The sequence below is a fragment of the Oculina patagonica genome, chromosome 7 (assembly GCF_052425735.1).
Source record: "Oculina patagonica isolate OP01 chromosome 7, crgOcupat, whole genome shotgun sequence".
In the NCBI taxonomy this organism is placed as follows: domain Eukaryota; kingdom Metazoa; phylum Cnidaria; class Anthozoa; order Scleractinia; family Oculinidae; genus Oculina; species Oculina patagonica.
In genome coordinates, this window is record NC_135764.1 from 7345100 (window position 1) to 7417188 (window position 72089).

A 72089-nucleotide genomic window follows, 5' to 3' on the forward strand; every position below is an offset into this window, starting at 1 on the left:
GACGAGCTTTTGGAACTTGACATTATTGAGGAAGTACCAGAGGGTCCGTCAGGATGGATTTCACCTTTGGTGGTAGTTCCCAAAGGCGATGGAGACGTAAGGGTGTGTGTAGACATGCGTTGGGCGAATGAAGCAATCATCCGCGAAAGACACCCAATTCCTACCGTGGAGGAACTTTTGCATGACTTGAACGGCAGCACTGTGTTCAGCAAAATTGACCTCAAGTGGGGTTTCCATCAGATTCTACTCAGCGAGGAAAGTCGACACATCACTACTTTTGTCACACACCGAGGCTTGTATCGCTATAAGCGGCTGATGTTTGGGGTGACCTCGGCGCCGGAGAAATATCAGCAAATTGTCAGAGATGTGCTGAGGGGTTGTCCTGGAGTCGCGAACATTGCCGATGATCTTATTATTCATGGCAACGATGAAGACGAACATGACCGATGTCTTTTTGAAGTGTTTGATAGATTGAGGGAAGTGGGTCTGACGATGAATGGAGACAAGTGTCAGTTTCGATTATCGAAACTCACGTTCTTTGGTCACGAACTGACCAGTGATGGCATTAATCCAAATGAGGAGAAGGTTGCTGCCATAAGAGATGCAAGACCCCCTAAAGATGCTACTGAGGTACGCTCATTCATGGGTTTGGTTCAGTACTCTGCCAAATTCATGCCAGATGTGGCATCTGTTGCCAAGCCCATTCAACTGTTGTAAAGGAAGGGCGTAGCCTTCAACTGGGGCGAAGAACAGCAAATGGCTTTCGAGGAGCTAAAGCGATTAATCACGCAGGAAGAGACACTTGCCTACTTCAGAACCAACTGTAGAACCAGGATCGTGGCAGACGCGTCACCCGTGGGTCTAGGAGCCGTTCTAACCCAGCAGCATGGAGAGACGTGGAGAGTTGTCTCGTATGCGTCGAGGAGCTTAACTGACGTGGAAAGGCGCTACAGTCAGACGGCGAAAGAAGCATTAGCTCTGGTCTGGGCGTGCGAGCGTTTCAACATGTACGTATCTGGGCTGAGTTTTGAGCTTGAAACGGATCACAAGCCCTTGGAACGCATTTATTCACGTACGTCAAAGCCATGCGCCCGAATTGAGAGATGGGTTTTGCGGTTACAAGGGTACGATTTTAAAGTGGTGTACCGGCCTGGGAAGACAAATATCGCTGATGCCCTTTCCCAGTTAAACTCTGTTGAGCAGGTGGATCGTGGAGAGGAGTATGAGAGTATGTCAGAGCTGTCGTGGAGAGTTGTGTGCCTTAACACCGAAAGAAATTGAAGAGGCATCTTACAATGATCAGGAACTGTGCCAAGTGAAGAACTGTGTGAGGTCTGGGAACTGGGAACGGTGTACGCTTTCTTCGTATGCGCACGTCAAGGACGAATTGTGTACCTATGGCGAGCTTTTACTTCGTGGCACAAGGATAGTGGTTCCAAGAGTTCTGCGAGACAAGGTGTTGAAGTTAGCACACGAGGGTCACCAGGGTATCGTGAAGACAAAGTATCGGCTCCGCAGTAAGGTTTGGTGGCCGGGTGGCCGGGGATGGATAAAGATGTCGAGAAAGTGTGCAAGGCTTGCCATGGTTGTCAGGTGACTTCAGGTTGCGACCCACCCAAACCTATGTCCCGTGTTTTGTCTCCGAATGCTCCTTGGCAAGATTGCAGTGCAGACCTGTTAGAACCCCTGCCCACAGGAGAGAGCATCCTTGTGGTGGTTGATTATTTCAGCAGATTTGTGGAGGTTGCCATTTTGAAGTCTACTACAAGCACCAAGATTATCGAAGCAATTTCTCCTATGTTTGCCAGATTTGGTGTACCGTTCTCTTTGAGAACCGACAATGGTCCCCAGTTCGTTTCCGCGGAATTTAAAGTCGTTCCTGCAAACCCAGGGTGTTGAACACCGGAAGACTAGGCCTCTGTGGCCTCAAGCCAACGGCGAAGTCGAGCGTCAGAATCGTTCCTTACTCAAGAACCTTCAGATTGCTAATTTAGAAGGAAAGAATTGGCGAACCGAGTTGGTTACCTGGTTGGCGGCGTACAGATCTACTCCGCAGACAACTACAGGCGCCACGCCATTTTTCCTTATGTTCGGTCGAGAGATGAGGTCAAAGTTGCCGGAATTGAGGGGAGAGACTGTCCAGGTGCCAAGAGAAGAGGTTCGTGATCGTGACTGGTCGAACAAGTTGAAGGGCAAAGCTTATGCAGATGCTAGAAGGGGTGCCGCGCCCAAGTCTGTTCGTGTCGGAGATGCAGTTTTGCTGAAAGGGGAAAAGTCGAGCAAGCTATCTACCAACTTCCGTCCGAGTCCTTTCAAAGTCGTTGAGAAAACAGGAAGCGAAGTTACAGTCCGAAACGAGGCTGGCGAGGAATTTAAGCGTAACACGGCTTTTGTAAAGAGGTACTGTCGGAGAAGCTGTCGGAGACTTCACGTGATACGAGGGAGTTTATTAAAATTCACATGAAATATTATCCGCTTATTGCATAGCTTTCTTTTCTTTCTCTTGACAATCAGATACTGCAATTAAATTTGATTTCATGGGTTTTGAGAACTCGCTCTGACCCTGTTAACTAAAATTTACAACTAATAAGCGGAAGCGGTACCTAAACGTAGAACTGATAATAAATAAATAAAGGAAGAAACTTATTAAACGTTTGGTCGAGGAGTAGCCTGCGAGCAGGCTCTCTATTCGGGGGCAACGTGAATTTACCAAGCTTTAGTAAGAGAACTAGCGATGCAAGAAATAAACTTAAAAAAACTGAAACAGATAAATATCAATGGATTCCATGTCATTTATTGTAATGTTATCATAGGCCAAGGTTTGGCTTTTTTCTATAAATTGAGTTTTGTCACTCAAGGACGAACATGTAAAGGTAGTAAATTAAATGATTTTTTAACACTTTTTTTTTTCAAATATAACCACAAAGTCAAAAGAAAGAAAGACACGACTCATTCGTATTTGAGACAACATAATTTCGCAATATTAGGAAAAGTTTATTTTTAGAACTGACACGTTTAACGAACGTTTGCTTTTTGCTGAAGTCTGCTCTAAATGCCCATTCAACTACCAAGATGTCCTGGAACTACGAATACAAAACTATCTCAAATGGAATTTAAGCAAAGGGAAGAAAGGGATCTTAGATGTATAGTTTAGATAAAACATTAAAGATTGAGTTCATCGTAAAATGATAGAAGGTGATAGATGTTAGTATAACCAGTTGGACCGGTTTGACAGGCTTCATCATTTTGTTCACAGTTACGGTTTTTCCGGCGTTCTGTTCCAACTGCGCAAACCGGTAGGCGGTAAATAAGCCTTACTAATATATAAGAATTAATTGAAAGGTAACAAAGGATTAAAAACAATGAAACGTTTATTGGCCAAAACTTGAGGAGGAACAAAAAAGCTAATCTACTAAATCTTCGGATGGCGAAGCATGTACATTTGGTCAGGATCAATCTGAACATCTTGATTGCCACAAAATTCCCGGCAGACCTAGCTGGTCGCGGTGGGAGGCCATTCTTCAGAAACATGTTTCGGTCAAGCCAGAACAATCGTTTGTAAACAAATAAACAACATACGAGAGGTGCGTGGGAAAGGAACATCAGAGTTAAGCCTCTTGTAGACCGTTTGGTTAACCCTGTTTCTTTTCACTCATTGTTCTTTATTTTGCTAAAATCCGGACACCTTCAGCAAGCCAGGCTAGCATCAGAGCCAAAAAAGGCCACAAAAATTTCAAGAATATATAATTGCATAAAACAGTTCAAGATAATTATGTCAAAGCGTAGCAATGGCCTCTTTGAAAGAAGACATCAAGAAACGTTCTCCTAAACGTTCCCTGATGCGCACTATGTAATTGAAAATAAACTTTTTTTTTCGTTGGGGGGGCATTATTTTTAAAAAAAATTAGCATCGGAAGCCTTGAAGCATTTCGTTTGTTTTTTGTTTTTTATTAAGACAACATAAACTGTTTTTGTTTCAGTTCACTGTCTATTTCAGAGAGGTAATTGCATTTTTGCAAGGGCGTTTAACGTGAGTTTGGTTAATAGAGTTTTAATTTTTATTATTTTTTCGTTGAGCAGCTTGCTGTTTTCAAAATTGTAAGGAGCTTTCAGAAAGTCTTCTTCAAACTTTAGTAAGTTCTTCGGTGTTTGTTCCATCGTGCATTTTAATCATGGATATCGAATGCAAAGTGTAAATCGCGCAAATCTGTTTGTCAAAAATATTACTAGAAATTGCAGGAAAAATATGAACATTGTCAAACTTGATCCAACGTAATCCATCCTCCACGTGCTCGTGCTTAGATGTTGTGGACGGCATTTTATATGTTGCGATATCGCGCTCAGAGTGAATAGTCTATGAAGGCTTTGAACCATGTTTAAGGACAATTTATCCGTGCCATTCCGTTAGAAAGTATATTTGCAATAAAGGCGCTTTCATTCCTTAAAAATCTGAAAAAACTCTTTGTTTTCTATTAGAATTGCCTCCTTAATGTGAATTACCTCCTCAAAAATACTGTAATTTTTGCTTACCTAAAATGAATAGTTAAAATATTTCCGAACAAAAAGGATACAGCATGCACATTTACAAGTTCGGGCAACGCCACAACATAAATAAAAGAACTATCGTTTCCTTTAAGCAAGGAAGCAACGTTTGTACAAAAATATTTCAAAGCACGTTTTTGTCCATATTATATGCCTCGGTTAATCCTCCTTATTTGAAAACACTAAAAGATCTCACTTTTGGCGGATGCCATTGCCAAGACAACACATTCTCTTCAGTTGTTTTAAGACAATAATTGTTCGAGACCTGCGTTATACCTGCTGCGTTATACAAGCTGAGCGAACCGTTAGACGGTAGACGAGTCTGACTAAGAAATAAGATTAATTATAAAGGTCGCAAATTAAAAAGACAATGAAAGTTTTTTTTTTTTAATTAGAAACTTCGAGAAAGGTAAAAAAGCTAATCTGTTAGGACTTCATGAAGTACCCCCATTTTGTCAGGATCCAGTTGAACATCTTGATTGTCACGAAACTGCCGCAGAACTAGCTGCAAGCAGGCTTTATATTTCATTTGCTAAAGCAATACGGAGGAAGACTATTCTACGAAAATGTGTTATTGTGTGGCAAGAATAATCCTTTGGCAAACAAATAAATTAAATAAAAACGGCAGGTACGTGAGAAATGAAGAACAAAATTAAGCCTCTTTTCCATGGTTAGGCTAGCTCTTGCTTTGTTTCTTTTCAATCGCTGTTCTCCATTTTGCTGAAATCCGAACACCTGGAGCAAGCCAGGCTAGCATCGAAGGCCAAAAAGTTCAAAAGAATACATAATTACGTAGAACGTTCGAGATAATTATGTAAAAGCATAGCCAACGCTCCCAGAGGCCCAAAACTTGAGTGAAAATAAGCTATTGTTCTCGGCTCAGACATTAGCACACAAGAACGAGTTACAAACGAAAGCAAAATAGTTTAAAAAGCTCACTTCTCGTGCTCCTTTGGGCGTTTTCTATCAAAAAACTACAGTTTGTATGCTGCACACTAAAATGAAATGTCCAATAATCCTTATGTTGCTTTAATTACCAAAGCAACTAAGGATTACCTTGGTCGCGGGTGAGCTGGACGTTTTACATTGATTTGAACTCCTACTTTGAAACATGACCTTGTTTTAAAACTAATAAGTACCGCTAATAAGTACCGCAAGCCTTTGAGTGAATTATTTTGTTCTTTTTTATCTTTAAAGACAACTTAAACTGTTTTTGTCTCAATTCAGTGTCCATTTTGGATATGCAACTGCTTTTTAGATGGGCGTTTAATGTAATGTAATGTGTAATGATTGTACAATTTCAAGGACATTTTAGAAGGGCTAATTCAAACGTTGGAAAGTTCTTTGGTCTTTATTACATAGTGTACTTTGATTATGGAAATCGAATGCAAAGTGCGAACTGCATAAATCTGGTTGTCAATAATGCTGTAAGAAGTTGCACGATCGCCATAAAGGCCACAAAGATTTCAAGAATATATAATTACATAGAAAGTTCGAAATAATTATGTAAAAGAAAAGCAACGGACTCGTTGAAAGATGACTACACTCCCCGAGGTGCATAACGTGACTAAAAATAAACTCTTGAACGCACGCAAACAAACAAGAACGATCTTAAACGCGAAAGCGAAATAATTTTAAAAACGCTCACTTTTCGTGCTTCTTTTCTGCGTCTTCTATCAATAAACTGCAGTTTGTTTGCTGCAAACTCAACTGAAATGTCTCAATAATTCCTATGTTGCTTTCCTTTAATTACCAAGGCAACTTAGGGTCACGTATGTCATGGATAGCTGGTCTTTTTACATTGATTTGAACTCCTACTTTAAAACATGACGTTGTTTTAAAACAAATTAGCACCGCAAACCTTTTAGCAATTTCTTTTGTTGTCTTTTATCAATTAAAACAACTTAATTAAACTGTTTTTGTTTCTGTTCGCTGTCTATTTCGGAGAGGTAACTGCATTTTCAGATGGGCGTTTTATGTAGGTTTAATTGCCAGATTTCAATTTTTAATACTATCTCGTTCAGCAGCTTGCTGTTTGCACAATTGAGGGCTGTTAAGAGAGGCTACTTCAAACTCTGGTAAGTTCTTTGGTCTCTTTCATCGTGAATTTTAATCATGGAAATCGAATGCAAAGTGTAAATCGCGTAAATCTGTTATTTCAAGAAATTGCACGAGAAATGACACAATTTCTTAACTTGATCCCACACTATCCATCCGCCACGTGCTCACGCTTAGATGCTGGGGACGGCATTTTATATGTTGCGATATAGCGCCCAGAGTGAGTGTTCTATGAAGGCTTTAAATTGTTTTTAAGAACGAATTTTTCATCGTCACTTTATATCCCAGAAATGGGGCAATAACATCTTTCCAATAATCTAAATAATGCAGATTTTCGTAAAAGATGACATGGCGAAGATAATTCCATGGCAATAGGTAACTTATGTTACCGTATTAGACGAAAAGAAAAATTTTTGGTTTTAAGTCTGCGTTTTGTTTCCAATCTGCAATCTGCATTTTGTACCTAGTCTGCGTTTTGTACCCGATCTGATCTGTAGTCTGCAATCTGCATTTTGTACTGACCGACCATGCAATGAAACTTTTCACGGTTTCTACTTCTTAAACCGTCGATACCAACACTACAAGATATGGCTTCAAATCCCCCCTTCCCCCCCCCCCCCCCCAAAAAAAAAAAAAAAGAAAAAGAAAAAATGAATAAAATAAAAATAAAACACATATGACACAAAAAGGCCAACATGGAAGTTTAGGTGATTAGATTTTTATTACAATTCACGCGTAATTTTTCGCAATATTCGGCATTTTTTCTTTACTCATACAAATCCTTATAAATATGCGAAACGCTCAAATTGTGCAACAACTGAAACGGGTCAACATTTGGACTACACGCACAGTGCATGCATGTACTCGTACAGCTTGGGCTACCTGTGAAAAGACGATACTGCAGTGTAATTACGAACAAATATTTAACCTATTTGGTGAAATAAAATCTACAGACGGGGCCTTTGGTTAATCGTCCTTATAAGAAAAGACTAAAACAAGTTTGTATGCTGCACGCTCAACTGAAATGTCCAATTATTCCTATGTTGCTTTAATTACCAAGCACCCAAGCGTTACCTTGGTCACGGGTGAGTTCGTCGTTTTACATTGAATTGAACTCCTACTGTAAAGCATGAACTTATTTTAAAACTAAAGGCCCGGCTAAACACACGCAACATTTCAACGCAACATATCCCAACATTGTTGTGCACAGCATGTTGCAATCGTTTGGCCACCCTGTTGCAAAATGTTGCTACATGTTTGATGATCATGGTTCAAGTTTGAAAATAATCAAATTTTTCTCCTAACATCTCGCAACATTTTTGGATGTTGCATGATGTCGTACTCGTTCGGTCAACATTGTTGCGCCAAAGAATGCGTACTTGTTCGGTTTGCGCCATCCAACATGCTGCAACATATTGCCACAGGGTGACCAAACGCGTGCAACATGTTGTGGACAACAATGTACATGTTGCGCTTTGTTGCGTTCAAATGTTGCGTGCGTTTGGCCAGCACCTTCATAACATCTCACAACATGACCCAAACAATGTTGCGATATGTTGCGTGGGTTTGGCCGAGCCTTAATAAGCACCGCCGGTAAGCCTTTGAGCAAATTCTTTTGTTGCCTTTTATCTATTAAGAAAACTTAAACTGTTTTTGTTTCAGTTCAGAGTCGATTTTGGAGAGGTAACTGCATTTTTTAGTAGGCGTTTAATGCAGGTTTAATTACCAGATTTTAATTCTTGATATTATATCGTTCAGCAGCTTGCTTTTTGCACAATTGCAAGGGCTTTTAAGAAAGGTTACTTCAAACTTTGGTAAGTTCTTTAGTTTTTTGTTTCATTTGTATTTTAATCATAGAAATCAAACGCAAAGTGCGAATCGCGTAGATCTGTTTGTCAAGGAAATGATTTTTGAATCCAAAACAATAAAGTAATACTTTGAATTTCGGAACAACTGAGCCAAAATATTCAAGAAGTTGCACGAAAAATTTAACCATTTTCAAACTTTATCTAACACCATCCTTCTATCCATCAAGTGTTCACAATTAGATGCTGGGGACGTATTGCGATCTTTCGCTAGTCTATGAAGGCTTTAAATATATGTTCTTTAATGTAATGATAATAATCATACACCAGTCATTCACATTAATTAAAATTAATGTCTCTTACGTTTCTCCTTTGTATTTGTATTTTGGTCCCATTAAGATCTAATTGTTCAATAAGTAGTCTTTTTTTATTTTGGGATAAAAGTGCATGAAATTGTTAGTATAGTACCAAGATGCAATGTTTCAGAGTACGGCACCTCTCTATCTGATCGAGTTCTTCATGTACTTCAAAAAAAAACCTTGTGTTTCGTTTTTATTACCCTTTAAGCGATATTTTTTTCTGTTGTGTTTGATCATGCTTGAGAGCCAGTGGCGGAGTTCTGCCACTGACAACATCATAAAAAGCGTTATTAAGGACATTTTCTAAATATGAAAATTCGATTCCCATCCTGCAATCTGCAGGCAATTGTGTGATAAATAGGCCTCTTTGAATGAACACTTCAAAACAACGTTCACTGATGTACATTACGTAATTGAAAAAAAAAACTCGTTTTCATTGCGCGGGCATAAGCACGCAGTACGATCTTAAATAATTTATATTTTTCAGTTTTGGTTGTCCTGTTGGCCTTTGTTTATAATAAACTGCAGCTTATATACTGCACACTCAACTAAAATGTCCAATAATCCCTATTTTGTTTAAAAAGCAACTCAGACTTTTTTTTCATTTATCAATTTGAACCCCTACTTTAAAACATGACGTTGTTAAAAAACAAATTAGCATGGAAAGCCTTTGAGCAATTTCTTTTGTTTTCTTTTATGTAGTAAAACAACATAATTAATCTGTTTTTGTTTTAGTTCACCGTCGATTTCAGAGAGGTAACTGCAATTTTGGAAGGGCGTTAATGTAAGTTTGATTAAGAGATTTTAATTCTTATTATTATCACATTCAGCAGCTTGCTGTTTGCACAATTGCAAGGACTGTTAAGAGAGGCTACTTCAAACTTAAGGTAAGTAAAGTTGGTCTTTGCTTGTTAATCATGGAAATTGAATGCTAAGTGCGAATCGCGTTAATCTGTTTGTCGCAAAACATTACAAAGAATTGCACCAAAATTTTGACAATTTTCAATCTTGATCCAACATAATCCATCCATCCATCCATCCATACATCCATCATTCCATCACGTGCTCACAAAAAGGACACAAAAAGACCAACATGGAAGTACAAGTGATTATTTTTTATTACAATTCAAGAGTAATTTTTTGCAATTTTCGACATTTTTCCCTTAATCATACAAATCCTTATAAATATGCGAATCGCTCAAATTGTGCAACAATTTAAAATGGTCAACATTTGGACTTCAGTACATGAACTCGTAGAGCTTGGGCTGCCCGTGAAAAGACAATACTGTTGTGTAATTACGAATAAATATTAATCCTATTTGGTGAAATAAAATCTACAGACGGGGCCTTCGGTTAATCGTCCTTACAAGAAAAGACTAAAACATCTAACCATCTGCAAATGCCTTTGCAAAGGCAACACATTCTCCCCAATTATTTTAAGACTCTAAGTGTTGGTCCGTTCAGGGGCTTTAACAAGCGGCCTCCCTCTTGGTATCCCGTTGTTCTAGAAACTGAGCTAACCGGTAGGAGGTAAATGATCCTGACCGAGATATAAGATTTAAATGAACGGTAACAAAGAATGAAGACAATGAAAGTGTTAATGATAGAATTAGAAACTTCGGGAAGAGCAAACAAGCTAATCTGTTAAGATTTCGGCACTTTTGGTTTGGATCAACTTGAACATCTTGATTGCCACGAAATTGCATGTAGAGCTAGCTGCTTGCAGGTTTTATGTTTCTATTGCTTGAAACATTCGGAGGAAAAATCTTTTGGTAAACAAATAATTTAGGGAGGAAGGGAGGTACGTGGGAAATGAACATCAACAAAAGCCTCTTGTCGACCGTTCGGTTCGCTCTCCCCTTCGTCTCTTTTCAGTCGCTATTTTTCATTTTGCCGAACTCCGAACACCTGGAGCAAGCCAGGCTAGCATTGGAGGCCATAAAGGCCACAAAAACCTCAAGAATATATTATTGCACAGAAAGTTCGAGATGATTATGTTTAAGCGTAGCAACGCCCTCTTTGAAAGATGACAACGCTCCCTGAGGCGCACAACGTTGCTGAACATAAACACTTGTTTTTTATTGCGCAGACATCAACAAGCAAGAACAACCATAAGCACAAAAGCGAAATAATTAAATAAAACTCACTATCCGTGCTTCTTTAGGCGTTTTCTATCAATAAACCATAAGTTTGTACGCTGCACGCTCAACTGAAATGTCCAATAATCCCTATGTTGCTTTAATTACCAAGCACCCTAGCATTACCTTGGTCACGGCTGAGCTGGTCTTATCAGTTAAGATTTAGGGCTGCGAACCACGCACCTTTTGTCAGGATCAAGTTGAACATCTTGATTGTCACGAAATTGTCGGCAGAACTACAATGTAGCTGCTTACAGGCTCTATATTTCTTCATTCCAATGAAGTCTATTCTACGGAAATGTGTTTCGGTGAAGCCAGAATAATCCTTTGGTAAACAGATAAATTAAACAAAAGGGAGGTACGAGGGAAATGAACAACAGAATTAACCCTCTCTCCTACTTTTTCCACTTCTCTACTTAAAACTTTTTTTAAGTTCTTTGGTCTTTGTTTCAAAGAGTCTTTTAATCATAGAAATTGAATGCAAAAAGCGAAGTGGGAAATAAAGGCTCTTGTCGACCACCGTTCGGTTCGCTCTCTCCTTGTTCCTTTTCAGTCACTATTCTTCATTTCGCTGAATTCCAAACACCTGGATTAAGTCATAAAGGTCACAAAGACCTCAAGAATATATAGGAAGTTCATGAAAATTATGTAAAAGCGTAGCAATGGCCTCTTTGAAAGAATAAACGCTACCTGGGGTGCATAACGTAACTTAAAATAAACCCTTGTTTTTGTTGCACAGGCATAAGCACGCAAGAACGCTTTCAACGCTTAAAACTTTTTCAACACTGAAACCAAATGCTACCAAACTTTGCGAGTTTATCTAAATTTTTTCTGGGAATAATTTGGTAGAATAGGTTGTTGCGTTGGATTTTTGATTTTTTTGTTTTCCAAATTTTTTTAAAAACTCATTAATAATTCATATAGAAAATACAAAAAAAAATAATGTTTAATGAGTGTCTTTATATCTGATAATGACACGGCTAAACTTTACGTCCAATTTTCTACGCCAAATAACCCCAAATCTTAATATAAGTGCAAGAATGAGTTGATCTACATCAGAAGATTTTTTAGCCGTTGAATAAATTCGCAGTTCGTGTTTTATCAAGTCTAATCAATTATGTTTACCTTTTTAGTCTTCTTTGCACTGTTTTTGTTTTTTAGTAATTTTCAGTAATTTTGGGCGGTTTCTGACGTATTGGAAAAAATTGAAATCCAAGATGGCGGATGCAAGATGGCGGCGGTTTTGACATCGTAATATAAACTAATATAATTGTCACGTGATATGACGTCATAATCCCACGTGATGTATATAAAAAGATAGATTTTTGGAGATACTATATATCCTGTAAGTTTTATTGTGATTGCTAACAAATTCTGGAAGTGACGGAAAGGGGGGAGGGGGGGATCGGAAATTTGTCTTAATCTTTATCATTCGAAATTATTCTTGGCTATTTTCGCCTTTTTATTACTTATTTGCTGTTTTTCTATGTTAGAAAACTGTTATTTTGAGGTTTTCTTCAATTTAAAAGGAACCAAAAAAATGGTTTAATATGCCGCGACATTTCTCCTTTAAGAAAGGCTAATTTAAGCTAAGGTAAGATATTTGGCTTTGTGCCATCGAGTATTGTAATCATGAAAATCGACCTCAAAGTGCGAATCGCGTAAATCTGTTTTTACATATTCCGTCAAATGTTCAAAGACAACGCTTTCCGTGGGTAAAATTGCTTACCACTTATTTCAGAATTGCGAAAAAAAGAAACCCGCGAAATCTCCCTTTAATCCTATCGAGACCCCCAGATTTGGTGACTTTCCATAACATTTTCCTGAGAATATTTTGACACAAGTGCCACGTAGAAATCAACGTTAACATTGCCATGGCAACCATTTTTGACAGCTATGTTTTACAAAATTTGCATGTTGGATGTTTTGATCAGCATATTATGTTATGGCATAAGAATTTAGCAACATTGTATCACATAAAAGAAAATTTAGTTTATTTTATACTAATTCGACGTAAATATTAACTAAAAAGTTCCAAAATCCAAGATGGCAGACAAAATTTGTTACCAGACCATTTTCCTCTGTAATTTTATTATTGCCTTATATTTTCACCATCTTGAAGCATTATTTAACAAACGAATTACGTTTTATAGTCCGCAGACTTATATTTTTTACAATATTTAACGAAATAAAGCGATTTAAAAGAAATTAAAAAGGGCGGATTGAAGATGGCTGCCATTTTAATTTAATTACGTCATAATGACGCAATTTTTGCTAACGTCTGACGTCATTTTTGCTAAGTTTTATTATAAAAAACACCCTGCTCAGACATTTAGCAACTAACAGTTTGTAATCATGCATTCAATTGTGATAAAAATATTAATAACATACAATTTCAGCCATCAAATCCTGGGGTTGGGGGGGGGGGGGGGGGGGTAAGCCGCCCAGATCCCAGGCGGTCCAAAAAAGCTCCGGTCTGAATAGGGTTAAAGTAGTTTTAGAAATAGTTCCACTAGACTTACATACTGGGCAATTTTTAAACTAATTAAAACAAAAAAATATTAAAGACATATTAAAAGTAAACTTGAATCGGATATCTAAGAAATTGCTTTTTCTCTTTTTCTTTCCAGAATATTAACTACATTTTACCTTGAGATACGAGGCACTGAAAAATACAGCAGGCATGAAACAGGCGATTGTCCTAATCATTGTGGAGCTTTTCCGCTTGTATGGAAGCTCAGAAGGTAAGTATCTTGTTATTGCTTCATTTGCCGTGACCTTAAAAATGACATCGTTATTTGTTGTACTGTGGTATGAAACCGGGACACCCTAAGAGGCAAATAGAAAAACACGAAAAAAATAAAAAAGGGAGGGAGGGCAGATCCGCGCGCTTACTTTACAAGAGGGCTCTGTGAAGGAGTTTTTGAGTCACCGTTATGAAAAGGCTGTTTTTCGGGGACACACGCCGGCTGCGGGAAGGACGAAATCTATTACAGCGAGTGAAAATCTTCGAGACAATGCTTCTCGCAGAACTTGGCTCAGTTGCAGGTTTCAGCAAGAAGAAGCAACTTCCCTTACATTCTCTTAAATGAAACTTGAACGAGGTTCTCAAAACTTGCAAAGCATTTTCTTGCGAGAAGTCATCAAATAACTCTAAGGCGCATGAGCAGATCCTATCCTTCTCACTTACCAAAACAATTTCAAGTACAACGACAACATGAGGGGGGGGGGGGGGGGGGGGCAGTGGGAGATTTCCGTCCATTTTTTATAGCAGTCGCTGGCGTTTTCTCAGTCGTGTCTTTACAAAGCGGGTAAAGAACAAAAAAGGTCTTCTTGTCAACATGCGTTGGTTGTTGTGAAACCAAAAACCATGAAAATTGTGGTACATTCGTTTGTTAATCAGCGATAAAGATAACGTGAAATGACCAAAGTTCTGGGTTTTTTTTCTTTAATTATGTAACGATGACGAACATTTCAGATTTAAACCATGCGTTTACGTTTTCAAGATAGTTATGCCCCCTTTATAAACATTGAGTCCACGGAATCGCTGTCGAGGTTACTCTAGCTTCCATTTTGCGGAAAAAAGATGGCCTGCTGCAGCACTTTTAAAGAACCGCTGGCTGAATTGATCACGTTGCAAGTTGTGAGAACATTGCTATTTGGTCCCAGATCTCCTTCCTCTCTTATCTCCACCCTGCCTGACAGGAGGTTTAGGGTTGCATGGACGGTTTTCTCTTCAGTCAATCGTGCGAAAAGTTGATTGATTGACAAGTGTGCCTAAAAACTCGAATCACTCGACTCACCAAAGTTGTCGACTAATTCATGGATGAACAGAAGAATAAAAGAAGCGTTTTACATCTCACGTTTCCATCCAGAACTTAACAAACAAGTCCAATCATTTAACCTCACCTTGTTCCCCATGGGAACAGGCATTACGTAACGGTTAAGCCTAACTATAAAAATCCCCAGCTTAATGCAGTTTTTCACTCTGAAGATGATCATATTGATCAAAAAACGTTTAGTGTCTTTCTTAACAGTTTCAACCTTATTTTGGCATTTATTGTATTGTATTATTTGTATGGAATGGTATGGAATGGTATGGTATGGTTTGGTATGGTATGGTATGGTATGGTATGGTATGGTATTCTGCTTATGAGTCTATCGTTTATAAACCATATTGTCGGCGCGGGGTCGATGCAGAAGAGAAATGACAAACCAGTCACTATGCTAGTTCTCACGGTCTTCGAGTGCTTCCTTTCTGCTTGCGAGTCCGATAATCTAGTTTTCACTAGATCATAAGCGACGGAGTTATAAGCGGAATCGGAGCTCTTTGCCCCCTTCGATTCTATATTCACTAAATCGTAAGACTCTGCGCTTCTGATCACGACTCCCATTCGCTAGTGAAAACCAGCCTTTAACCACTGCAGAAATCTAGTCATGTACTACTAGTAATAACTTGAGACCTACGCGAAGACGTTCTAAATTATTTGTTTTGTTTCCAAAGGTCAGGCTACATTCCAGTTTCAACAAACTGAAATGACAGTCGCGGAGAATGCAGGAACCTTACAAGTTGTTGTTGAGAATGTTGGCTTTCAGGTGTTCGAGGATATAACTTTAAAGTAAGTACATTGAGCACAGAATGTTATTAAATATATAAGTCAGTAATTTTATTAGCTTTAAAGGAGAAGTTCATTCAGAAACGGCACCTTTCTTTCTTCACGCCAACGAAAAGGCAATAGAAAGATATGTTAGTCACAAAAAGTCACCAAAATTACAGCTTCCAAAGAATATTCAAAGGTATTCTATTTTCACCGGCCTTCCCTGCACTCCTACTAACTACCGGATTGTATTGTCTGGCGGCAAACTTTAGATGAAAGTATACAAACAAAATTGTAAAAGGTGGGGAGGGTGCGTAGAGGAAGCTAAAGATGTACACCAATATGTGGAGTACAGACAAGAAAGAGCAATGTGAATAAGACCGACATCACCAAGCAGAGGACTAATACGTCTTCTATCGAAATGGGTAAGACCGCTGTAAACAGCATTCTATTTGCACCGGTACTATCCGCACTCCTATTTAGGAACGGAAGTCTGGCGGCCAAACAGAGGAGCAAAACAATATAAAAAGGAAGAGAATACTCAATCTGAAAAGGAGACACCCAATCTGAAAAGAGGCACCCAATCTCAAAAGTAGGCACCTAATATCAAAAGGACGTTCCAAATCTCAAAACAATTACAGGCTGCCCAACAGGGGCATATGAAATAGTTGCGATGTTCTCACAACTTGCAAACCAATCATCGGGGCGGCAGTCAGTGGATGCCTCTAAGGCGCATGAGCAGCTCTTCCCATTCAGAACTTGCCAAAAAATACATGTAATAACAATATGCGGCCAGTGGGAGAGTCCGCTTACTTTTTCATATTAGTAAAAGAAGTTTCCTAAGTTGTGTCTTTAAAGCAGCGAAAATGTCCCCGGAGAGGTTTTGTTGTCACTATGTGTTGTTTGTTATGAAAACGGTAATGAAAACGTGGCGATCGAATTTTCTCGTTCCGGTCGGAGCTATTGTTCTTGCTCTATTGTTTCAAGGTTCTTTGTTGACTCCCTTGTTTTGTTTTACTTCATTTGCGATCCCCATTTGGGTCGAAAATCGTGGTACAATTATTTGCATTTAAGCGCTAAAAAAGTAGCACGACATCACAAAATTCTGCCTTTTTATAACTAAAAGACGATGACGACATTTTCGGATAGAAACGATGTATTTAGATTTTTAGTAAAGATAGTTAGTTGCGAGCCCTATACAATCACTGAATCCACGGCATCGTAGTCGTGATTGCCATAGCTTCCATTTCGCGGGAAAAGATGGCCTACTGCATCATCGTCCAAAAACCGCTGAATTGATCGTGAATAGATCGTGAATTGATCGCGTTACAAGTTGCAAGAACATCGCTATTCGGTCCCAGACCTCGTTTCTATCCCCCCTGCTGCCCAAACTAAATCTCCACACTGAAACCAACCGTGAAAAAGAACCGATCAAGTCAAACGGAAATGAAATCTTGTATCGATGAATTGATCACACGGTTTAATTTTGAAATTAAAACGTTTGGCAGGAAGCATAACGGGAGAATCAAAGCTTTTACTTTAGAATTGCCATTTAAAGGTCGAGAAAAGACAGGCTCATGTGAATCCTCAGTGATGCTCAATTTTGACGAGCAAATGGCTAAAATAGATTAAATGGACATCGGCAAAAGCAACCTCATACTCTGTCCTTTTCCGTGTGTACGGACGTATGTACTTACGGTTGAACGAACAGTCACGTGACAACCAAAACTTTGTGGCTCGATGGTTTACCAGATATGTAAATACAAATACATTGATTCCTATTTAAAGGTCAAATAAACCGAAATTTCGAAATTGTTGTTTTCATCCAAAGACTAAAACAATTCATTATTAAGTCGCTTTAAGGAAACATTTAAATTTCTGAGCCTTTAAGAGTGTGTCCAAGAGAGAACAGGGCGGAAACAGGCAATACGGGATACAGCTCAAATCACCGATTTCGCCCAAACTTAGCATTAATGTTGAGTATGGTAAGATATTCAATGTGGCAAACATTAGCGCAAAATATTTTATTCCCTTAGAGTTATGGCTCCTTTTGCAAAATTGGCCATTTTTCACTAATTTATGCATATTAACTGACTTTGAATGACCAGTTCCACAAGAAAAAAAGACTTCTGAAAATAAAATTCACTGCATTATATTCTGTGGTTATTAGGCTTTAAGTACAATAATTTACTTCAACCGTCCGATTTGATTTCTTCTCCTCAAACAGACTTTTGGAAGGTACACATTTCCTACTGCTGGAAATAGCCTTCAATTAGTGCCAAATATCTCCCATGAGCAACAACTTATATACATTATTCTTACATGGATAATGAAATCCAGCATTTAACTTCACAAAAATGGCACAAAATGTTTGGGGACCAATATATTTTATTCGTACTGAGGAACTAAACACACGTGACTTAACGATTTCTTGCTATTTCATCAAAATTCACCGAAACACAGAAGCCATTTATTTACTCCATTTGGCACAAAAGTGGTACAGAATAGCTAATCAAGCATACATCTATTGATAACAATCAAAATATTGGCGAAGAAAAGGAACCTAGGGCATTTTTCGGATCATTTTCATAGCCATATCAGCTTCTTAATTCGGCAATGTTGTGATAGCAAATGTAAATACAACAGTGAAAGATATTCTTCACAAGCTCGCCCAATCCAACATCTAGGCACATCAAAGTTTAGTAATGCTACATACATGCCACTTATCGACACTTAAATGCTTTCTTCTGAAGATTTTGTTCTTCTTGCTACACTTCGATCTCAGTTGACATGTGTACTGTTGCTTTGAGGCGCGCTGAACTCAGCCAATCCATCGTGGTTCATACTTCGTGAAAGGTATAAACAGGTTGTCAATAAAGTCATTCAAAGAGCTGTTCAAAGTTCACGGAGGGACAGTTCTCTCAGCCAGTTTACATGATATAAATTTAACTGGAAATAAACAGCCGCTATCCCCCCGCCATCTTGGATTTATAGCTTTGAGCCTGCCGTTTCAGTCAGCGGTACGGCCCGTTCGCGTGTCCTCACGCGCGACCACACGCGTGTTCATATTTGCTTTTCCTCCACGAATATTCGTTTTTGTCATGGTAAGTAGATTGCGTTTGTTATTTGCACGACAATATTTTCAATTTGTCTTAGCAAAAAAATTTTCCTCCGCTGCAGCTTGATGTGTGTACTGCAGTGCCCATTTGTAGTTCAGTTTCCTATTATTTCTTTTCGCTGGTGGAAAACTTGATGCAAAAGAGACTAGAACGCTAGAACTGGAAAACCCGTGCAATCCGAACGGAGTTTCCGGAACAATTACTGTTCAGTAAAAGAGTTCCAGAATTTTTCTACTCAACGATCGTCATGAAGGGCAACGGTGAACCTAGAACACGTATATGTAACGATGAAATCAGAATTTCAACGTCTCCCAGTCACTTCCCAGACATTTGTATTTTTTTAATTATTGGTTGTTCAAATTCCCTTCCCCTGGGGAAAAAAGTTATTAATACCGCACATAACGATTACATGCTTTGATCAAATTCCTCTACCTAATGAAGAACTTTGTGGGATCTTAAAAAGGAGAGAGGGTACAAATTCAGTCTCCGAGCTGCCAAAAATTAATATAACAGGAAGACTATTTAACCCTTCCAGTGCTAAGTTCCTCTAAAAACCGGGTTTTTACCGTTAAGGGCGCATTACAGTATCTCGTTGCCAAGCTACGAGGTTGCCACGCAAGTGCAATTTTATTTCCGGTTTTCTCGCATTCGTGATTCAGCTTAGCGGCTAAATTTTACGTGAGTTTAGTTCCCTTTTGGTAAGAATCATATTCCAATTACGGAAATTTGTTCTGCAGTAAAAGCAAACTGGGTAAATGGAAATAAAAAAAAACGTTTGTCATGCTAAATGATTGCAAAACATATACGAAGCCCGAAGCAAGTATCCGAAACCGCCGAAATATTTTTAAAAGTAGTGCCAATGCATTAGAAAACATGCGAATGTGCGGCGCTACCGTATTTTCATCAGTTTCCCCTCCAGCTCACTGAAGAAATCTGTGAAAGCTATACTGGCAAAAATTAAAGTAGTGTCAATATAACTAAACGAAGCTCATAGAAAAACAGCGATTCATTTCGTCCGCGAAACGAAGGTAAGATAATTTTACGCATATATAAATATAGGAATGAACTCGATTTATCTGTCGTAAATTGCTTGCAGAAATTGCGGAAATGATTCGTACAGCAGTCTAACCACAGGACAAATTCAGTATGGTACAAAACTGCTAAGACTAAACTATATAAAACACCTTGAAGGTAGGAAAAAATAATAAGCGCCCACAGGTTCTTAATTTCAAAAATTGATTAAAAATGTTTACTTTTAGGAAAATATGACATGATTAGTGCTTTATTTTGACATAAACACTATGTGGTGTGCAAATCTTATACAAGAATGAAAAAGGCCGAACACCAATAAAATATCTCTATAACACCATTGAAATTTTTCTTCAGAAATTAAGACTCTATTAAGAACCTAATTAGCCTAAATTTGCGTTAATAACCCTTTACGTAAGAACCTGCTTTGGCTATCTAAAAAAAACAATAAGTGTTTATTTCCAGTTAAATTTCCAGTTAAATTTATATCATGTAAACTTGCTGAGAGAACTGTCCCTCCGTAAACTTTGAACAGCTCTTTGAATGACTTTATTGACAACCTGTTCATACTTTTCACGAAGTATGAACCACGATGGATTGGTTGAGTTCAGCGCGCCTCAAAGCAACAGTACACATGTCAACTGAGATCGAAGTGTAAGCAAGAAGAACAAAATCTTCAGAAGAAAGCATTTAAGTGTCGATAAGTGGCATGTATGTAGCATTACTAAACTTTGATGTGCCTAGATGTTGGATTGAGCGAGCTTGTGAAGAAAATCTTTCGCTGTTATATTTACATTTGCTATCACAACATTGCCGAATTAAGAAGCTTATATGGCTCTGAAAATGCTCCGAAAAATGCCCTAGGTTCCTTTTCTTCGCTAATATTTTGATTGTTATCGATAGATGTATGCTTGACTAGCTATTCTGTACCACTTTTGTGCCAAATTGAGTAAATAAATGGCTTCTGTGTTTCGGTGAATTTTGATGAAATAGCAAGAAATCGTTAAGTCACGTGTGTTTAGTTCCTCAGTACGAATAAAATATATTGGTCCCAAAACATTTTGTGCCATTTTTGTGAAGTTAAATGGTGGATTTCATTACCCATGTAAGAATAATGTATATAAGTTGTTGCTCATGGGAGATATTTGGAACTAATTGAAGGCTATTTCCAGCAGTAGGAAATGTGTACCTTCCAAAAGTCTGTTTGAGGAGAAGAAATCAAATCGGACGGTTGAAGTAAATTATTGTACTTAAAGCCTAATAACCACAGAATATAATGCAGTGAATTTTATTTTCAGAAGTCTTTTATTCTTGTGGAACTGGTCATTCAAAGTCAGCTAATTAAATATGCATAAATTAGTGAAAAAAGGAGCCATAACTCCAAAGGAATAAAATATTTTGAGCAAATGTTTTGCCACAGTGAATAGCTTACCATACCCAACATTTATGCTAAGGTTGGGCGAAATCGGTGATTTGAGCTGTATCACCTGTTGCCTGGTCCTCTCATGGATGCACACTTAAGCGCGAAATACAGCAAAAGCTACGAAGATCTCCGAAGACTCCACGAAAACGTTACCACAATGACCGCGCCCTGGAATGGAACGAGCTTTGAGTTTTTTTGACGTCATAACTGGTGTTTTTGATGGCTTTTCGATCGAAGTGCAAGTGCACGTGGACGCCTGTAGGCTAATAAATATTTGGTGTGAATATTATCCAGCGAATTAAAGCTCTTATTATGCAAGCTTGATAAGATATATCAACAAACTAAAAGTGCTAATGATCATACCAAATATTTTACCCAATTCTAAGCCTTGCGATCTAACAGCATAATAGGTGTTTTTTCACATTTCAGAGTTAGGTTAAGTAAGGTTTGGAGACATCAACCAACGATGGGTGTTGCCGTAACAACAATAAGGTTGTTAAGGGCATTTTTGTACATCCCCTCTAAATATTTAACTGCATGCAAAATATGAAGGGGGGTCAAAAATTTTCATTTCCCACTTTGCGTCATTCTAACAGAGAATAGTTCTTAATAAGCATCTTTAGAGCTTACTTTTAGAAGAATTGAGCGATATCGTCATCCAGTTTAAAAATTTATCTTCAATCCTTTTTCAGCATCTATATTTATCAAGGCTTGGGCGCCCCGAACCAAGCCACATTTGGATCCGACTATTCCTTAGGTAATAATGTGGTTGTATTTGGGCCATCGGACCCGTCAACAAAAGTAGTACCGATCGCGGACATTATACATGATAATGAAGTCGAAGGTTCCGAAGTATTTGCGCTCGAGCTGCAGCTCCAGGATCCTGGTTCTGCTGCGTTAGGACCAAATACAATTCTGACGATCACAATCGAGGATGTATTGCAGGGTATGTAGATAGGCTATGTGACATGTTACAGGAGCCCATAACATAACAATGACTGGTTAAATTTATATTGGGGAATATATTTTTTAGACAAGTGATGTGAACTTCTCATGCTGTTTTACTGAAGTGAGTTGCTAGATTTGAAGGAAAACTAGATATTTGCAAAAAAGAAAAAAAAAACACGAACATGCCAGAATTGCAAGGATTGAGTTAATTGGTAGGGAAATATCTCGGATTACGTGACTCGTGTGACTACTTTGCAAGTCTTTCACTCATCACTGACTCTTGGCACAAAGCAATTTATTCATCTTTAAGGAGACCGATCCCAGTAGAACATAATAAGTTTATCAGTGTTTAAGTGCAGTGTAGTAAGCGCATGTAGGGTAACCTTTTTTTTATTAATATTTAGTGTCTTTTTTACAGTAAACGACTTTTCTCGCTCTCTTGTTTTCAATTTAAAAGTCACAGTTTGAAGCATTCGCTGTTTTTACTTCCTAAAACATATCGAACTACATTTTAAAACTTAAGTTAACATGTTTTTATATATATATATATTCAGATCCAGACTATACAGGAGATGCTCAGGAGGCAGCCGTAGAGTCCATCACTTGTGGAACTGACGGTCAAGGTATACAGTTTGTGCTTAACATCCCAGATATCGCTGAGTGGGGTAACGATGATGCAGCCGCCTGGGCTTTGGTAGGCACAAGTGACGCGTCCTGTCAGCCCAGCTTTACAGCCAATCCTGATAAAGTGACATACGGGCCGTTTGATGGCAACACTTGCAAAACGACAATCACGGAAACTTCCACTGATCTGGAATTCCTGTTTGAAATCGACGTCGTTCAACCAACCGGGGCTGTGAGTTTTGCTTATGACCACCATTACCAGGTCACATGTCAGTACAGCAAAGTGGAACAGAACATACAAGGAAGCTTCCTACCACTACACAGTGTATCAAACACTCGTCAAGGTAAGTGTAGTGATTTATTATACTTCTTCCGTAAATACCCGCATCTGACTGGTTGACAGCAGAACAATTTTTCCAGCATCGCTAGCTAAACAATTTGAAATTAAATTTATCGCTCAGAGTTTCGAGCCAAAAACGCGGCTGCACCCCTGTCACAACGACACAACTCGTTTCAGTCTGCAGCACTCGCGGTTTTGTTTTTAAGAAATCGTCAAAAATTGATCTAAAAATGGTGCACGTCGACGGACCTCATTGACAAATTTAACATGCATATTAAACGAAAGCATTGAGGTAAAATTTTAAGTTGTCATTTTAATAAAAACCTCACCTTCATCAACTTAACTTTCAAAGCCAAGGTAAGCGAAACACCGCCGAAACCAGGGCCGTTACTAGCAAGAGGCAAGACGAGGCTCTTGTCTCGTCTAGATTTTTGTCCAAAATTAAAAACAAAATTATATGTTTCGTTGGGAAAATTATCTGCAGTTGATCACGATTGAGTTTACCCAAGAAATACGGCATCAAACATTTCTTTGAAAGAGTTTCAGAGCTTCTAGATTTCAAAATTTTATAGCAAGATCATGCCTCGTTTATGGACAAGGTCTGGGTACGGCCCAGTGAAACGACGGCTGGCACACTGTAAGTTATCTCGTTTAAAAATAAAAATTTGCTGGATTCAAAAGCTCGTATTTACGGTAGCATTATCATTAAAAGAAAATCAGTTTTTTTTTTCGGAAACAAACAGTGATTAGTTGTACTTGTGAACAGATAGTAGTAGAGATTCATTGGAATTAACCCCGAAAATGTCGAGTTAGGTCGAGTAAGGTCGAGTTAGGTCGAGTTAGGTCGAGTTAGGTCGAGTTAAGTTATTAATATGTATTATAACGGTCGAGACTATGACGTCACCCATTGTTATATGCATACCAATAGTCGCTTCTTTTCATATGATAATAAACTGTCTTCCGAGGTTTCTCTTACAATGGAAAAATAAAACAATAGCTCAATCGCGCTTCAGTGATTTTAAAAGGAAACGCTGCGTTTTGAGCGCCGCAAAACTTAGACACTAAACACAAAAGTTATAAATCAAGCAAAACTTTGATTTCGGTTGTTCAATACGGTACAATGTTGTAATTAAATAATCGTCTTCATATGTATAAAATGTCCACGTGTACTCAGGAATTGGTCTTTAAGCGAACTTACAAAGTAGGAAACAGTAAGTCGTTTATAGTTTTGTTTGCTACCGAATTTGACGGTTTCTGAGTATTTGTAAGTTTTATTTTGTTTGCACGTTAAGTGTATATAAACTTGTTAAATGCACACGCAAGTTTGTATATATTTAAGCGGTACAAATTAAGTCTATATTTGATTTTTTTTTTATCGCGTGTATCTGCCGGCTTCTGGATGAGACAACCTTTGTGTTATTTTTGATCAATTGATTTTGTTTGTAAATAAAGTTTTTATAGTGTTTTCTCTCGCTTGTACATATTTATAAATACGTTGAGTTTGATTTTTCAGAAAAAAATATGTTTTCTGAAGAATGTAGTCCGTTCAAAGGTAAATAAGTCAAAGCTGGCAGGATTTAATCACTTCTTGGTTTTTTATGTCTAACCACGCGCGTAAACTACACGCGAGATCCCCACGCACGCTTCTGGGAAAAACACATCACAATTTGGTACCCTTTCTGCCCTCGGTGCCCCTGCTGCCCTTCAGGCGCTATAAAATTCGTGTTTGTTCCAGATTTCTAGTTTTATTTGCAACGGTTCACGCGCCATTGTCCATTGCGTTATGTTAATTTCGATTTCTCTGTATGAGTAATTATAATTCTTAACTCGGGTGTCTTTTGTTTTACCTGTCAATCAAACAATAGAACGAGTGTATGAGTCAATTGAAATCACTGCAAACTTATTTCCTTCAACTTCTTGTCGAACACGTTTGAAATGTACAATTATGCTCGATGCATTTTCGTATTTTTATCCAAAACGCAAAGATTTATAGAAGATGGGGTAAGCACACTCCCTTCAGATATTTAAGCTTTGTTTGTAAATAGCTCCTATAACTTTTTGAGCTTCATCATAATTTTTTTTCTAACGAATGCAATCAATTGTAAACAAATATAGTTTGATATAAATCTGGCTAAATTTCTTTCTAACTTCGCGCGCGAAGTCCACGCGAAATCCCCACGCACGCTTTCAGGAAAAGCACATCACAATTTGGTGCCCTTGGTGCCCTCAGTGTCCCTGCTGCCCTTTTTGCGCTATGAAATCCGTGTTCTAAAACACTTTGTTGGGTCTCTATTCCATTTTCACACCGTGAACATGAAGAGACTAAAATATAAGCACTGTCCAGTTCCTGGCTGCTCTTCCAAATTTTTAGTTCGACTCATAAATCTTTTTTTTTTTTTTTTTGGCCCAAGTGCACGAATTATCAGAGATGGAGAGGAAGTGTTGGCTACAGTTCTTAAAAATACAAGACACCAACATAATTTCAAATAAATGAATTTTGTCATATTCGTTTGTTTTTTTGCTGGAGAAAAAAGTGTATGAGAGAGGTAAAGAAAGGGGTACAATAGGGGTACAGAGGGGGTACGATAGGGGTACAATAGGGGTACAATAGGAGAACAGAGAGGGTACAATAGGGGTACAAAGGGGGTGCAGGAGTGGTACAGAGGGGGTACAATAGGGGTGCAGGAGAAACCAAATAATATAATACAACATTTTACTTAGTAGAGGGGGAGGAGGATGGAAATAAATATATACTTCTTGAACTTGAATAGAATAAATTTGTAGAGCGCTCAACTCTGAGAGGAGCAGTGATAATAATGGTCAAAAGTAGGAAGATTTCAATTCATCGTTTTATTGCGACAACGCTGTTTCGTGTGATCAAAGTATGACCACACTCATCAGGCAACATCAACGAATGACCGTTAAAATACATAAACTGGCAATAAAAGGCTAACTTAAGGTTGCTATGCGATATAAAAACAGTTGCTATGATATATAAAAACTATAGGGTTTGAAAACAGAAATTGCGTATGCTAAAGATTGCGTCACTTAATCACAAAGTTCTTGAGAAGGAATCTGTTTCTGTGTGGGCACGAGCTTGCTAGTTCATTTCGCTTGTTAAGACTGCATAAATTCTTCTTACAAATGATTACAAATTTTTCAAAAAGACATAGATTACATTTGTTGTTAATGTTATTGTAGGGTCTACACTGCTTAATAATTCTCCACTTGATACTGAAAGGTTTGTTGGTGTCTTGGAGTGTCCAAACGTGTTAAGACAGTTCAGTCTCGTTTCTCTTGCTTTCGTGTCGAAAAGATGCTGTGTGGTTTCTGTAGCGGTCTTTGAAATTACTAGCGAGGCCTACGTATGATTCTGATGATGTTTGTGTTGTGACTGTGGCTTGATAAACTACATTTTGTGACAGGCATTTTCCGTCGAGTGGGCATTGATCTTTCTTTCTACAGTTGCATTCTTTGTTGCATGTTTGTGTTGTTTGCGACTGGTGGTAATCTGATAGTACTGCTTTGTTGTGTGACGAGATGATACTTTTCATGTTAGGCATGCAGGAGTAGCTGAGCTTTAGTGTATGTTTGTTGAAGATCTTGTGTAGGGGGTGTCCGTTTGGGAAGCATCTGTCAATGATGTTTAGGAACTTCCTTCCCAGGTTAGTTTTCACGTTAGCATCCCATGGGGGGTTGTACCATACGATTTTTCGTTGGCGATTTCTGTTGCGCTTCGGCTGAGGGTTGTACGTGAGCTTGTGGTTGTAGCCGCTCTCGTCAAGCGCTTTCTGGTACGGCGGAATGGCTTCGTCGAAAACTTTCTGGTTAGATGAAATGCTGGTTAGTCGTTTGTTGATATTTTCTGGGATGTTCTTTAGAAGTGCGGGTGGGTGGTTGCTGTGACGGTGGACGTAGATGATTTTGTTGTTGGGTTTCATGAAGGGCTCGTAAGATCCGCTTGTGAGGTCGAGGGTTACGTCTAGGAAGTTTATGGTTTTCTTGTTTGCTTCGATGGTGATTTTGAGACCATTTGACTTGAAAATGTCACAAACTTCTTGTTTTATTTTCTCGATTTGCTTGGGTGTTGCTTTGCAAACCGCCAGACCATCGTCACGGTAGAGACCAACTTGGCCTTTAAATTTCGGCGTGATTAAGGACAACATATACAGGCCGACGAGTTCGCATGTTTCTGCTCCATCATATGAGCCCATCGTCACGTCGAATAAGTTGTTGGAGTTTCTCTTTTCCCATGGCGTGTTCTGGTGGTACAACAACGATTTCTTCGCGTGCGTGATGATGTGACGGTCTTGCGGAGTGATGTGCGTAAACTTGGATGCATAGTCTAGTGCCTTTGTCAGAAGCTGCTCGGAAATGGATGGGTAGAAGTCACATACATCGAAAGTTATGAACGCGTGTTGAGATTTGCTGGGGATTGCTTTAAACCAGTCGATGACGTTTGAGGTACTTCTCCATTGATTTACTTTAGTTACTTTGATAATCTCTTTGTTTATGTTGTCTAAAATTTGCTTGCTGATAATGCCGATCTCTGATTTTGTGGGATTTATGAGTCTGCAGGTTGGGTTGTTTACGAAATCAGGCTTGTGGTCTTTTAACGTTATGAATGCGTCTCTACTCGCGGAAACTTCAATGCGGTCGTCAAGTGTTAGGTCTTGGGCGATCTTTTTGTCGACCGAGGTAATCGAATCCGGGTTAAAGATACTGACAGATATGATTGGCTGGAATCGACAGAACTCGCTATTGATAGGCGAAAATTCTTACTCAATCGGTTGTTCGTCAAACAAACTGTTCCCCAATACTAAGTGAACTGTGTCTGTTAATCTTTTGTAGTAACACCTCAATGTTTTTATCAATAAACGTATTTTAAAAGAGAAAAGCTGTTTAGTCCTTCTTGTTTCTCGCGGTGCGTAACTTGTCTACATATATAAACGCTAAGAGATGTTAATTTCGCATGCAAATTCCACCGAGTTTATACCGTAATTCGCTTCAATGCTTATACGCGTTCTCTACTTTAAATTAAGATAAAAACAGACACGTGAAATATAGGTTTACGAATCAACGGTTTATTAGGACTGAAAAAAAAAACATACAATGTATGGGCAATTAATCGTCATCGACCAGGATCGAAAGTGCTAGTAGTGATTTCGTTGGTGTCAAAATCCCTGCTCGTGAAGTTTATTGCAAAGGATTTTGATATGCGAACTATCTAACAGTCAAAATAGTGACAAGTATTTACTGGAATTTGTGTCATATATAATGCAGACATTCTTTTACCCAATTTGGGCTCTCTAATCTTGTAAACTTTCTTTGCAGCTTGGGCCTGGGAGTATAAGATGTTATGCTCTCTTCCGATACCTTTTTTTCCTCAGGAAGGTACAATGGAGATAGTCTTTGACTCTCGTCAATAAAAGGCATCTCGTCGCCCCATTGGAAATATCTACACATTTCCTTACTTCTTCTGCAGGTAAAATATGGTCGGAGCGGATTCTTTTGAGATCTTGAGACTTTCAATGTTGCAACATCCATATGCCTGCAGTAAAGCGACTGTCCACCTTCACATACTTTGTAGTTAGGTATAACATAGTCTCTAAGACACTGTTGATATTCGTGTACGCTATCCTCGCGGCAAAAGAAGGGGCATTGCTTCCAGTCCTCACACCGAATGTAACGTATTCCCGTGGTCGGGTTGATCACTTCAAGGTTTTTAAGGCAGAGTCCACACTTTGAGTAACTCATCTTGACACTGAAGTAAAAGTACGCAGATTCTTTGCACTGTCGTAAATTTTTCTTGCTTGATATCAAAAGTAGAGTGAATGCTTATCAGATTTTTTCGCGCCTTAATATTTTAATGAACAATACACCCGTGAACGTCCAATCTGAAATAAAGATTGAACGCAAACAAAGAAACATGTCTGAGCAAGCCCATTGTAAGAGAAATCTCGGAAGACAGTTTATTATCATATGCAAAGAAGCGACTATTGGTATGCATATAATAATGGGTGACGTCATAGTCTCGACCGTTATAATACATATTAATAACTTAACTCGACCTAACTCGACCTAACTCGACCTAACTCGACCTAACTCGACCTTACTCGACCTAACTCGACATTTTCGGGGTTAATTCCAATGAATCTCTACTACTACAGATCGGCCTTTTTCTGATTTTCACCCGTGTAATGGTTGAAACTACTCGGCCGAATGACGGAACGGCGATAGTATAATGCCCTAACCAACAAACAAATTTAAAGCTATCCGCAAGTGAACCAGAGTAAAAGCTAACCACAAGCGAACCGGAGTAAAGGCTAACTACAAGCAAACCGGGGTGAAGCTAACCGCACGCAAACCGGTGTGAAGCTAACTGCAAGCAAACCGGGGTGAAGCTAACTGCAAGCAAACCGGGGTGAAGCTACCCGCAAGCAATCCAGGCTGAAGCTAACCGCAAGGAAACCAGGGTGAAGCTAACCGCAAGCAGGCCAGGCTGAAGCTAACCGTCAAGCAAGCCAGGCTGAAGCTAACCGCTAGCAAGCCAGGCTGAAGCTAACCGCAAGCAAGCCAGGCTGAAGCTAACCGCAAAGAAATCAGGGTGAAGCTAACCGCAAGAAAACTACATTCTGTCATTCCGCCATTCCGCCAAAAAAGGGCCCCGTAAATAATCTTTCATTTTTCTCGAACAGACCGTTTTCCTATTCTAATTACAACCGCATGAGTACCTGGTCAAGCAAAACAACTAAGAATTTGACATCAAAACGTTTTCTAAAGTAATTAACGAGGTACGGTAGCAAGGTAGTCTCTCGCGCGGTATGGCAAGGTGTGGAGGGTGACCCTCCTACCAGGGGCAACGTTTTTCCCAATACATAGGGCTAAACTCTCGGTTGGATTCCTGTATTAGCCAAATTCGGATGCTTTGTGCGGTACCTTTAAGTGATCAAGTTACGTTAAATTGCACGAAGCTCTCTTTTGCCGGGCTCCTGGCCTACATTCTATCTCTTATTTCATAAGGAGACAACCTACTTGCTGGCTGACCTACGTTGCTCTAAATTTCTTTTTTGATATCTTTTCAGATGTTGGTCAGTTGACATTCAATTTTGAGATACGCTTTGCTGCAGATAGCAGTATAGTTGATCCCAGCACTACGATCGACTTGACAACTGATATATTCGGACGGCTGACGGTGAATGGTGCAGGTTTTCCGGCCCTGGATGTTCATTATGCCTCTGTCACTGCCACCACCGATAATATGGACTCAGTCACTTTGATCACCAACGGGTAAATAAAATGTGTTGTAGTAATCTGAATCTAATTTCTCCATATAAATCAATTCAAAGTTGGGCGTCAGTGACGGATCCAGATCTACAGGGGGGGGGGGGGGGGAAGGCGGGTAGGGTGATCATCCAGACCCTAGAATAAGCGGGAGGGCACTCCCGAAAATATTTTTTTCGGCCTTTCGGGCCTCTATTTGTTATAAAAATACGGTAGGGCCCCCTCTGTCCCTCCGCTAGATCCGCCACTGGGCATGCAGTTCATGAAAATAAAGGAAATGATCCCCAAGTAAAAATAGTCTTGATTCTTGAACAAATTCTCCAAACTAGTACTTTTTAGAATGTTTTGAGACCAGGAATTTTCATATTGGAATGAGTTCAGCGATCCTGAAACACCACTATATGTTTATAAGCAGTTAAATAGAGATTACTCTATGGGAAACGATTTTTAGTCACGAGTTGAATAGAAAATGAACGAGTGAGCGCAGCGACCGAGTTCAACGAGTGAATATTAAGCACTTTCCATGGTGCAATTTTGCTTTTTAAAAAGCAAAATTGCACGACGTTTTACCGGTTACGCGCTTGTTTAGGAAACCCATTCATATAACATACAACGTAAATGGCTAAAACATGTTCGTCTTTCAAAATCAAATATTTAATAAAGTTACACACGAAATGAGGCGTCAGTTGATACTCTCACAACTTTGACAGAAACATTTTTTTGATTAAAAACCTGTCTAAGGCTTGTTTAAACTTGCAAGTTCAAATTCAATGTTTTTCACTAGTGAGTTTTCAACGTTCACATTTCCTTCTGGCTAATGGATTTTTACGTATCATTGCACGCAATCGTTTTTCGTGAGTAAATCTCAGTATCTATGATATAAAACGTTTTCGATCATTAAACGAACATTTGCAACATTTCTAAAGGAAAATTGTCGAAAAATGCCCGACAAAGTTGCCAAACCAAACCCAATTACTCACACTATGGCATGTAATACATGTCGACCCTTCTCTTTCTTAAAAGATCACTCAGGGTGGATCCAGGTTTTTTTTTTTTGAGAGGGGGTGCACCAATAAGGAATGGCGTAACTTTTTTTGCAGAATACCGGTTGTACTAGAACGCCGCAGGTCATCTTGGTGTGTGTGTGGAGGGGGGGGGGAGGTGTTGCACCCACTGCACCTTCCCCCTAGATCCGCCCCTGTCACTAATAAAAAGGTTTTCTCGCACACTTCTACTTTTTCCATACTTTTTAGCTGTTCAGATGACACTGAATTGGTGGATAATCCCCAGTGTAACGTGCCGAATAACGTTGAAGATTTTGTCTTTGCAAACGGCGCTTTCCGTTTCACTGGTCAAACGGATGGTGCCTCAGTTACATTCCACATCACGGCCGAGGTTTGTCTGGACGACGCTGGATCTACAAGTCCGTGTGAAACTGAGTGCGCCAACTGTGCTGGTGGTGTTGGAGGACAACGTAGAAGACGTGAGACTGTCAGGGAAATTCTGGCAACAAAGTACTATCTGACTGTTGGTCCTTACAAATTTGCAAATGTCGAACAAGTGCAAAAAGGTTTGTATCTGTGCTGAAATTGTTCATGGTAAATTTATCGACTTAGCTTGCCGTTTTAATTCTTGCAAATGTCTATAGTTGTCGATGAAGCCCTGATTGTGTTTCCATTGTAGCAACCACAACGCCACGCGTCACCGAACTTATCTTTTGTTTCTTTTTCATCACTGTATCGTCAAATGTTCATCAAATTGCTTTACATTTACAAGCGACTTAAGGCATTTGCACAATTTGTTTATTTAGGTTACATGGGAATTTTTTTTTGTAGAAAGAAAATTCAAATGTAATTTATATTGTGTTAAAGCTTGGAAATTTAACTATTTCGTCATAAAGCCAAGTTCAAACCATTTTGAAGTCTTCTTGAGATAAATGTGTATTGTTTCAAAACCTTCTCTTTTTAAGAAAGCTGAGCATGCGCAATGTCGTGCTACAGGCTGCCAACAAGATTGACGTGTTTTTTTTCATTGACTAGCCACGTGACCGTTATAACAAAATCAAGAAGGCATGTCATGGCAACAATTGACGTGAACAACACGTTTCTATTTAAAAGATAAATCCGTCCAAGATTTTTTACACAAAAGGTACAAGCCGCATTGAGAAGTTTATGTGTTGACATTGTGGTGTTGACATTGAATTGTTTATTTTTTATCACCAGATTCTGCTGTAGACGAGAGTGACGAGGGCGAAGGCTCAGCTTTTCCTACCTATTTGGTCGCCATTCTAGTAGTCAGCGGAGTCGTGGCCATCGCTATTGCTACCGTCGGCGTTGTCATTGTACTTCGCAAACGCCGCCGTAACGCAACACTGGCAGGGTCACGCGTTACCTATGAAAGTGGCACTGGTCCGGTTTAGGACTCACAGCCCCGTACATCGTGCAAGTAAAATGCCTACTATTGTGGCAACATTTACATCAGTAAATTGAGAAGAATTAGTCTTCCAATTTAAGTTTCTTTTTTTAATCGTATTTACCAAACAAAAATACAATTGCATGGCTCCGTTTTGTTTTTAAAAAAAGTTAATTTGTGATCAAGCAAGATTATCATCGTAAATGCCAGTACTTTAAAGTTCATCGTGACGACAGCAAAAACCAGTGGAGAACAAAACGTCCTTAAACCCTGTCGAAGTAGGTTTAATTTCTGTTTTACGTTCCTGTAGCACGATATAAAATGCGCAGGGTTGTTATTTCAGTCATGCATCGGGTATTATCTTTTGACTGAAGGAACTCTCAAAAGATATCTTTTTGAGGTGAAAAAATAAGGCCAAGGGAGAAGCAATTACTCACAAGGAAGCATGGATAGTGAAGATTGTGGACGACTTAATTGGATGAGGATGACAAGCTTACAGTGAATTTTTTGTCACGTTGAAAGAAAATGCAAAAGCAAATTTTACTTTTTAAAAGCCTAGAATTAGCTTCAGTTGCGTCAATTTTTATTTTTTCTTGGTGTATTACAAAAATCTGTTCTTCCAATGAAAGCTACGCATGAGCATTATCGTGCTACAGACCCGGGTTGAATTTGATTAATGTGACATTCATGACAACGATTGACGTGCTCACGATCCTAGATTGACAAGGCAAATTCTTTCAATGATTTTTTACAAAAAAGGAATAAGGCGCTGCAAGGAGAAGCTCTGTGTATCGCATCCTGCAAACGCAAACGTATTCTGGCTGTGGCTTGTTTTGGTCGAAAAACGACAGTCGGAAATACGCCTGCGTTCGCAGGCAGTGGTTGTGGAGGTTAAAACATTGAAGCATAAGTATAAGTACTTTCTAAACGCTTCAACGACGTATTTCTTCATTGCAATGCTGCAGCTCGTTTTTCACACATACAAAAAAGTAATTTTTTATCAAATCAGCACATTTCGAATATTTTACCAATCGGCCTTTTTAGAACTCCTTGAACTTTCTCCCGTAATACAGTTAGTTCGCCTAGGTGTGCTTCGCTGTATCAATTGTAATATTACTTAAATTTATTACTTTAGTTTTGTTCAGCAGTTAGTTTAGTTATATCATTATGTAGTATCAAGTTATTGCACAAGATGTATTTTACAATTAATGGCATGTGAATTTTTGATGATTATAAATCAATGGCCACGTTTGTTTACGAGGCCTCCGAAAACTTTAGTTACAAATATTTACTCTTCACTTGTACTGTAACAAACAGCACCAAACAAAAAAAATATAAAATGGTGTCTTTAAGATACAATAAAAATGTGAGTCTTTTGCCTCAACCTGGAGCTAGAATCACCTGAACTCTCACACATTCGATATGTTTTCTACCGCTGCTCCTTTTCGGGTCTTTCTTTTCTTCAAATGTACACTTCAAATGGGGGAACGCCTTTAACGCCCTTTCTTGGAGTTTTCATTGATTATTGTTTGGCAGGATTTGTTTTGAGTTTGGGTGTGCTAAGTGGTTTCTATTTTAACCTGAAGCATGACAAAACGGTGAAAAACTTGCTCCCACTTTTTAGCCAGAACTCGTTTGCATTTCCCTTAAATTACGAAAACTTGCGTTAACTTTGTTGGGGTTGCGGATTTTGCACGCAAGTCGGCGCAAGTTTTTCGTAATTAGGGCTCCCTGTGCAAGCTGTTAAAAGGCGCTTTGTTGACAATATTTGGAATATTAAATGGAACTATTATTCTGCTAGATATTAATCCAGCTGAACGTCGTCTTATTTTAGAAACTCGGCCAACGGCCTCGTCGGCCCAATATCAAGCGATAGTCCAAGCGATTTCGCAAGTTATGTGTTAAATACGTATGTACAAAAAATGTAAGCCAATCAGCCACATGCTCGAAATATGAGCCTCGGCACTGTTGCATAACCTTCGAAAAATAAGGATTTGTATCGGGGATTGTTTCTGTGATGTATGAATATGAAGATATTTAACTTACCTTACTTACGTTGTGAGTTTCTTCATTCCTATATGGTCACCGAGCCGTATTATAGCCATTTTATGGGTTTCAGTCAAACCTGTTCCACTAAAGCTCATAAAATTGCCATAAATTAAATCGCTTCGGGGACCAAGAAACACACACCTGAAGTAAAGTAAGCCGATTTTTATTACAATCTCTTAATATTCATAGATTACAGAAACAATCGTTCCCCCATACAAATCCTTATATTTAAAAGGTGACGCGACAGTGCCGATGATCATATTACGAGCTTGGGATAGCTGACATTCAACAACAAACCAAATTCGATTAACTCAATTAACCAAAAGTTACAAAAAATGAAAATGGAAGATGCAAGAACACAACAAGAGATTGTTAACGAGTGATTTACAGCTTTCGTGAGTGTTCTTTTAACATCACTGAAACTCTCTCTTTCTGCTTTGTCGACTTGCACGTATCCTTCTATCGACCGCCACTCGATCAAATGTGCGTCATATATTATTCAGCCGTCTGTCCCGGTGAACTCTTTGGCATAGTTGTTAGGTTATGTCGCCAGATTTTCCAATTCATGACCCTTCTTTAGGCCGTCATTATATTTATATATTTATTTTTTTTAACTAAATGGTTAAATTCTACATCTCGTATAGTACAGTTTTCGATCTATAAGATTTGGTAAAAACTATCTCTGTATGACTCCTATTTAAAGCTACGTTTTCGTGTCTGGTATGTATTATTCTAATCCAAGAAATAAGCAAGTCTTTGAAACATACCCATACATTGCTCTGCAATTATATAAATCACCCCCATTTCTTGAATATTTATAGCCTGCGAACAACTACCTACCCTCACCCCCCGCTCCAAAAAAAATATCGTGAAAGTAGCGTCGCCCCTTTCCCGATTTTTTTTCTTTTTCACTCGTTTTTTCACCTATTCAGCTAAAGTTTTTTCTTGGTGAAAACAACTGGCTGAGTTTGACTGTTAAACACTAAATAGTGTAAGGGTTATTGTTTTGGTTTAATTTTACTGTTATCCGTTTCTGTCACTGAACCTCCTGTAAAGGAACTTATGAATGCCGATCTCCTTGAATCAGACATTTTTGAAAATTGGCGGTAAGAGGGGAAACTTCGATTTCTTTCATATTTTAATGTTAGCAAGGGTATAACTTAAATTACTGTATAGTTTTCTCAATAGAATATCCTTCTATTTTAAAGAAAAATGCAAATAAGGAAAATCCGTTAAAATCGCCATTTGAGGCATGAGCTATAGGATAAGTGGAGTTTTTTTCTAAATTAAAAGCCAATATCTTACCACTAAAGTCTTTTTTATTGTTTTTTAATTTCGTGTTGAGCGCGTAAGATCAACGAGCACTCTCAATCCCCTAGTGAGGTATAAAAAGGCGACAAACTTGAGCCTTTCCCCACATGGACGAAGAAAGGTTTGGCAACCGGAAATGAATTTTGGTTTGTTTAAGAGGTGTTCGCAACTCAACGGTGGAAAAAATGTAAATTTCGGATAGTTTTGTGGTCGTTGTCGTTATTTTTGAAGGCTTTCGCTGTGGAGTAAGCTGGAGGTTGTCTTAAATTGCCTAAACAAGCAACGAGTGACTTTTTACCGGTGCAGCATGAACGGGAAAACACAGGCGTTGAACTCTATGCGTGTGTTTGTCTGTGTGTTGTCACAACTTACAAATATGAATATTCAAATCTATTCAGTAATTGTTGTTGTGAATATTTAAGCTTCGAAAAATCGGCTTTTACGACTGAGTTTTTGAAATAAAATAAATAAGAAAAATTTCCGCTTAGGGTGAGTTAGTTTTTATGCAGGTTTTTTGACGAATTTTAGCTTGTGAGAGCGCTTCTTTGTTTAATGTTTTCGACTCGTATATATAATACAATTATTTACATGCGGCGTGCAAATTATTATTGTCGGAGAATCCACTACTGTTTCTGGAATGTAGCCGATAAAACTAAATATTTCTCTCAACATTAGAACGTCAGATTATGACAGTAAAATAAAGAAAAGTAGTAAGAGCGGGCGAGCCCGTATTATTTCAATTTACTTCAAAGGTGATGTTAATAGTTCTTAACTCCAATTCATAGTCGCAAAATTCAACCATTTAATTAAGAAAGACTCCAACGACTTCGGGTAAACCCATGTTCACCTCATCCCACTCCCTGTGTGAATGAATGGTTTCCTTTGTATAACCCCCAGGTGGGCCACCTTTACATTCCTTATAAGGAAAATGGCCACCTTTGGATCTTACGAGCTTCACACGAAAGAAGGGATTATCTTCCTACCCATGGTATTATACACATAGTCCCAAATGCAAATTAGCTTAGTGGTCCACATGTAGCAATAACTACCCCCAAAGGCATGAAATGGTGCTTTTTTTCGGGGAGTGGCCAGGGGCACTCCAAATGCAAATTAGTTTAGCATCCAGGTCTTCTCGGTTGAATAAAAGCCTGGTTACTCATGTGTTGTGATCGAACATCGAAAGAAGTAAACAGAGTAGTAAACAAAAGACTTTAGTGGTAAGATATTGGCTTTTAATTTAGACAAACTCCACTTATCCTATAGCTCATGTCGCAACTTGCAACTTTGAATTCAAATTTGCCTGAGCAAGTTGCCAAGTTCCGGTTTTCATTTTTCCCGTATGAAACATAATAATTCCACCTCTGTCTCAAAGAAGGATGAAATAATTGTCCTAATGTCGACTGCTTATCAACAGACTGCGATAAATAAGCGACAGGCTTAGTTGAAATCGCCAAACTTGGAATTGCGCTTAAAAATTCAAATTTGCTCCGTTACGGCGCTCAACACGAAATTAAAAACAATACCCATTGTCTGTTCAGTTTAGTGATTGGCCAAAAACCAAAATCTCCTAGCAACCGTAAAAGTTTTTCCTACCCAGTGTTTTTATTATTCGCCGTAACACCAAATGCAAATTAGTTTAGCATCCGGGTCTTCTCGGTTGAATAAAAGCCTGGTTACCCATGTATTGTGATCGAACAACCAAAGTAGTAAACAGCGTAGTAAAGAAAAGACTTTAGTGGTAAGATATTGGCTTTTAATTTAGAAAAAAACTCCACTTATCCTATAGCTCATGCTTACGTTTGTAATTTTGAAACGTAATTCCTAACTTAGCAATGAAACTAAGCCTGTCGCTTATTTCTCGCATTCTGTTGACGAACAGTCGAATACGGGGCAATTATTTTCTGTTTCTTTGAAACAAAGGTGGTACAACCTCGTTTTATACAGCAAAATGAAAACCGGAACTTGGCAACTTGCTCAGGCAAATTTGAATTGAAAGTTCCAAGTTGCGACGAGCAAACTGTCAATCAATATTGGAACATTGCGCCGCAACATTGCAAAGTTTCCATCAAAAGAACATCCGGTTTGACTGTAAAACACGCAAATCTTTTTTACAATCTCTAAAGATCTGCTGAAATGATTTTGAGAAATATTGCGTTGTTCTTTGTAGACAAAATAATTTAATTTCGAAGGCAAACAATTCACTGCCGTAAAAGTACTTGGTAAATAAAATTTATTTTCACCATGTGCGAAACCTTCAAATCGTTTAAACCTCTAGTGGTTGAATATAAGAAGAATGGTGTATAGATCCCTGTAAAAATTTCCTTGGGCAAATGATTAAGAGCGACGCGAGAGCTTTTCGAATTCGGTTAAAAATGCAAATATTTGACCTTCAGGGGTCAACTTTGAAGTTACGGGTCAGACATGAATTTCAATCCGTGCACATGTCTTAACCCATTTTAGGTCAAAATAAGCACACACAAAAACATTATGAAATGTTCTAACTGTAGTGTCGAGCGGTCGAACGTGCGTGCGTGGATTCTCTAGAGAGTGTGTGAGCCAATCGCGAGTATGTTATTGTTGTCCTTAGATATAAGGCTCTCGATTATATATTGAAAGTGTAGTGTGATCTAGTGTGTGAAATGGCTCTGTAACGGACGAGCACATTAAATTTACTGTTTGTTTTCCATCGAGTTTCTGGTGATTCTACATTGGCGACGAGGAAAATTTGGAAATTTCGTCGAGGATTTCGATAAGTATATGTCTCAGTGATGCCGGGAGGCGAGACAGAAACGGCAAGCGGCGGTTCAAGCACTTCGGGAAGCGCGGGAAGCGCGGGAAGCACTTCGCGATCGGTCGTTTTAGATGTCGGTTGTTTGGAGTCGATTAATCCAAAAGTGGAGCCACAGAATTTAAACCAGCGATGGAAGAGGTGGAAAAGAGCCTTTGATCTCTACGTGACCGGAAAAGGAGTTACGGAGGACGCACAGAAACGAGCTCTGTTCTTACATGTCGCGGAAATGGACGTCCAAGAAATTTGTTTCACACTGGCCGGTGAAGAAGCGAGCGGTTTTGCAGCGACAGTCAAGGTACTTGATGATTATTTCGCTCCGAAAACGAACGTGCCTTTCGAGAGGCATTTGTTTAGACAAATTACACAGGAAAGCGGAGAAACTGTTGATCAGTTTGTGTGTAGGCTTCGTCAACGGGCGATTAGTTGTGAGTTTGGTGCTGGCGAGGACGACTACATCCGTGATCAAGTTATTGACAAGTGTTATTCAAACCATATGCGTCGAAGTTCCTGGAAAAAAGGAGGGAGCGCTAACATTGGATGATTTGTTAAGGATTGCAAGGTCGCAAGAAGCGGTCGATCGACAGTTGAAACAGTTCAGTGCGGACCAAATGAACAGTCAAGCAAATGACAAAGGAAATGTTCAAAAGAGTGACCAAGTAAATGCAGTGGGTGGCAAGTCGGATGGTTGGAAAGGAAAGAATTGCTTTGGTTGCGGTCAAGAAGGACATTTCAGTGGAGACAAGAAGTGCCCGGCTCGTGGCCGAGCTTGTAGAAAGTGCGGCGGTATTGGACACTTCAAAGTTAAATGTCCCCAAGCACAACAGCGCAGCGGTGGCGATTCAGGATTCAGGGCAAAGGTTCCGGACAGGAGAGGTGCTACTGGTGGAGGCAGAAGGGGCGGTGGTAACAGAGGTGCTGGTGGAGGTAGACGTGGTCGTGGAGGAACGCGAGAAACAAACCTTGTGGCTGGTGGAAATCAAGGTGGAGAATCTCCCGGAGTTGTTCAGCATAGCCCCGAATTTGCATTTCCAGTGGGACAGCCCTCGGGTCGTGAGAAACAAATTGATGGTTTGGACACGCTGGTCGTCGGAGGCGTGGATGTGCTTGATGTTCTCATTGATTCTGGAGCTACTTGTAACGTGATGGGCCAGCAGACCTGGGATTTGTTGAAACTGAAAAGAATTAAATGCGAGTCTCGCAAAGCAGCCAAGGAACTCTTTGCTTACGGTGGTACGGAACCATTACCTACTCTTGGAAGTTTCACCGCAGATGTGATGTTGGCTGGGAGCAACGTCCGTTGTAGGACTGACTTCGTGGTAGTTAAGGGAAACGGTCGAACGCTACTGGGTCGTGAAACTGCTGAATTACTCAGTCTTTTGTGCGTTGGACCCTCACAAGCAAACAGTGTTATTAGTGGACAACTGGAGAGTGATATCCGAGATAGATACAAGGACTTGTTCACTGGTGTTGGTCTTTTGAGAGATTAGGAGCTTAAACTCCATATTGATGAGTCTGTGAAGCCTGTGGCCCAGCATGTACGGAGAATACCGTTCGGTTTGCGCGAGAAAGTTGACAAGAAGCTCGACGAGCTTTTGGAACTTGACATTATTGAGGAAGTACCAGAGGGTCCGTCAGGATGGATTTCACCTTTGGTGGTAGTTCTCAAAGGCGATGGAGACGTAAGGGTGTGTGTAGACATGCGTTGGGCGAATGAAGCAATCATCCGCGAAAGACACCCAATTCCTACCGTGGAGGAACTTTTGCATGACTTGAACGGCAGCACTGTGTTCAGCAAAATTGACCTCAAGTGGGGTTTCCATCAGATTCTACTCAGCGAGGAAAGTCGACACATCACTACTTTTGTCACACACCGAGGCTTGTATCGCTATAAGCGGCTGATGTTTGGGGTGACCTCGGCGCCGGAGAAATATCAGCAAATTGTCAGAGATGTGTTGAGGGGTTGTGCTGGAGTCGCGAACATTGCCGATGATCTTATTATTCATGGCAAGGATGTAGACGAACATGACCGATGTCTTTTTGAAGTGTTTGATAGATTGAGGGAAGTGGGTCTGACGATGAATGGAGACAAGTGTCAGTTTCGATTATCGATACTCACGTTCTTTGGTCACGAACTGACCAGTGATGGCATTAATCCAAGTGAGGAGAAGGTTGCTGCCATAAGAGATGCAAGACCCCCTAAAGATGCTACTGAGGTACGCTCATTCATGGGTTTGGTTCAGTACTCTGCCAAATTCATGCCAGATGTGGCATCTGTTGCCAAGCCCATTCAACTGTTGACAAGGAAGGGCGTAGCCTTCAACTGGGGCGAAGAACAGCAAATGGCTTTCAAGGAGCTAAAGCGATTAATCACGCAGGCAGAGACACTTGCCTACTTCAGAACCAACTGTAGAACCAGGATCGTGGCAGACGCGTCACCCGTGGGTCTAGGAGCCGTTCTAACCCAGCAGCATGGAGAGACGTGGAGAGTTGTCTCGTATGCGTCGAGGAGCTTAACTGACGTGGAAAGGCGCTACAGTCAGACGGCGAAAGAAGCATTAGCTCTGGTCTGGGCGTGCGAGCGTTTCAACATGTACGTATCTGGGCTGAGTTTTGAGCTTGAAACGGATCACAAGCCCTTGGAACGCATTTATTCGCGTACGTCAAAGCCATGCGCCCGAATTGAGAGATGGGTTTTGCGGTTACAAGGGTACGATTTTAAAGTGGTGTACCGGCCTGGAAAGACAAATATCGCTGATGCCCTTTCCCAGTTAAACTCTGTTGAGCAGGTGGATCGTGGAGAGGAGTATGAGAGTATGTCAGAGCTGTCGTGGAGAGTTGTGTGCCTTAACACCGAAAGAAATTGAAGAGGCATCTTACGATGATCAGGAACTGTGCCAAGTGAAGAACTGTGTGAGGTCTGGGAACTGGGAACGGTGTACGCTTTCTTCGTATGCGCACGTCAAGGACGAATTGTGTACCTATGGCGAGCTTTTACTTCGTGGCACAAGGATAGTGGTTCCAAGAGTTCTGCGAGACAAGGTGTTGAAGTTAGCACACGAGGGTCACCAGGGTATCGTGAAGACAAAGTATCGGCTCCGCAGTAAGGTTTGGTGGCCGGGGATGGATAAAGATGTCGAGAAAGTGTGCAAGGCTTGCCATGGTTGTGTAACAAGTAGAACGAGAGGGACTGGGCCCAGCCCAAAGTGACATATTATTATGGGATCGAAAACCCCACGTGTTTTGGCGAAAAACCTAGTGAGGATCGATGAGAAAACGTTTTGTTATTGTAGTTTTGAAGTAGTTCCTGAGCTAATAGAGTAGAGTGTAACATTTGGTGACCCCGACGTGACAAAGAAACCATCGAAATGTCGAAAGTCGTCGAAGAGATTCAGATAGAGGTGAGAACAGCAATTTGTCAGCTTAGCGAAGCGAGTCTTCGAGAAATATGTGCGGGGCTACACATCGAAGTAAAAGAGAAGGATACGGGACGTCTGGCGTTAATACAAATCCTAACGAAGTATTTAGACGCCGAGGAACTTGGAACTGAGGCATTAACGAATCTCAGAGAAGCAATTAAAGAGAAGAAACCGGCAACAAAGGACGTGAAGAGTGAAGAAGAGAGTGGTGTGAAAACCGAACAGGAGGATCAGAAGTCTGCCATCAAGTCAAGTACAAACACAGTTACGCCTAAAGAAACCACAGCGACCCCACCGTTCAGGAAGGAATTTAAAATATCGGGACAGGTTGGAGATTCACGTCAGAAAGACCGCTGGAGCTTTACCAGTTTAGCTCACCAAATAAACGCTGGATTAAAACGGGGCTATAAAGAAGAAGAGATTGTCGAAGCCGTTATTCGAGCCATCAATCCAGGCCTTAGATTGAGGAGCTACTTGGAAGGTAGGCCCGATTTAGAACTTGCCAGATTACGTAAAATACTTCGGTCACATTATCAAGAAAGGGGGGGGGGGCTACGGAAATGTATCAACTGCTCAGTTCGGCAGTACAGGAAGCTGGGGAGACCCCTCAGGACTTTCTTGTTCGCCTCCTTGATCTAAAGCAGAAGGTACTATTTGCATCTCAAGAAGCAGGATCTGATTTGAAGTATGACCCAAAGCTGGTACAGTGCATGTTTCTGCATTCATTATTAACTGGGTTACGGAATGATAGCATTAAAATGGAGATAAAACCCTGCTTGCAAAACACCCAAGTAGAAGATGAAGAACTTTTTGAGAAATTGAATACAGCAGTTAGTAATGAAACAGAAAGAATGCAGAAGCTTGGTCCCCGTCATGACCAGCCCACAAATCGAACCCCCACACAGCTTGTAGCTCAATTGGCCACCCATGATGACAGCCATGCCTCAGTTGAAGGTAAAACCCCAGAAAAGCCACCAAAAGTTAACCTTCTTACTGAAGTTAGAGAGTGGAAAGCTGAACTGGCTGCTATCCGGGAGGGTATGGAACAACAAAGCCGCGCTAGCCCCAACCCGCAGTACAACCCTGTAGAGCAAGGGAGGGTTCGCCCTAGAGGATGCTGGAATTGTGAGAGACAAGGAAGGGGCTTTCGTTGCAACCATTGTTTCAACTGTGGTGATGCTGGCCACTTCAGTTACCAATGCCAAAGATCAAGCCGAAGGGGCTATAACTCAGCAAACCCCCAGGGAAACAGACCAGGGTTGCCCCCACGGGACAAGGAGCAACCCGCCAGATTCATGAGCAGTCCCAACAATTCATGAACTGTGGAAAGAGGGAGAATTGGGCCCATCAATACTTGCGATGCTCACAATGCCATACTAGCCACTATTGTTCAAAAGTTTGTCAGAGGGAACATTGGGAGAAACATAAGAAACTTTGTCAAGCCATCAGTGAAGTTGAACTGAGGGAAAGGGGGCCTAAGGCAGGTGTTGAAACACTGAAAAACTCGTTCCCTTCACACCTAACCCCAAGACAACGTTCTAAACTCACCAAACTAGTGGGAAGAAAATGTGTAGTTTCCTGCTTGGTCCAAGGGAGAAAAGTGGATGCCCTGTGGGATACTGGAGCTCAAGTTTGTGTTGTCTCAAAGTATTGGAAAGAGATTAATTTACCAGATGAGCCAGTAAGAGATATAAGTGAGTTACTGGGGGAAGATGAATTAAATCTCCAGGCCGTGAATGGTACGAAAATTGCATATGATAAGTGGATTGAGGTAGAGTTCCAGTTGGCTGGGGAGGATGGGTACTCGGAGCCATTGACAGTACCCATACTAATAGGAAATGAAGATAATCAGGAGTATCCCATCATTGGCTTTAACGTCATTGAAGAGGTCATTAAGAGGAGCAGTGGCCCCAACAAAACCAGCCTATTGGCCGGAATAGTGAATGACTCGTTCCCATCTGTGAAAGAGGGCGAAGCGAGAGCGCTGGTTAATTTCATCCAAAGTATGGATGACGAGGCTGACACTAGCATGCTCAGAGTTGGCAGACAAGACATACGTGTCCCACCAGGAGAGACTGTGAGAGTCAAATGTCAAGTATACTTTGGACTATTGGAAGAAGATTTGCCTGTTGTGTTTGAGCCCAAAGAAGAAGGGGCGTGGCCTGAGGGGCTAGAAGTTAAAGGCTGTCTTCACCGAATTCCCCCCGGGTCGTCGAGCCGAATGTATGTTCCAGTATGCAACAACACTGAGCGAGAGATGACCTTACGTAGGCGGACAGAACTTGGCACTATACAGTTAGTGCAATCCGTCACGCCACTGCCAGTCGAAGTTGAACAGAAACAAGAGGAAGAGGAAGGTGAAACTTGGAGTGAGGCAACCAGTTATGAGTGGGGACCAAGTCAGCCTGAACAAGGTGAAGCACAGTGGACTCCCCAAGTTGATTTGAGCCATTTGTCAAGTGAGCAACAGGTGATTGTCAAGGAAATGTTGAGGGAAGAGTCCGGGGCATTCGCTACAGATGATGGTGATATTGGATGTGCCGAACACTTGAAATTAGAAATCAACCTGAGAGATGACGCCCCAGTACAAAAAAACATACAATTCAATTCCAAAGCCCTTGTACGAAGAGGTAAAGTCACACTTGCAGGATATGTTCAATCGTGGCTGGATAAGCGACTCAAAGTCACCCTACTCTTCCCCAGTGGTGTGTGTGAGAAAAAAAGATAACAGTCTGAGACTATGTGTCGACTATAGGCAGTTAAACAGCAAAACTGAGGATGACCGCCAGCCCATCCCTCGCATCCAAGACATCCTGAATAGTCTCAGTGGGAACACTTACTTCTCAAGTGTTAGACCAAGGAAAGGCATATCACCAGGGATTTGTAGCAGACGAACACCGACATCTAACGGCGTTCATCACCCCTTGGGGTTTATACCAGTGGAACCGCATCCCTTTTGGCCTTAAAAATGCACCGGCGGCTTACCAGAGGTACATGGAGAAATGCCTGGAGGGTCTTCGTGATGAAATATGTATTCCATATCTTGATGATGTCCTAGTGTACAGTAGAACATTTTCCGAGCATGTGGGCAATGTGCGGAAGGTACTTAGACGTTTGCAGGAGTATGGTATCAAGCTAAAGCCAAAGAAATGTGAGTTGTTTAAGCCCCGTGTTCGTTACTTAGGCAGAATAGTCTCAGCGGATGGCTACACGATGGACTCAGCGGACGTTGCAGCGGTAGCAGCCCTTAAGGAAACTAAACCACGAACTGTTGGCGAATTGCGCAAACTCCTGGGCTTCATTAGCTATTACCGCCAATATATTCGCGACTTCTCCAGATTAGCCAAACCCCTGTATGACCTACTCTCAGTCAGAGAATGCAGTGAACAGCCCAGCAGAGCTAAAGGACAGAAAGAGCACCCCAAGTGGAAGTTGCCGACATCGAAAGGACAATTGTCGTCAAATCACAAAATTCTGTGGAATGAAAGACACCAAGAGCGACTAAGCTTCCTAATTGAACTTTTAATGCAGCCAGGGGTAATGGCCTACCCTGACTTTGAACGGCCGTTTGTACTGCACACGGATGCCTCAAGTGAAGGGCTTGGGGCGGTACTCTACCAAGAACAAGAGGGAAAGTTGAGAGTTGTTGGCTATGGCTCAAGGACATTGACGCCCGCGGAAAGGAACTATCACTTGCACTCAGGAAAATTAGAATTCTTGGCCCTAAAGTGGGCAATTACTGACAAATTCAGGGACTACTTATTCTATGCCCCATCCTTCGTCGTTTTCACAGACAATAACCCGTTAACGTATGTGATGTCATCAGCAAAGTTGAATGCCACGGGGCATCGGTGGGTAGCCGAGTTAGCAGACTATAACTTTACAATCAAGTACCGACCGGGCAAGACTAATGTTGATGCGGATGTTCTGTCAAGAATTCCATTGGACATAGACAAATATATGAAAGATTGTACAGAGGAAATACCCAAAGATGTCCTTGCAGCAACCGTGGAAGCAGTTAGGGAACAGGCAAAAGGCACAATCCCATGGGTTATGGCAATTGCCGCAGACATGACAACTCCTGAACCCACGTTAAAGGACCTTAACCTGAAACCATTCAGCCCTAGTGAACTCAAGGAGGCGCAGCACTCGGATAGTGCTATACGCCGCGTGCTTTACTACAAGACACATGGGATCAAACCGGGTGGTGGCCAACTGAAGAATGAACCCCATGGAGTTGCCAAGCTTATGAGAGAATGGAAGAAACTGGAAGTTGACGAACATGGTATCCTGCGTCGAAGAACAAGCTCTAAGATACAATTAGTCCTGCCACACATCTTCATCCCAGTGGTACTTAAAGAACTGCACACAGAGATGGGACACCTTGGGGTGGAGAGAGTCGCAGAACTAGCAAGGTCCCGCTTCTACTGGCCACATATGTACCGTGACATAGAACATTTTGTGACACAACGTTGCAGATGTATCAAACAGAAGAAACCAAACACAGTCACGAAAGCACCTATGATGCATCTGATGACATCAGCACCATTTGAAGTGGTTTCCATTGATTTCCTGCATCTAGACAAGAGCAAAGGTGGATATGAATATGTACTACTGATTGTTGACAACTTTACCAAATATGCCCAAGCCTATGCAACGCGTAATAAGACAGCCCGCACTGCTGCTGAGAAGATCTACAATGAGTTTATCCCGAGATTCGGTTTCCCAGCACGAATACACCATGACCAAGGTGGCGAGTTTGAAAATAAATTGTTCCACAACCTCGAACGTCTAAGTGGAGTTGCTAGCTCGCGAACCACTCCATACCACCCACAGGGAAACGGCCAGGTAGAACGCATGAACCGCACCTTACTCTCGATGCTAAGGACCCTCCCGGAGGAAAAGAAATCGAACTGGAAAGATTCTTTAAACAAGCTCATACATGCGTACAACTGTACAAGACATGAGACCACTGGGTTCTCGCCATTTTACTTGATGTTTGGCCGTTCCCCACGATTACCGGTTGATTTGCTGTTTGACCTGGGCAACGACCCGCGACAGGCTGATTACCAGGATCATGTAAAGACGTGGCAAGCAGATATGAGATGGGCATATGACCTAGCATCTAGGAAGATCCAGAAATCGTCAGCCAGAAGTAAAGTGTATTACGACAAGAAGGCTTCCGCTGCAGTCCTACTTCCCGGCGACCGCGTACTTGTTAGAAACCTTTCAGAAAGGGGGGGACCTGGAAAGCTCCGTTCACACTGGGAACAGCAAATTTATGTAGTTGAGGAACGCATATCGGATAGTCCAGTCTATCGAGTAAAGCCCGAACATGGCCGTGGGAAACAACGAGTGTTACACCGTAACTTGCTACTCCCTTGTGATGCTTTACCACTGCCTAAACCAACGAGAGCCTCATCCAAGACCACCCAACCAAGATCCAGAGTATTACCCCAGCCTGAAGATACTGGAGAGAGTTCCGATGATGAGTATGAGATGGACACACCGTCCTGTCCAGTCACCCATGAAACAGCCTTTCCGGCGGAAGTAGACACTGCACCTATGGACCCACAGGACCACTGTGATAATGAAGTTTGTGCCGATATGTCAGATGCCAGGGACCAACCTGACCCACATGTGGATACTGATGGCTCATCAGTGCCAAATTCATTCGGTCTAGATGTGACCGATATAGCCCCTCAGGAAAGTGACAATTCAGATCCAGAGGAACACCTAGAGGGAGCTACGCGACCTAGAAGGGAGACACGACCCCCTCAGATTCTGACCTACAGCCAGATGGGGGTGCCCGAGTACCAACGCTTAAACCCAGTAGTGAACGCAATTCAATGCCCTCAGGTGATACTTCCCTACCAAGTCATAGGCAACTGGCTTGTACCTCACTACACCCCACACATCCCATTTGTTCCACAGCTGCAGTTTATGCCACAGCCCATATGGACAAACCAGTACTGAACACTCTTGTAGCCACAACTGATTGCTTCGAGAATTAACCATGGTCAAGCAGACCTGTGGCACGCCTTCTGTGACCAAAATCATGAGCGAACTTTGTGTTGGATATTACTTCTAGTTACAAACTGTTTAAAGACAAAACCTGCGGATCATGGAACTGCTGCAATAAGTATTCAGTTTGAGACATGATGAGAACTGACGCTCCCCCTAACTATTTCTCTGTTTTTGGTTTTGTATTTACTGTAATAATGTCGGGACGACATTTCTGTTGGAGGGGGAGTGTGTAACAAGTAGAACGAGAGGGACTGGGCCCAGCCCAAAGTGACATATTATTATGGGATCGAAAACCACACGTGTGTTGGCGAAAAACCTAGCGAGGATCGATGAGAAAACGTTTTGTTATTGTAGTTTTGAAGTAGTTCCTGAGCTAATAGAGTAGAGTGTAACAGTTGTCAGGTGACTTCAGGTTGCGACCCACCCAAACCTATGTCCCGTGTTTTGTCTCCGAATGCTCCTTGGCAAGATTGCAGTGCAGACCTGTTAGGACCCCTGCCCACAGGAGAGAGCATCCTTGTGGTGGTTGATTATTTCAGCAGATTTGTGGAGGTTGCCATTTTGAAGTCTACTACAAGCACCAAGATTATCGAAGCAATTTCTCCTATGTTTGCCAGATTTGGTGTACCGTTCTCATTGAGAACCGACAATGGTCCCCAGTTCGTTTCCGCGGAATTTGAGTCGTTCCTGCAAACCCAGGGTGTTGAACACCGTAAGACTAGGCCTCTGTGGCCTCAAGCCAACGGCGAAGTCGAGCGTCAGAATCGTTCCTTACTCAAGAGCCTTCAGATTGCTAATTTAGAAGGAAAGAATTGGCGAACCGAGTTGGTTACCTGGTTGGCGGCGTACAGATCTACTCCGCAGACAACTACAGGCGCCACGCCATTTTTCCTTATGTTCGGTCGAGAGATGAGGTCAAAGTTGCCGGAATTGAGGGGAGAGACTGTCCAGGTGCCAAGAGAAGAGGTTCGTGATCGTGACTGGTCGAACAAGTTGAAGGGCAAAACTTATGCAGATGCTAGAAGGGGTGCCGCGCCCAAGTCTGTTCGTGTCGGAGATGCAGTTTTGCTGAAAGGGGAAAAGTCGAGCAAGCTATCTACCAACTTCCGTCCGAGTCCTTTCAAAGTCGTTGAGAAAACAGGAAGCGAAGTTACAGTCCGAAACGAGGCTGGCGAGGAATTTAAGCGTAACACGGCTTTTGTAAAGAGGTACAATGACCCAGGTGGTGTAACCAGAGAAGGTGGAGATAAAGTACCGTCTTCAGAGTTTTCTGGAGGGAGTCCAGTCGGATCGTCAAGTTCGGTTCAAGCAGAACCCGAGAGTCTTCCCGAGAGTCTTCCGTCATCAGCAACGGGTCAGGACAGTGTGGTAGTTCCAGTTCGGAGGTCCTCGAGAGTTGTCAGGAAACCTGCGCGTTTCCAGGACTATGTTTTGTGATCTAAGTCATAACACAGAGCTAAGAGACTATGTTTAGGGCGTTTGTTTAAGACTTCTAAGAAAACGAACTATGTTGAAGAGACTATCAGTTTAAGAGACTATGTTTAGGATGTTTGCTTAGGACTTCTAAGAAAAGGAGAGAATGTAGTGTCGAGCGGTCGAACGTGCGTGCGTGGATTCTCTAGAGAGTGTGTGAGCCAATCGCGAGTATGTTATTGTTGTCCTTAGATATAAGGCTCTCGATTATATATTGAAAGTGTAGTGTGATCTAGCGTGTGAAATGGCTCTGTAACGGACGAGCACATTAAATTTACTGTTTGTTTTCCATCCAGTTTCTGGCGATTCTACACTAACCTTAATCTGCTGTAAAAGGTAGGTCTGAAGGCCATTTAAGCACGATTCCGGCTCTAGTCATCCGTCGCTTCGAGCTTTGTTTGTGTAGATTTGTCCGAAGCAGCGTTCCAACTGTCAACATATTCAGTGGTCGAATTCCAATTTTTGATCACCTTTCGGCGCACCTCATCACCACTGCATCTTCTTCGACGGCAAAGCCGTTTGTAAAGTATTGCTTAGCTTATTGTACACATTTATTCAATACTACTTCTAATCGCTGCTAAAATAGCACTAAAGGTCGGCGCATTACAGTCTATCTTGCACGTTCGTCACGCAATACTATGTCATGGAGATTTTAGGGGGTGGGGGAGGGTGAAAATGCGGAAATGCTTTCTAGCCCAGCTACATCCTTCAAATTAGGTGAATAAAAACTTTTGCCTAATATTTTAACTTTACAATTGATAAGAAATCCAAAATTTAATTTTTGTAAAAGATATTTGCCGTCCGATTTCCATACTAATTATATAGCTGTCAGGCCAATTCAGCGAGTAGAACTGTCATTTGGGATAAATTTGGATAGAATTGACGGAGCAACTGAGATGGCGCCGCACAAGCAGGCCCCAGGGAAAAAATTGACTGATGTGAGACAATGCTAGTGAGTTGCATGCTGTGATGCCACATGTGATTGCTCCCGTCTGAATAAGTATGTTAAGAACACAGATTAGTCCACACAGCGGAAAAAACCCTGACGCCGGCGCCCCGGCACAAATTATTTCCAATGGACAGAGTCCAATTACGTATACAAATACTGTAATTCATCAATTCAAAATGGCGTCGAAAACCGTGATAAGGCGGATGGGCATACCCCGGGCATTTGACTTTCACGAGGTTAACTCCGTATAGTGGGGCTTTTGACGAAAAACTTCGCCCACCGGGTCGGGCATTTCACCATCGAAAAAACACAAATGTTCACAGAACCGCCTGTCATTTCACGATTCCACCTCAGTTTTACTTTGATAGCCTTTTGCGACTTTTGCCTTTATTGAAAAGTAATTAGGTGTGGATTCGCTGTCAGAAGAGATTATATTCTTATGTTTCCGTTATAGATAAGCTAGAAGAAGCGTTTTCAAGTTACATGGAGCAAAAGTAACACGGGCATTTTCTTTCTTTCCTCTTTAAAATCTGGGAAGCGTTGGGGGATTTGACCCTCTTTAAAGCCCTAGCCGGTGGGGCATTCACCATGTAAGCTGTCAATATAGTGGGGAATTTGACCAAAAATTTTCAAAAACGTCAAATGCCCGGGGTTTTCCCCGGGGGGGAGGCATGGGAGGTTTTGGAATTGACTTATACATTAAGGTAGGACTTGAGTCAAGTTTATTTAACTGGAAATGGAAGGTTGTTGTTTTTTTAAGGACCTTGTTAGTGGAGCTTGTGGTAATGGTTAGGTATGAATAGATTGTGCTGGTAAATTCAGGAAAAGGTGCTTCACGATATACTCAAAAGTTGCTCTAAATTTGATTAAATATCAAAAAGATGCCACCAAAATTTAGAAAAGTTGCTTGCTCTCTAGAGTGAATTTTGCGTTTTCTAGAAATTGAAGCGCTTGCAGGTTTACTAAGAGTTGCCCCAGCGTCTATTACTCGCACTTTAAATACCAAGATGGCCGGCGGCAGGCTCTATGTTGCAGCGAGTAACCGCTGGATTTAAGCGCCCGTTAGATAGAAAGCCGCTGTCCAGATTTCGCGGGCGTAAAGCAAGTGTTATTTTATTGTCATTTTATTGTATATCCTTAGTTTTAATAAAATCAGTTTTGATAAAACCAGTTTTAATTAAATCCTTCGACCTTTTATGGTTTGGATCGGTTTTATATCAATTTGTTGCTCAAAAGTTGCCAAGGAAGGCAAAAGTTGCCTGAGGTTGCTGGTACTACAAAAAGTTGCTCAAAACGCTAAACGTTGCTCAAAAGTTGCCGAGCACAATATATTTATGCCTAGTAATGGTGCTAAAGACTGAAAGCGTGACACTGAAATCGTTCCACTACTGTAACCACTACTGTCATGTGATATGGACATGACCAGCCATCACAAGTTTGGGTATTAATTAACCGGTCCTGATGATGAGGTTGAACTCATTTTATGTCAAAAAAGAACCGTTGTTGCAAGTTTTTTGTTCACGCCTTGCTGCAAATAGCCTGCGTTGCAGACGAACTAAGATCTGGTTGACTTTACCAGGGTTTAGTTCGTCTGCAACGCAGGCTATGCTGCAAAAAGACCCGCTTCTTTAAGTCACCATTTCACCATTGGTATCTGGGAGGCCATGGGTTCAATTCCCAGATTTTTTTCTTTGTCTCACGCTTCTGACAGATTATCATTTTATCTTAATTCTTTTTGTTGTTGTCAGGTTTAACTATAGGTTTGGCTACCCTCTATAGATCTAGATTATCAATAAAATATCAGTAACAGTTTAGCTAGTCGAATGAGGTGTCCAAAAATAATCTTACAGAGTATTTCTATTTTTTTGATGAACAGAAAATCATTTACATGATGTCCTTTTGACGCTGAGCAGGTTTTTAATTTAAGTATTCAAGTAGCTCAGTCAGCGGCAAAGTGACCATTTGTTGGTCACTTAGTTTTTGATCCTATGTTGATTGCAGGGGAGACTAAAAAAGTTTACTTGATCCTAAGGGAGGGGGGACAAAAAGTTTACTTGATCCTAAAGGGGGGCATAAAAAGTTTCTGATGTTGCCTTCTCCCATTCACCAAACCCCCCCGCCCCCTCCCCATAAATAATGACCACTCCCTTATCATGTATGACACGCATAACATTTGTGAAATAGTTGCTTGCTCTGAGCTGTCACAGTGAGATAAATGAAGGATAGAAATGCGTATCGCATTTAAGCCGAGGCCATTGCTTCCAGTTTGTGGCATGATGACTGGCCTGTACGTATTAGATAGGATAATATAACGAGGCATAATGTGTTACTCGAAGGGAGATCAGAATACGCCTCCGACGCGCTCCTCCTCCCCCCCCCCCCCCACCGCTATTCGTTAATAATAATAAACATTAATTACTCCCTAAGTGTCACCAATTAGGTTTAAAAAAGCACTTTTAAACATTTCAAACTGCTTGCTTTAGTCAAAATGAGCTGATTTTGCTCCACGCTTAAGTTTATATGTCTGAAAACAGAGCGCGATGTCGGTTGTGCGCATCACCTACTCGTCATCAAGAACAGCACTCTTACCTGCAGCGAAAAGCCATGACCATACCACCGTTATTATTTTGGGCAAGCTTTTTAGCTGAGGTGTTTGTTCTACGATTTTGGTGAGCCGATTAAAGCAAAGCTAATAATTAGTATAAAAAACAAAACAAAAAAGCTATTGTAACTAAGAATGGCGTTCGCCTGCAACCAATGATTAATTATTTAAGGTCAAGCATAGATAACGCAAGCAAGGGAGAACGAAATTCTTCTATCATATGTTTTCTTTTTCTTAAATCAATCTTGTTGGTGTTTCAAGGCTAGAGCATGTACTGTTGAACCTCGATATATTAACGGTTACAAATCTAAGGGTAAAGAGACTCACAAAATGTGTTCACTACTACGAAGTTTCGTTATATTGAGGCTACGTATTTTATTTTACCAAGAGAGGAGTCCCCTTATCCTCTCTTGATTTTACGTATCTTTTTTACGTATTTTATTATTACTGGAGCGGAGAGTATTGTTCGTTATTCGGAGGAATTCGTTAAATCGAGGTTATAGAGGTTTCATAAATCGAGCGTTTTCGAGGCAAATTAAGCGCTCCCCACCCTCCCCCTACCACGTGATAAAATGTCATGACATACTGTATTGCGTGACGAACAAACGGCTCCGTTCGAGATAGACTGTAAAGCGCCGACATTTAAGTGCCATTTTAGCAGCGATCAGAAGTAATATTTATGTCTACTATAAGCCAAGCAATACTTTACAAACGGCTATGCCGTCGAAGAAGATGCAGTGGTGATGAGATGCGCCGAAAGTTGATCAAAGATTGGAATTCGACCACTGAATATGTTGACAGTTGGCGCAGTGCTTCGGACAAATCAACACAAACAAAGCTCAAAGCGACGGATGGCTAGAGCCGGAATCGTGCTTAAATGGCCTTCGGACCTACCTTTTACAGCAGATTAAGGTTAGAACATTTCATTAAGTTTTTGTCCCGGGGGGGGGGGGGGCACTCCCCTATATGGCCTATACGGGGACGTGCCGCTGGATAGGGTATGGTTTTTGACTCGTCCCGTCTTGAACAGGGTATATAATTCCAAGCTCCTCTGTCCTAAACAGGGCCTGAACCTGTCCTAGACAGGGTATGGCTGCAAGACTGTCGTCAAGTATTTGTATTGTTATCGCTTTCGCTTCAATGAAAAGCATTTTTTTATTTGGTGCGATCGGTGTTCGCATTTCAATGCGTCGAACATCGCGTACGGGACACAATCACAGTAAAGCATAAGTTATTGTCGATGTTGTCCTTTGTCCTAAATAAGGTCTTAAAATAGAGGGTGTTGTCCTACACAGGGTAGGTATTTTAAGTTTTTACTGTCCTAAACAGGGTCAGGGTTTCAAACCTCCAGCGGCACCCCTGTACCTAAACAAAGGTCAAGTACCCCCCCCCCCGGGGGGGTTTTGTATGTGCTTATTTTGACCTAAAATGGGTTAAGACATGTGTACGGATTGAAATTCATGTTTGACCCGTAACTTCAAAGTTGACCGCTGAAGGTCAAATATTTGCATTTTTAACCGAATTCGAAAAGCTCTCGCGTCGCTCTTAATCATTTGCCCAAGGAATTTATTACAAGGATCTATACACCATTCCTCTAATAATCAACCACCAGAAGTTTAAACGATTTGAAGGTTTTGCACATGGTGAAAATTAATTTTATTTACCAAGTACTTTTACAGCAGTGAATTGTATGCCTTCGAAATTAAATTATTTTGTCTACACAGAACAACGCGATATTTCTCAAAATCATTTCAGCAGATCTTAAGAGATTGTAAAAAAAAATTGCGTGTTTTAAAGATGGTAAAGTGATTTGTGCACGCGAGGCTCTCAAACTCGTGCAATAATTTAGCGCCTCAAATGGCGATTTTAACGGATTTTCCTTATTTGCATTTTTCTTTAAAATAGAAGGATATTCCATCGAGAAAACTATACAGTAATTTAAGTTATACCCTTGCCTATCTAACATTAAAATATGAAAGAAATCGAAGTTTCCCCTCTTACCGCCAATTTTCAAAAATGTCTGATTCTAAGAGACTGGCATTCATAAGTTCCTTTACAGGGAGGTTCAGTGACAGAAACGGATAACAGTAAAATTAAACCAAAACAATAACCCTTAGACTATTTAGTGTTTAACAGTCAAACTCAGCCAAAAACAGTTGTTTTCGCAAAGAAAAAACTTTAGCTGACTAAGTGAAACGAGTGCTCCAATCGGAGAGTGTAGTGTATGACTCCGAAATATATGTAGCAACTAAGATTAACCTTCAAACCTATATAACCGTTCATTATTTCCACTTAAAAAAAAAAAAAAAAAAAAAAAAAAAAAAAAAAACAGAAAAACGCGGTAAATGTTTCCTTTTTTCAAAAGATGGTATCAGCAGTGAAAGTATCAGAGGTATTGTTTTTTGCACTGCGAAGATTTCACACGGCACTCTTCTTATAATGTCTGACGGTCTGAAAGCTTTCTTCTGAGGAAATATTCCGCTCTCAAACAAAAGTTTCATTCATAGATGGAAATACTTAGGAAATGTTCAATTGGCGTGACGGATTGTTGATGTAGGGAAAAGGTCATGTTGCTTTAAATATAACTTTGGAAACATTCGCTTTCATGTTTGACAAATCAAAGAAACTTTACTTGCCAACTCGCTTTTTGACATGTTTTTGCTTTTTCTTTTAAGGCAAAAGACAAGAAATTCTTGTAATTCATACCTGGAAACGCGCCGGAGGATTTAAATCTTACATATAATTACATTCGATCTTCTGAAAGTAGATTTGGTGACACGTCCGGCTGCAATGCAGGCTATTTGAAAGCCGATCTTTTGAAATGAATGGAATGCTTGTTCCACTTCAGTGCTAGCGTTATCTCCGTAGGAATTTTCACCCAACAAACAATCTACCGCATGAGTGTAGTTTAAACTCTAAACTAAAAATATAACATCCCGCGAAAACTTCACCGGCAAAAATTCGAGTGTTTTCTGGTTCACATTTCCTCTTGAAGATCGCCAAGGAAGTGATACCTAAAAAAAGTTATTCGACGCTTGGCAGGCGGGAGAACTTTTTAACCCATTGCTTGAGAACATTCATGGATAATAGGTCATAATAACAAGCCCGTTCCCGTCTAATTTGCATATTCGTGTCTACGTGCTTGTTCCATTTGACTGCGCATTATCTAACACCTAGCGTAGCGTTTGCTTTCCCATCTCAAGTCAATGCATGAGTGTAGTGTAAACACTACACTAAAAACGAGTGAAACAGAAAAAAAAATCGGGAAAGGGGCGACGCTACTTTCACGATCATATTTTGGAGCGGGGGGTGAGGGTAGGTGGCTGTTCGCAGGCTATAAATATTCAAGAAATGGCGGGGGGGGGGGTTATATAATTGCAGAGCAATGTATGGGTATGTTTCAAAGACTTGCTTATTTCTTGGATTAGAATAATACATACCAGACACGAAAACGTAGTTTTAAATAGGAGTCATACAGAGATAGTTTTACCAAATCTTATAGATCGAAAACTGTACTATACGAGCTGTAGAATTTAACCATTTAGTTAAAAAAATAATAAATATATAAATATAATGAATTTTGGCCTAAAAAAGGGTCATGAATTGGAAAACCCGGCGACATAACCTAACAAATATGACAAAGAGTACACCGGGACAGACGGCTGAGTAATATATCACGCACATTTGATCGAGTGGCGGGCAATAGAAGGATACGTGCAAGTCGAGAAAGCAGACAGAGAGAGTTTGATGTTAAAAGAACACTCACAAAAGGTGTAAATCACACGTTAACAATCTCTTGTTGTGTTCTTGTATCTTCCGTTTTCATATTTAGAAACTTTTTTTTAAGTTAAGTTAATTTTTTTTTTAAAGTTAAGTTTTTTTTTGAGTTAATCGAATTTGGTTTGTTGTTGAATGTCAAGTAACCCAATCTTGAAATATGAACATCGGTACTGTTGCGTTACCTTCGAAATAAAAAGATTTGTATGGAGGGACGACTGTTTCTGTAATCTGTGAATATTAAGAGATTGTAATAAAAATCGGCTTACTTTACTTCAGGTGTGTGTTTCTTGGTCCCTGAAGCGATTTAATTTATGGCAATTTTATGAGCTTTAGTGGAACAGGTTTGACTGAAACCCAAAAAATGGCTATAATACGGCTCGGGGACCACATAGGAATGAAGACACTCACAAGTTAAGTAAGGTAAGTTAAATATCTTTATATTGATACATTACAGAAACAATCCCCGATACAAATCCTTATTGTTCGAAGGTTATGCAACAGTGCCGACGCTCATACTTCGAGCATGTGGCTGATTGGCTTACATTTTTTTTGTACATACGTATTTAGCACATAATCGTATCTATAACAAAATTCTCGATTTTGATTGGTTCTGCGCGCGCCTATTGGTCGCGTAATCGGCGCGCGATCACGTGGGTATCCAATTACAGGTATCCAATTTGAGCAACTTCAAATTGGATACCTGTAATTGGACACCTACGTCATCTGCGCGCGTCAATCACGCGCATTTGAATGGGTTATTTCTTGCTGTTTTCCTGCTTTTCGCACAACCAATTGAGTTTATTTTTGACTTTTTCACACAAAAAAGGTTCTCCAAGACTTCCTAACCTCGAATTTTGTTATTGATACGATTAATTAGCTCGTAATTTCAAATCGGCCTCGCGCTGCGCGCTCTGCCGATTTTGAAATAACTCGCCCGATTACTCTCTGAATTGTACTCCACTCAGTCCAATTACTTTTACTAACCTGCGATATTGGGCTGACGAGGCCGTTGGCCGATTTGCTAAAATAAGACGACATTCCGCTGGATTAATATCTAGCAGGATAATTGTTCCATTTGATATTCCAAAAATTGTCAACAATGCGCTTTTTTACAGCTTTAACAGGGAGGCCTTATTACGAAAAACTTGCGCAGACTTGCGTGAAAAATCCGGATCCCAAACAAAGTTAACGCAAGTTTTCGTAAGTTAACGTAAATGCAAACGACTTTTGGCTAAAAGGTGGGCGCAAGTTTTTGACCGTTTTGCCATGCTTCAGGTTAGAATAGAAACCACTTAGCACACCCAAACTCAAAAAAATCCTGTCAAACTAAAACCAATGAAAACTCCAAGAAAGGGCGTTAGAGGCGTTCCCGCATTTGAAGTGTACATTTGAATAAAGGAAAGACCCGAAAAGGAGAAGCGGTAGGAAAAAATGTAATGTGTGAGGGTTCAGGTGATTCTAGCTCCAGGTTGAGGCAAAAGACTCACATATTTATTGTATCTTAAAGACACCATTTTATATTTTTTTTGTTTGGTGCTGTTTGTTACAGTACAAGTGAGGAGTAAATAATTGTAACTAAAGTTTTCGGATGCCTCGTAAACGAACGTAAACGGCAAGCTGAGTGGCCATTGATTTATAATCATCAAAGCTTCACATGCCATTAATTGCAAAATACATCTTGTGCAATAACTTGATACTACATAATGATATAACTAAACTAACTGCTGAACAAAACTTAAGTAATAAATTTAAGTAATATTACAATTGATACAGCGAAGCACACCTAGGCGAACTAACTGTATTACGGGAGAAAGTTCAAGGAGTTCTAAAAAGGCCGATTGGTAAAATATTCGAAATGTGCTGATTTGATAAAAAATTACTTTTTTGTGTGTGTGAAAAACGAGCTGCAGCATTGCAATGAAGAAATACGTCTTTGAAGCGTTTAGAAAGTACTTATACTTATGCTTCAATGTTTTAACCTCCACAACCACTGCCTGTGAACGCAGGCGTATTTCCGACTGTCGTTTTTCGACCAAAACAAGCCACAGCCATAATATGTTTGCGTTCGCAGGATGCGATACACAGAGCTTCTCCTTGCAGCGCCTTATTCCTTTTTTGTAAAAAATCATTGAAAGAATTTGCCTTGTCAATCTAGGATCGTGAGCACGTTAATCGTTGTCATGAATGTCACATTAATCAAATTCAACCCGGGTCTGTAGCACGATAATGCTCATGCGTAGCTTTCATTGGAAGAAAAGATTTTTGTAATACCTCAAGAAAAAATAAATTTGACGCAACTGAAGCTAATTCTAGGCTTTTAAAAAGTAAAATTTGCTTTTGCATTTTCTTTCAACGTGACAAAAATTTCACTGTAAGCTTGTCATCCTCATCCAATTAAGTCGTCCACAATCTTCACTATCCATGCTTCCTTGTGAGTAATTGCTTCTCCCTTGGCCTTATTTTTTCACCTCAAAAAGATATTTTTTGAGAGTTCCTTCAGTCAAAAGATAATACCCGATGCATGACTGAAATAACAACCCTGCGCATTTTATATCGTGCTACAGGAACGTAAAACAGAAATTAAACCTATTTCGACAGGGTTTAAGGACGTTTTGTTCTCCACTGGTTTTTGCTGTCGTCACGATGAACTTTAAAGTACTGGCATTTACGATGATAATCTTGCTTGATCACTAATTAACTATTTTTAAAAACAAAACGGAGCCATGCAATTGTATTTTTGTTTGGTAAATACGATTAAAAAAAGAAACTTAAATTGGAAGACTAATTCTTCTCAATTTACTGATGTAAATGTTGCCACAATAGTAGGCATTTTACTTGCACGATGTACGGGGCTGTGAGTCCTAAACTGGACCAGTGCCACTTTCATAGGTAACGCGTGACCCTGCCAGTGTTGCGTTACGGCGGCGTTTGCGAAGTACAATGACAACGCCGACGGTAGCAATAGCGATGGCCACGACTCCGCTGACTACTAGAATGGCGACCAAATAGGTAGGAAAAGCTGAGCCCTCGCCCTCGTCACTCTCGTCTTCAGCAGAATCTGGTGATAAAAAAATAAACAATTCAATGTCAACACCACAATGTCAACACATAAACTTCTCAATGCGGCTTGTACCTTTTGTGTAAAAAATCTTGGACGGATTTTTCTTTTAAATAGAAACGTGTTGTTCACGTCAATTGTTGCCATGACATGCCTTCTTGATTTTGTTATAACGGCCACGTGGCTAGTCAATGAAAAAAACACGTCAATCTTGTTGGCAGCCTGTAGCACGACAATGCGCATGCCCAGCTTTCTTAAAAAGAGAAGGTTTTGAAACAATACACATTTATCTCAAGAAGACTTCAAAATGGTTTGAACTTGGCTTTATGACGAAATAGTTAAATTTCCAAGCTTTAACACAATATAAATTACATTTGAATTTTCTTTCTACAAAAAAAAATTCCCATGTAACCTAAATAAACAAATTGTGCAAATGCCTTAAGTCGCTTGTAAATGTAAAGCAATTTGATGAACATTTGACGATACAGCGATGAAAAAGAAACAAAAGATAAGTTCGGTGACGCGTGGCGTTGTGGTTGCTACAATGGAAACACAATCAGGGCTTCATCGACAACTTATAGACATTTGTAAGAATTAAAACGGCAAGCTAAGTCGATAAATTTACCATGAACAATTTCAGCACAGATACAAACCTTTTTGCACTTGTTCGACATTTGCAAATTTGTAAGGACCAACAGTCAGATAGTACTTTGTTGCCAGAATTTCCCTGACAGTCTCACGTCTTCTACGTTGTCCTCCAACACCACCAGCACAGTTGGCGCACTCAGTTTCACACGGACTTGTAGATCCAGCGTCGTCCAGACAAACCTCGGCCGTGATGTGGAATGTAACTGAGGCACCATCCGTTTGACCAGTGAAACGGAAAGCGCCGTTTGCAAAGACAAAATCTTCAACGTTATTCGGCACGTTACACTGGGGATTATCCACCAATTCAGTGTCATCTGAACAGCTAAAAAGTATGGAAAAAGTAGAAGTGTGCGAGAAAACCTTTTTATTAGTGACAGGGGCGGATCTAGGGGGAAGGTGCAGTGGGTGCAACACCTCCACCCCCCCCCCTCCAAACCCACACCAAGATGACCTGCGGCGTTCTAGTACAACCGGTATTCTACAAAAAAAGTTTCGCCATTCCTTATTGGTGCACCCACTCTCAAAAAAAAAAAACCTGGATCCACCCTGAGTGATCTTTTAAGAAAGAGAAGGGTCGACATGTATTACATGCCATAGTGTGAGAAATTGGGTTTGGTTTGGCAACTTTGTCGGGCATTTTTCGACAATTTTCCTTTAGAAATGTTGCAAATGTTCGTTTAATGATCGAAAACGTTTTATATCATAGATACTGAGATTTACTCACGAAAAAGGATTGCGTACAATGATACGTAAAAATCCATTAGCCAGAAGGAAATGAACGTTGAAAACTCACTAGTGAAAAACATTGAATTTGAACTTGCAAGTTTAAACAAGCCTTAGACAGGTTTTTAATCAAAAAAATGTTTCTGTCAAAGTTGTGAGAGTATCAACTGACGCCTCACTTCGTGTGTAACTTTATTAAATATTTGATTTTGAAAGACGAACATGTTTTAGTCATTTACGTTGTATGTTATATGAATGGGTTTCCTAAACAAGCGCGTAACCGGTAAAACGTCGTGCAATTTTGCTTTTTAAAAAGCAAAATTGCACCATGGAAAGTGCTTAATATTCACTCGTTGAACTCGGTCGCTGCGCTCACTCGTTCATTTTCTATTCAACTCGTGACTAAAAATCGTTTCCCATAGAGTAATCTCTATTTAACTGCTTATAAACATATAGTGGTGTTTCAGGATCGCTGAACTCATTCCAATATGAAAATTCCTGGTCTCAAAACATTCTAAAAAGTACTAGTTTGGAGAATTTGTTCAAGACTATTTTTACTTGGGGATCATTTCCTTTATTCTCATGAACTGCATGCTCAGTGGCGGATCTAGGGGAGGGACAGAGGGGGCCCTACCGTATTTTTATAACAAATAGAGGCCCGAAAGGCCGAAAAAAATATTTTCGGGAGTGCCCTTCCGCTTATTCTAGGGTCTGGATGATCACCCTCCCCCGCTCCCCTCCCCCCCCCCCCTTATCTGTAGATCTGGATCCGTCACTGACGCCCAACTTTGAATTGATTTATATGGAGAAATTAGATTCAGATTACTACAACACATTTTATTTACCCGTTGGTGATCAAAGTGACTGAGTCCATATTATCGGTGGTGGCAGTGACAGAGGCGTAATGAACATCCAGGGCCGGAAAACCTGCACCATTCACCGTCAGCCGTCCGAATATATCAGTTGTCAAGTCGATCGTAGTACTGGGATCAACTATACTGCTATCTGCAGCAAAGCGTATCTCAAAATTGAATGTCAACTGACCAACATCTGAAAAGATATCAAAAAAGATATTTAGAGCAACGTAGGTCAGCCAGCAAGTAGGTTGTCTCCTTATGAAAAAAGAGATAGAATGTAGGCAAGGAGTCCGGCAAAAGAGAGCTTCGTGCAATTTAACGTAACTTGATCACTTAAAGGTACCGCACAAAGCATCCGAATTTGGCTAATACAGGAATCCAAACTAGAGTTTAGCCCTGTGTATTGGGAAAAACGTTGTCCCTGGTAGGAGGGTCACCCTCCACACCTTGCCATACCGGGCGAGAGACTACCTTGCTTTCGTTACCTCGTTAATTACTTTAGAAAATGTTTTGATGACAATTTCTCAGTTGTTTTGTTTGACCAGGTACTCGTGCAGTTGTAATTAGAATAGGAAAACGGTCTGTTCGAGAAACAATTAAAGATTATTTACGGTGGCCTTATTTGGCGGAATGGCGGAATGACAGAATGTCACTAGTTTGCTTGCGGTAAGCTTCATCCTGGTTTCCTTGCGGTTAGCTTCATCCTGGCTTGCTTGCGGTTAGCTTCAGCCTGGTTTCCTTGCGGTTAGCTTCATCCTGGCTTGCTTGCGGTTAGCTTCAGCCTGGTTTCCTTGCGGTTAGTGTTATGCTTTAGTATTTAATGAAATGTGAATGAACACATTCAACATGGCTGTACAAACTACAACTCTGATTTATTACATGAAATCGAGGCAATACATAGACCGGCGAACACGTGCTCTAAATAGAGACTGGGACTAGGACTTCTATTTCACAACATCTCCCTTTTTTTAACAAAAATCTTGCATGCAACAAAATAAACGAAACTACAAGAAATGAGCATAAAAATCTGACTTATTCGTAATGTTCATGACTTGCATCAGACACACTGTTCACTTAATATCAACAAAGTCTGGTAACAACTTATGAAATGTTCTCACTAACTGGTCACATAGTCTTTGGACCAAACAGGTGGTCGGATAACTCGACCACTGGAACTGACTTTCTCAGAGCTCACGGAATCATGGACTGGACTGGTGGTGTTTGTTTTGGATTCTTCTAGATCCTGCTGCTGATTGGTTGCTTCAGTTGTCTTAATCAGATCGCGCCTGTTTCTTCGGTAGCTTGCTCCTTCTGAGTCAACAACGTACGATCTTGGCGCTTCGGTTACCCTGGTAACTACCGCAGGTGTCCATGTTTTCTGTCCTGGCTTTCTAACTCGAACAGTGTCTCCTGTATTCAGAGGTTTCAGAACTTTCGCATTTCGGTTGTAATACTGCTGCTGTATTTCTGCCCGACGACTGAGACCTTCCTTGATATTTTCGGTTGGATATAGTGGCTTTAGCAATACAGGTGTAGTAGGTAGTTTGGTTCTAGTTCGACGTCCCATAAGCATCTGTGCTGGTGAGAGGCCAATTTCCTCAATTGGAGTGTTTCGGTAGTCAAGCAACGCAAGCTGATAATCCTTTCGTTCAACTTTTGCTTTTTTCATAAGGTTCTTAGCTGTTTGCACAGCTCGTTCTGCAAGACCATTACTCTGTGGGTATCTGGGTGATGAGGTAATATGCTTGAAGCCATATTCCTTAGCAAATTCTGCAAACTCATGGCTACTGAATTCAGGGCCATTGTCACTGACTATCACCTCAGGTATTCCATATCTTGCTAACTGTGGTTTGATGTGGTTAATCACTGTCTTGCTTTTACTGTTAGGCAAGTGGGACACCTCAAAGAACTTTGAGTAGTAATCAACCATAACCACATATTCTTGTTTGTCAAGTTCAAACAAATCAACTGCGATCTTTTGCCATGGCCTTTCAGGTAATTCATGGCTCTTGAGTGGTTCTTTTGCTTGAGAATTTCTGTACATGTTACAGGTATTGCACTTGGATACCACATCTGCTATCTGTTGGTTCATTCCTGGCCAAAACAAAATATCTCTGGCTCTTCGTTTACACTTCTCGATGCCTAAGTGGCTGCTCTGTATTACTCTTAGCATCTCATCTCTGAGCGAAATAGGTACAATCAATTTGTCACTTCTCATTAGCAAATCAGCACACACAGAAATTTCTTCCTTAATGTTCCAATACTCGCGAAGCTCAGGGTCTACTTGAGACTTCCTTTCTGGCCATCCACTTTTCACTGTGGTCTTGAGCTTCTGTAGTGTTTCATCTTTCCTTGTTTCATCTTTAAACTCTTCCAATTTCACCTCACTGATTGGCATGTTTTCAAGGGTGAGTACCTCAAATTCATCCTTTGTGTTGGCTGCAGTTTCATTGCTTTCTTCTGGAGCACGACTTAGAGTGTCTGCAATGAACAAGTTTTTGCCTGGTTCATACTCCACTTGCAGGTCATAACGCTGTAACCTTAACATCATTCGCTGTAATCTCTGTGGTGTTTGGAATAATGGTTTCTTGAACAAGGCTTCCAAAGGCTTGTGGTCGGTTTGGACTTTTACTTTCTTGCCATAAACATACTGGTGAAATTTGGTACAACCATACACAATTGCCAACAGTTCTTTCTCTATCTGCGCATAATTTTTTTCAGCAGAGTTAAGTGATCTGGATGCGTAGCACACTGGTCTACCTTCTTGAAGCAAACATGCCCCAAGTCCATAGGATGATGCATCTACTGATACTGTAAGGGGAGTTTCAACATCATAATACTGGAGTGTCGCATCACTTGTCAACTTTTCTTTAATGGCTCGGAATGCTTTCTCTTGTCTTTCGGACCAATGCCATTCCACCTCTTTGTGCAGAAGCTCTCTTAGTGGCTGAGTTAGGTCTGCTAGGTTGGGTATGAATTTACCCATGTAATTCACCATTCCAAGGAATCTTAAAAGTGCTGGCTTATCTGCTGGAGATGGCATTTCCTCCACTGCACGCACCTTGCTAGGATCTGGTTTCAATCCGTTGGATGTCAACACATGGCCAATGTATGGAACTTCAGCTGTCAAAATCTTCATTTTACTTCGGTTGAGCTTCAGTCCAACTTTCCTTGAACGTTCCAACACTTGCTCTAGGCGATGGTTGTGCTCAACTTCATTTCTGCCCCAGATAAGAATATCATCAGCGATTGTCTTCACTCCACTCAAGTCCTCAAAGGCTTGAGTCATTCTCTTTTGAAAGATCTCGGGGGCTGAGTTGATACCAAATGGCATTCTAAGGTACTGGTATCGACCAAATGGTGTGTTGAATGTTAACAGCTCTGAACTTTTCTCGTCAAGCTTAATATGCCAAAAGCCAGATGTGGCATCAAGAACACTAAATACCTTGGCATCACTCAATTCAGCTGCAACTTCTTCAACAGTTTTCATAGGATAATGCTCTCTCTGGATAGCTTTATTTAGATCTCGAGGATCTAAACACAATCGCACCTGACCATTTGGTTTCTCCACGACTACTAAAGAACTAACCCATTCAGTTGGTTTCTCGGCTTTACAAATAACACCAAGTTTTTCCATGCGGTCAAGTTCTTCCTTGACTTTCTCTCTCTGAGTGAAAGGTATTTTGCGAGGTGGATGTACCACTGGACTTACATTAGGATCAATCTTAATTTGATAAGTACCCTTCAAACATCCAATACCATCGAACACATCTTCATACTTCTTGAGGATTTCATTGACATCTTGATTATTGTCACTGGACAGGTTTTCCTCCCCCTGGGTATCAACTGAGCTGACTCTCTTGACCAAATTTAAATCATGACAGGTTTGAAGACCAATTACTGGAGTGGCTGGATGCTCAATTATTTGAAATTCAACAGGGTGGGACTTTCCTCTAAGTTTCACATTGAGTGTAGCTTTACCCATCACTGGCATCTTGTGACCTGTATAAGACACGAGTCGGGTTTTCGACTTCTTCATTTTCTCACGTGTCAGTTTACAATACAACGCATACGACAAAACATTGCATTGAGCACCAGTGTCTAACTTCATATTGACCTGGAGTTTATTGATCACTACACTTTGCATCCAATCTTTCTGAGTCAGTGGTTTAGTTCCCAAGACCCCAATAAACAACTCATCTGTATCTGAATCATCACATGTGAACTCACTTACTTGTTTTGAACTGTCCCTTGGCTTGGACTGGCACATTTTCGAGTAATGATTCCTTTGTTTACATTTGTGGCAAACCTGACCATAGGCTGGGCATTTCATAGGCTGGTGTACTTTTCCACATCTTCTACAGTTGAACGGTTTCTTTGTTTGGTTGTGCTTTCCATTTCCCCGTCTCGATTTTCCGGGTGGTTTTTTGGAATCGTCTTTCACATAGTGCACCTCTCGGTCATCCTGATCTACAACCATATTTTTCGCCTGATTTTCAGTAATCTCAGATGACTTACACATTTCAACTGCTCGATCCAAATTTAAATCTTTTTTTCGCAGAAGACGTTTCCTGACCTCGTTACTTCTGATACCACACACAATACGATCACGAATTATAGAATCATGCAATTCTCCAAACTCACAGTTTCTTGCAAGCTTGCGCAGTTCCGTGACGTAAGCATCGATTCCTTCGGTCGCTCCTTGTGCCCTCGTGTTAAACACATGTCGCTCGTATGCTACATTCTTCTTTGGCGTACAATATTCTTCGAATTTCTTGATCACGACATTTATCTTATCCTTGTCTTCATCGCTGAGACCGAATGTATTAAAGATTTCCAGCGCCTCCTCTCCGGCAACTGTTAACAAGGTCGAACACTGTACTTTCGCTGGTTTCTTGTCGAAGCCCGTCGCGTTGAGAAAAAGCCTGAATTGCTGAATCCAACGTCTCCAATTCTCTGCAACATTTCCCTCGAATGATAGCGGCTTCGGTGGTGGGAGTTGATTCATTATTCTCCGCTTTCTGACACCATGTTATGCTTTAGTATTTAATGAAATGTGAATGAACACATTCAACATGGCTGTACAAACTACAACTCTGATTTATTACATGAAATCGAGGCAATACATAGACCGGCGAACACGTGCTCTAAATAGAGACTGGGACTAGGACTTCTATTTCACAACAGTTAGCTTCATCCTGGCTTGCTTGCGGTTAGCTTCACCCTGGTTTCCTTGCGGTTAGCTTCATCCTGGCTTGCTTGCGGTTAGCTTCAGCCTCGTTTCCTTGCGGTTAGCTTCACCCCGGTTTGCGTGCGGTTAGCTTCACCTCGGTTTGCGTGCGGTTAGCTTCACCTCGGTTTGCGTGCGGTTAGCTTCACCTCGGTTTGCGTGCGGTTAGCTTCACCTCGGTTTGCTTGCGGTTAGCTTCACCTCGGTTTGCGTGCGGTTAGCTTCACCTCGGTTTGCGTGCGGTTAGCTTCACCTCGGTTTGCGTGCGGTTAGCTTCACCTCGGTTTGCATGCGGTTAGCTTCACCCCGGTTTGCGTGCGGTTAGCTTCACCTCGGTTTGCTTGCGGTTAGCTTCACCTCGGTTTGCGTGCGGTTAGCTTCACCTCGGTTTGCGTGCGGTTAGCTTCACCTCGGTTTGCTTGCGGTTAGCTTCACCTCGGTTTGCGTGCGGTTAGCTTCACCTCTGTTTGCGTGCGGTTAGCTTCACCTCGGTTTGCGTGCGGTTAGCTTCACCTCCGCCGTCGGTTTGCGTGCGGTTAGCTTCACCTCGGTTTGCGTGCGGTTAGCTTCACCTCGGTTTGCGTGCGGTTAGCTTCACCTCCGCCGTCGGTTTGCGTGCGGTTAGCTTCACCTCGGTTTGCGTGCGGTTAGCTTCACCTCGGTTTGCTTGCGGTTAGCTTCACCTCGGTTTGCTTGCGGTTAGCTTCACCTCGGTTTGCGTGCGGTTAGCTTCACCTCCGCCGTCGGTTTGCGTGCGGTTAGCTTCACCTCGGTTTGCTTGCGGTTAGCTTCACCTCGGTTTGCGTGCGGTTAGCTTCACCTCGGTTTGCTTGCGGTTAGCTTCACCTCGGTTTGCGTGCGGTTAGCTTCACCTCTGTTTGCGTGCGGTTAGCTTCACCTCGGTTTGCGTGCGGTTAGCTTCACCTCCGCCGTCGGTTTGCGTGCGGTTAGCTTCACCTCGGTTTGCGTGCGGTTAGCTTCACCTCGGTTTGCGTGCGGTTAGCTTCACCTCGGTTTGCGTGCGGTTAGCTTCACCTCGGTTTGCGTGCGGTTAGCTTCACCTCCGCCGTCGGTTTGCGTGCGGTTAGCTTCACCTCGGTTTGCGTGCGGTTAGCTTCACCTCGGTTTGCGTGCGGTTAGCTTCACCTCCGCCGTCGGTTTGCGTGCGGTTAGCTTCACCTCAGTTTGCGTGCGGTTAGCTTCACCTCGGTTTGCTTGCGGTTAGCTTCACCTCGGTTTGCGTGCGGTTAGCTTCACCTCGGTTTGCGTGCGGTTAGCTTCACCTCGGTTTGCGTGCGGTTAGCTTCACCTCGGTTTGCGTGCGGTTAGCTTCAATTCACCCCGGTTTGCTTGTAGTTAGCCTTTACTCCGGTTTGCTTGCGGTTAGCTTAAAATTTGTTTGTTGGTTAGGGCATTATACTATCGCCGTTCCGTCATTTCTCCATTCGGCCGAGTAGGTTCAACCATTACACGGGTGGAAATGAGAAAAAAGGCCGATCTGTTCACAAGTACAATTAATCACTGATTGTTTCCGAAAAAAAACCAACATATTTCCTTTTAATGATAATGCTACCGTAAATACGAGTTTCTGAATCCAGCAAATTTTAAACGAGATAACTTACAGTGCGTCAGCCGTCGTTTCACTGGGCCGTAACCAGACCTGCCATAAACGAGGCACGATCTTGCTAGGGGGATCTGAGGGCATGCCCTCCATAAAATGTTTCAATCTAGAAGCTCTGAAACTCTTTCAAAGAAATTTTTGATGCCGTATTTCTTGAGCAAACTCAATCGTGTTCAACTGCAGATAATTTTCCCAACAAAACGTATAATTTTGTTTTTAATTTTGGACAAAAATCTAGACGAGGCAAGTGCCTCGTCTTGCCTCTTGCTAGTTACGGCCCTGGTTTCGGCGGTGTTTCGTTCACCTTGGCTTTGAAAGTTAAGTTGATGAAGGTAAAGTTTTTTTATTAAAATGACAACTTAAAATTTTACCTCAATGCTTTCGTTTAATATGCCAGGTTAAATTTGCAATTAGGTCCGTCGACGGGCACCATTAATAGATCAATTTTTGACGATTTCTCAGAAACGAAAGCCGCGAGTGATACAGACTGAAACGAGTTGTGTCGTTGTGACAGTGGTGCAGCCGCGTTTTTGGCTCGAGACTCTGAGCGATAAATTTAATTTCAAATTGTTCAGCTAGCGATGCTGGATAAATTGTTCTGTTGTCAACCAATCAGATGCGAGTATTTAAGGGAGAAGTATAATAAATCACTATGCTTACCTTGACGAGTGTTTGATACACTGTGTAGTGGTAGGAAACTTCCTTGTATGTTCTGTTTCACCTTGTTGTACTGACATGTGATCTGGTAATAGTGGTCATAAGCAAAAGTCACAGCCCCGGTTGGTTGAACGACGTCGATTACAAACACGAATTCCAGATCAGTGGAAGTTTCCGTGATTGCCGTTTTGCAAGTGTCGCCATCAAACGGCCCGTATGTCACTTTACCAGGATTGGCTGTAAAGCTTGGCTGACAGGATGCGTCACTTGGGCCTACCAAAGCCCAGGCGGCTGCATCATCGTTACCCCACTCAGCGATATCTGGGATGTTGATCACAAACTGTATACCTTGACCGTCAGCTCCACAACTGAGAGACTCGACGACTGCCTCCTGAGCATCTCCTGTATATAAATAAAATTTTAACTAATGTTTTAAAATGTAGTTCGATATTTATTAGGAAGTGAAAACAGCGAAGGCTTCAAAATTTGAAATTTAAATTGAAAACAAGAGAGCCAAAAAAGTCGTCATAGGGCTTACCGGAAGTAGCTTCGAGCTATAGAAAAGGGTAAATTTCTCTTTTTCATGAACAGAATGGCAGTAAATCTGAATTAAAAGGGTTACCCTATATGTGCTTAGTACGCATGCTCGTGCACCTCGAGACTTATGTTCTAGTCGGATCGGTCACCTTAAAGAGCGACATAATCAGAGACATACCGTAACAACAGTGAAGAGTTTATAATAATCGCTCATTTCACCACTAAAACAACACTTCATTTTTTTTTTCAACAAAGCGAATTTTGTGCGAAAAAAAAATCGACAGCCGCGCGAGGTTTCCCCGCCTTTTTGACAATCTCAGAGTTCGTATTTTACCTCAAAAAGTTATTGCTTGTGTTAATTTAATAGGGTGAAATTTCGTAAAAAATTATTTGAAATAAACCCAATCCTCAATTGTGTTAATCTGGAATTCGCTTGGGGCATTTATGGAAATGAATGATGTGAAGGAAACGAATGCGACGATATTAATAACGCTTTCAATAACAGCATTCTTCCTTAAAAGTGACGGTTAAATTTAATTGCTTTGCGCCATGAGTGAAGGACTAGCAAAGTTGTCACACGAGTCACGTTATCCGAGTTTAACGTCATGCACGGCTATCTTTAGTATGGTGATTATTTCCATACCAAATAACGCAATCCTTGCAAGTTCTGACATGTTCTTGTTTGCTTTGCAAATATGTTGTTTTTCTTCAAATCTCAGAACTCGCTTTAGTAAACAGAAGAGAATTTCACTTTACTTGCCTTATTCAGTTATTGTTATTTTATGGGCTCCTGTATCATGTCACATAGCCCATCTACATACCCTGCAATGCATCATCGTCCTCTATTGTGACAGTCAGAATTGAATTGGGTCCTAAGAAAACATTTGGTTGAGGAGGATTCTGGAGCTGCAGCTGGAGCGTAAATACTTCACCACCTTCGACTACATTATCATCTAAAAGTGAAAAAGCTACTAGTTGTTCCCTGTCGCCTGACGAAAATTGTATCTCTGGACCAGACAGGTAGCTGTAGTCGTCTCCTTGTACGGCTGTGCCGTCAGAAGCAGTGATGCTAAAAAAGCGAAGATAAAATTTTAAACTGGTTACGATATCGCTCAACTCCCCTTGAATAAGAATCAGTGGTTTGATATATCGGGGTATATGATATATCATGATTTGTAGTCCTACACAAGTATTTATGCAAAAAATCGGTTCGTTGAACGTTACTTGTCGTAGAAATTTGTAAGAACACTGCATAACTTCATTTTTTATTTTTGTTTAAAATGATGTGGACATTTTATTTTGACCTAAACGAACCGTTTGTGTGAAAAGCTATTCGCATTTTGTTTGCTCCTTTGAAGTTTGCCGGACATCAAAACAACAAACAGTGATAACGGCAAAAGTAAGGCTTGCGAATTATACTAATTAAATAACTCCAATGATTCTGAAATGATTTAACATATTGTCAACCGTGACAAATTTTTCGCTTGTCATTCCACGCCGCCAAAATATTCTCAATGACGTGAAACATCGGGTGAGAAATCTGGCTGAAAATGCAAAAAACATCTCAGCGGCGAGAAACATCAAACGCAAAAAACGCCATTATTCGGATCATTTCACACGCATGCAGTCATTGATATGCAAAACCGCCGTTTTTTCTTTGAAGTCGTTGAAAAAAAAAACG

The 72089-nt window shown here is 40.8% G+C and overlaps 1 protein-coding gene across 1 annotated transcript; it reads left to right on the top strand.

Moving 5' to 3' along the window:
- The first annotated feature begins 9605 nt into the window (after positions 1 to 9605).
- Positions 9606 to 32785, top strand: LOC144660884 (uncharacterized). The gene is made up of 8 exons (XM_078521612.1): positions 9606 to 9651; positions 13533 to 13646; positions 15407 to 15521; positions 21764 to 22017; positions 22574 to 22987; positions 30069 to 30273; positions 31521 to 31837; positions 32490 to 32785. Exons 2-8 carry the CDS (start codon positions 13586 to 13588, stop codon positions 32684 to 32686), a joined length of 1563 nt encoding a protein of 520 aa, XP_078377738.1. The 5' UTR covers positions 9606 to 9651; positions 13533 to 13585; the 3' UTR covers positions 32687 to 32785.
- Positions 32786 to 72089: the final 39304 nt, after the last annotated feature.

Excerpts from the sequence above, each read along its gene's own strand:
- LOC144660884 (XM_078521612.1), top strand. The coding sequence starts at position 13,586 with ATGAAACAGGCGATTGTCCTAATCATTGTGGAGCTTTTCCGCTTGTAT. Across the intron at positions 22,988-30,068 it reads TGTATCAAACACTCGTCAAG|ATGTTGGTCAGTTGACATTC; the intron begins GTAAGTGTAGTG and ends ATATCTTTTCAG. Across the intron at positions 30,274-31,520 it reads GTCACTTTGATCACCAACGG|CTGTTCAGATGACACTGAAT; the intron begins GTAAATAAAATG and ends CATACTTTTTAG.